The following is a 72,089-nucleotide window of genomic DNA, read 5'->3' as shown; positions in this document are numbered from 1 at the left end:
CTGTGTGTTCTACTCATGCTGCTACAGGCATTGTTAATAAGCGAAGAACGCGATTCGAGTTTAACAGTGGATTCTCGATGTTTAGGTGACTGATGGTCTCTCTTGCTTGATGATAGTGTGCGAGGTCGCAGAAGTATTACACAACTTGAGTTGCAGCTGGTCCTGTCCTCGTTATGATAACAGAAATAGTGACTGGGCATTTCTCGTGTCTTGTCTTGGCTTCTGCTTGCGACTTTATGACGTAATCGAATACTTCGCTGGTGCAATACCCCTTATCGTAGACCAACAGGTATAGACTATATTAAAAGTTATTTTAGTGTATGAGAACAGGCCTGGGAAAGCCCAACGGTTCCAACCGACTGCCGTGTCATCTTTAGTCATGCTAGCCAATCCTGAGAGCGCTACGAGGTGCATTCAAGTTCTAAGGCTTCCGATTTTTTTTCTCCGGACTGGAAAGAGATAGAAACATACGCATTGTTTTAAAATGAGGCCGCGTTCATTGTCAATACGTCCCAGAGATGACAGCACCGTACGGCAGATGGAATTTTACCGCCAGCGGCGAAAATGAGAACTGTTTTAAATACTTAAAATGGCAATGTTTTCCTTACTTGAACAGCGTGCAATCATTCGTTTTCTGAATTTGCGTGGTGTGAAGGAGACATGTGGTGATGGAGTTATGGATGTGTCGAAAGTGCGTTCGTGGGTGCGACAGTTTAATGAAGGCAGAACATCGTGTGACAACAAACCGAAACAACCTTGGGCTCGCACAAGCCGGTCTGACGACATGATCGAGAAAGTGGAGAGAATTGTTTTGGGGGATCGCCGAATGACTGTTGAACAGATCGCCTCCAGAGTTGGCATTTCTGTGGGTTCTGTGCACACAATCCTGCATGACGACCTGAAAATGCGAAAAGTGCCATCCAGGTGGGTGCCACGAATGCTGACAGACGACCACATGGCTGCCCGTGTGGCATGTTGCCAAGCAATGTTGACGCGCAACGACAGCACGAATGGGACTTTCTTTTCGTCGGTTGTGACAATGGATGAGACGTGGATGCCATTTTTCAATCCAGAAACAAAGCGCCAGTCAGCTCAATGGAAGCACACAGATTCACCGCCACCAAAAAAATTTCGGGTAACCGCCAGTGCTGAAAAAATGATGGTGTCCATGTTCTGGGACAGCGAGGGCGTAATCCTTACCCATTGCGTTCCAAAGGGCACTACGGTAACAGGTGCATCCTACGAAAATGTTTTGAAGAACAAATTCCTTCCTGCACTGCAACAAAAACGTCCGGGAAGGGCTGTGCGTGTGCTGTTTCACCAAGACAACACACCCGCACATCGAGCTAACGTTACGCAACACTTTCTTCGTGATAACAACTTTTAAGTGATTCCTCATGCTCCCTACTCATCTGACCTGGCTCCTAGTGACTTTTGGCTTTTTCCAACAATGAAAGACACTCCATGGCCGCACATACACCAGCCGTGCTGCTATTGCCTCAGCGATTTTCCAGTGGTCAAAACAGACTCCTAAGGAAGCCTTCGCCGCTGCCATGGAATCATGGCGTCAGCGTTGTGAAAGATGTGTACGTCTGCAGGGCGATTACGTCGAGAAGTAACGCCAGTTTCATCGATTTCGGGTGAGTAGTTAATTAGAAAAAAAAAATCGGAGGCCTTAGAACTTGAATGCACCTCGTAGACATATTAGGGGCCAGTGAAGTTAAATGAAAAGAACACAAGGATTTCTGATCAGATGAGGGTAGGGTAATATCAACAGCAGCAGAGAATGGTATAATGGGTGTAGGATTCGTTTTGGTTCAAATGGTTCAAATGGCTCTGACCACTATGCGACTTAACTTCTGAGGTCATCAGTCGCCTAGAACTTAGAACTAATTAAACCTAACTAACCTAAGGACATCACACACATCCATGCCCGAGGCAGGATTCGAACCTACGACCGTAGCGGGTTTAGTTTTGAATAGGAAACTAGGGCAGGAAGTGTTTCACTGTGAACGGTTCAGTGATAAGGTTGTTCTTATCAGAATCGACAGGAAAGCAACACCGACAACGATAGTGCAGGTGTACATGCTGACCTCGAAAGCTGAAGATGAAGAGATAGAGAAACTATACGAGGATATTAAAAGGGTAATACAGTGCCTAAAGGGAAATGAATATCTAATAGTCATAGGGGATTGGAACGCAGTTGTATGGGAACGAGCAGAAGAAGAGGTTACAGGAGAATATGGGCTTAGGGCAAGGACTGAGAGAGGAGAAATCCTAATTGAGCTCTGTAATAAATTTCAGGTAGTTACAGCAAATAGCTGTTCAAGAATCACAAGAGGAGGGGGTATACTTGGAAAAGGGCGGGTGATACGGGAAGATTTCAGTTAGGTCACGTCATGGTCAGACAGAGATTCCGAAATTAGATACTGGATTGTAAGGCGTACCCAGGAGCAGATACAGACTCAGATCACAATATTGTGGTGATGAAAAGTAAGCTGAAATTTAAGAGATTAGTCAGGAAGACTCAATACGCTAAGGTGTGGGATACGGAAGTACTAAGGAATGACGAGATACACTTGAAGTTCTCTAAGGCTATAGCTACAGCAATAAGGAATAGCTCAGATAATCGATGAAGGAAATAAGTTCAAAAATGTTCAAAGAAATTCAGGAATGCAGAAATACACGTCGCTGAGGAATGAAATAAATAGGAAGTTCAGGGGAAGCTAAGACGAAGTGGCTGCATAGAAAATGCGAAGAAATCGGAAAAAAGATTGTTGGAAGGTCTGACTAAGCATATAGGAAAGTCAAAACGACCTTCGGGGAAATTAAATGCGAGGGTGGCAACATTAATAGTGCAACGGGAAATCCATTGTTGAACGCAGAGAGAGCGGGTAGGTGGAAAGAGTGCAATGAAGGTCTCTTTGAGGGAAGATTTATCTGATCTGATAGAAGAAGGAGAAGTAGGAGTCGATTTAGAAGAAATAGGGGATCCAGTATTGGAATCAGAATTTAAGACAGTTTGGACGACTTAAGATCAGATAAGGCAGAACGGACAGATAATATTCCATCAGAATTTCTAAAATCGTTGGGGGAAGTGCAACAAATCGACTATTCACTTTGATGGTAGAATGTTTGAGTCTGGCGACGTACCATGTGACTTTCGAAAAAATATCATCTACACAATTCCGAAGACTGCAAGAGCTCACAAGTGCGAGAATTATCGTACCATCAGTTTAACAGCACATGCATCCAAGTTGCTGACAAGAATTGCATACAGAAGAATGGAAAAGAAAATTGAGGATTAGATGACGATCAGTTGGCTTTAGGGAAGGTAAAGGCACCAGAGAGGCAATTCTGACTTCGCGGCTGGTAATGGAAACAAGACTAAAGAAAAATCAAGACACGGTCATAGGATTTGTCGGCCTGGAAAAAGCGTTCGACGATATAAAATGGTGCAAGATGTTCGAAATTCTGACAAAAATGGGGTAAGCTATAGGGAGACGGGTAATATACAATTTGTACAAGAGCCAAGACGGAACAATAAGAGTGGACGACCAAGAACGAACTGCTCAGATTAAAAAGCGTTTAAGGCAGGGACGCAGTTCTTCGCCCCTATTATTCAATATGTACATCGAAGAAGCAATAATGGAGATAAAAGAAAAGTTCAGAAGTGGAATTAAAATTCAAGGTGAAAGGATATCAATGAAAAGATTCGTTGATGACATTGCTATCCTGAGTGAAAGTGAAGAAGAATTACATGTTCAGCTGAATGGACTGAGCAGTCGAATGAGTACAGAATATGGATTGAATGTAATTCGAGAAAAGACGGAAGTAATGAGAAGGAGCAGAAATGAGAACAGCGAGAAACTTAATATCAGGATAGATGGTCAGGAAGTAGATGAAGTTATGGAATTCTGCTACTTAGGCAGCAATGTAACCAGTGATGGACGGAGCAGGGTGGACATCAAAAGCAGACTAGCACTGGCAAAAAGAACATTCCTGGCCAAGAGAAGTCTACTCGTATGAAACATAGGCGTTAATTTGAGAAAGAAATTTCTGAGAATGTACGCTTGGAGCGCAGCATTGTATGTAGTAAACATGGACTGTGCGAAAAGCGGAACAGAAGAGAATCGAAGCATTTGATATGTGGTGCTACAGACGAATATTAAAAATTAGGTGGACTGATAAGGTAAGGAATGAGAAGGTTATGGGCAGAATCGGAGAGGAAAGGGCTATGTGGAAAACACTGACAAGAAGAACGGACAGGATGGTAGAAGATCTGTTAAAACATCGGGAAAAGACTTCCACGGTACTATAGGTTGCATGTGCTGCTCTGACATGAAGAGATTAGTGCAGGAATTAGTGCCGGGCCGCATCAAACAAGTCAGAAGACTGATGACTCCACGAAAAAAAAAAAAAAAAAGAGAGAGAGAGAGAGAGAGAGAGAGAGAGAGAGAGAGAGAGAGAGAGAGAGGGAAGTGGGAGGCTGAAGCTCGGGAATGATGATGTGCAGTTCTCTGAGGCTGTAGAGCTGTGGATACTGCCACATGTATACGACAGGAAGAAGTTTAATTGAAGAGGAATTGGCATGCACTGCTATTTCTATCTCTTAACAAGAAGACTGGTTCCCTCCTTTATACAGACCTTCAGTGTACTCTTTCCATCCATCTGCTGCCTTCTATGCCTTAAGCAATGGGATTCCTTTCGCAATCTTAATTTTGACGCTTTTACTTCTTTTCTATAGGTCGAATCAATCCTCCAACGACAGTATCCTTTTCAATTTCTTTTTATTTTTCCTGCAGCCATTTTGCTTTACGTTCCCTGCATTTCGTCATTGATTTCGCTCCCTAGTGATTTAATATTGCTGCATTCATATCTTTTTCTCAGAATTTTTTACTTCCTTCTTTAGTTATTCAGTTTAAGAATTTCTTCTGTTAGCCAATTTTTCTTCTACTTATCTTCGTTGTATATACTTTCTGTGTTCTTCTGCGACCGCCCTTTTCAACCATGCCAATTCCTCTTCAATTAAACTGCTTCCTGTCTTATACATTATGGCAGTATCTACAGATCTACAGCCTCAGAGAACTGCACATCATTATTCCCGAGTTTCAGTACAAGAGACAGAGTTTGGCAGAGCTTCAGAAGACTTGCGATCCCATCAGACAAAACAAATAGATATGAACACTTCGGAATTTCTAAAATCTTTGGGGAACTTTGGTGCCAAACAGCTATTCAAGTTGGTGTGAAGTATCTATGAGACTAGAGACAGACCTTTGGATTTTCGGAAAAAATATCAGCCACACAATACAGAAGGTAACACTATCAGATAAACTGAAGAAGTTACGCAGCCCTGCTGTCACGCTTTCCATGAATCAGCTACACAACGATTGGAATTCACGATGTCCAGTTTTATGGCGCTATACGTTAATTTCGTCGATTTGGAAAAAGCGTATGGGGCCTGAAAACAGCAAAATGAATTGCCGAAACTGGTTGCTTTCAGAATAAAACAAAATATCTTAAAGTGTACGGGTGTTGGTAAAGATTCTTGAATTGAAAAGTACGTACGAGCCAATGTCCGCTGGCTGTAATGGACCAACGGAGACTGTTGTAACTGGTTCTTGACACAGTCAGTGAAACGGAGTTGACATCCTATCTGGTCCCACACATGTTCTATAGGAGACCGATCAGGCATCTTGTGTGCCACAGGGATATCTCAACATTACTCAGACAGTTCGGAGAGTCATGTGCCATGTGTGGACCAGCACTGCCCTGTCGAAAAATGGTCACGCATGAGAGGTGACACATGAGGCTTCAGGATGACCGCGTCGTACTGCTGTGCCGTCAGAGTTCCCTGATCACTACCCCCTGTGGTCAAGTCATACCCGATAGCTCTCCTCACGACGGCGGCAGGAGTAACAATGCCATTTGAAGAATGGGACCTCTTCCCACGTCGCTGCCATTCTCTCCTACGATGGTCATCCAGGGCAGAGCCGGGATTTGTCGCTGAACGCAATGCGATGTCAATCAGCAGCAGTCCATCTTCCCTATCAGGGCACCATTACAAACTAACCTGTTCGTGTTGTGGTATTAACTAGGGCTGATGGTAAATTAACGATATATCGGTTTACTTCCAAAAATTACCGATATAAATCGGCGATATTTTTCTCCCAATATATCGATATCAAAATGTCAGAATTAAACGCCGATATTTTTACACTACTGGCCATTAAAATTGCTACACCACGAAGATGACGTGCTACTGACGTGAAATTTAACCGACAGGAAGAAGATGCTGTGATATGCAAATGATTAGCTTTTCAGAGCATTCACACAAGGTTGGCGCCGGTGGCGACACCTACAACGTGCTGACATGAGGAAAGTTTCCAACCGATTTCTCATACACAAACAGCAATTGATCGGTGTTGCCTGGTGAAACGTTGTTGTGATGCCTCGTGGAAGGAGGAGAAATGCGTACCATCACGTTTCCGACTTTGATAAAGGTCGGATTGTAGCCTATCGCGATTGCGGTTTAACGTATCGCGACATTGCTGCTCGCTTTGGTCGAGATCCAATGACTGATAGCAGAATATGGAATCGGTGGGTTCAGGAGGGTAATATGGAACGCCGTGCTGGATCCCAGCGGCCTCGTATCACTAGCAGTCGAGAAGACAGGCATCTTATCCGCACGGCTGTAACGGATCGTGCAGCCACGTCTCGATCCCTGAGTCAACAGATGGGGACGTTTGGAAGACAAGAACCATCTGCACGAACAGTTCGACGACGTTTGCAGCAGCATGATTATCAGGTCAGAGACCATGGCTGCGGTTACCCTTGACGCTGCATGACAGACAGGAGCGCCTGCGATGACGTTCTCAACGGCGAACCTGGGTGCACGAATGGCAAAACGTCATTTCTTCGGATGAATCAAGGTTATGTTTACAGCATCATGATGGTCGCATTCGTGTTTGGCGACATCGCTGTGAACGCACACTGGAAGCGTGTATTCGTCATCGCCATACTGGCGTATCACCGTGCGTGATGGTATGGGGTGCCATTGGTTGCACGTCTCGGTCACCTCTTGTTCGCATTGACGGCACTTTGAACAGTGGACATTACATCTCAGATGTGTTACGACCCGTGGCTCTACCCTTCGTTAGATCCCTGCGAAACCCTACATTTCAGTAGGATAATGCACCACCGCATGTGGCAGGTCCCGTACGAGCCTTTCTGGATACAGAAAATGTTCGACTGCTGCCCTGGCCAGCACATTGTCCAGATCTCTCACCAATTGAAAACGTCTGGTCAATGGTGGCCGAGGAACTGGCTCGTCACAATACGCCAGTCTCTACTTCTGATGAACTGTGGTATCTTGTTGAAGCTGCATGGACAACTGTACCTGTACACGCCATCTAAGCTCTGTTTGACTCAATGCCCAGGCGTATCAAGGCCGTTATTACGGCCATAGGTGGTTGTTCTGGGTACTGATTTCTCAGGATCTATGCACCCAAATTGCGTGAAAATGTAATCGCATGTCAGTTCTAGTAAATTTGTTCATTGAATACCCGTTTATCATCTCCATTTCTTCTTGGTGTAGCATTTTTAATGGCCAGTAGTGTATTTTATATTATATTTTTTCATAGATTTCGGTAACTATTTGAAATTGATCTTCTGAAATTGTAGTCGAACATAATTTTTCTTTCATTATGTGACGAATTCTTACTACCTTTAGAGCTTTCATCACGTACATTTTACTATGACTATGTGAAGCAAGTATATGTGGCACAAAGGAAGAAGTCCAATTACATTGGCGGCTGGCGGTGTGAATGGAATAACAAGATTTCCGATGTGAAGAAGTAGCACGCCAGATGTGTTAAAAAACAGTTTTTAACGCAACTATTGTGTTGGTGCTGCACATCGGCATTCTTCAATAATAGTTGCGGAACATGATGAGCAAAAATCTAAGGCTGGCCTTTGCAGTGGGCGGAGACATGTGAGGGAAAATGCTGACGTAATCGGCCCTCAGCACTGCCAACAGAAACTGCAACGTTTAGCTTCACCACGCAATTAAGGCTGCAACTGCTAGGTCCCTGGCGTCGACAGAAATGAAAAAGCAGGGAAATTGACATGAACTTTTCCGGACAAATCCAGTAAGTGGCGAAACCGAACGACAGATCCTTCGTACACCTTTCATTGTGCCACTTACATGCAGTTATCATTGTTAGCAATGTGGTTACTGCCAAGCGTGAACATGCGTCGTTTTCCTTTCCGTTCTTGCTCTAAGAGGAATAGGCAGGCTACTAGCTTCTTGATGTACAGAATATCTGATAATAACTCAGTACTTAAATATGCACCTCTAAACCCGGCAGTATACTTATAATGTGCAGCCGATATTTTTATAAGCAGTTAAGTCGATTTTTTTCCGTCGATATGTCCGTCCGATTTATCGAGAGCTGATAAATACTTTTTTTAATCCCGATGTACAGGATTCCTTATATTTTTAAAAATATCAACAGTCCTAATATTAACTGCAACCTACGCATGGGAAGGTGATTAACTAGTCTGCCTGCTCGTAATCCCAGACAAATTGTGCACGATGACACAGAATGTTGCTGGGAGTCCACGACTTGTTCTCGGATAGCTGGAGCAGGTGTGAAGGTATTATGATGTGTTGGTGCACAACAAGATCACCCTCCGTTTTGGTGGTCAGCCGTGGCCTACCGGAACCTTGTCGACGCGTATGCCTGTCCCCACGTTCCCATGCAGTCGAGGATTCGGCCAACGCTGCTTGTGAACGCCTCGCAAATCTAGGTATTGCAGAATTCGCCACCGGCCAAATGCAGGCCCACAGTAAAGCCCCTTTCAAACTTCGTCAGCTGCAGGTAGCTAATACAAGCTCAAGTGTGTACACCGTATCTCTTTGTCCTTCACAGTGATCACTCGACATCTGACGCTGTTCATATCCCTTATGTACTCTACCAGGCCTGATAACAACATGAGACGCCCTGCTAAGCCCGCAGGACAGGACAGGTAGTTTAAGTTGTGCAAAGGGGCCAAAATAAGCGGCTGCCAGTTACACTCGAACATACAACCTTTTAACTATATATGACGGTAGCATCTGTTCCCGAAAGAACAGTTACCGTGGATGACCATGCAGCTTTGCTAGAAATGAAATGATAATTAAATGGACACCCTAGCTGCAAACAGGCGTTCATGTACACTCCTGGAAATGGAAAAAAGAACACATTGACACAGCGGACACACCAGGAACCGCGGTGTTGGCCATCGAATGGCGCTAGCTGCGCAGCATTTGTGCACCGCCGCCGTCAGTGTCAGCCAGTTTGCCGTGGCATACGGAGCTCCATCGCAGTCTTTAACACTGCTAGCATGCCGCGACAGCGTGGACGTGAACCGTATGTGCAGTTGACGGACTTTGAGCGAGGGCGTATAGTGGGCATGCGGGAGGCCGGGTGGACGTACCGCCGAATTGCTCAACACGTGGGGCGTGAGGTCTCCACAGTACATCGATGTTGTCGCCAGTGGTCGGCGGAAGGTGCACGTGCCCGTCGACCTGGGACCGGACCGCAGCGACGCACGGATGCACGCCAAGACCGTAGGATCCTACGCAGTGCCGTAGGGGACCGCACCGCCACTTCCCAGCAAATTAGGGACACTGTTGCTCCTGGGGTATCGGCGAGGACCATTCGCAACCGTCTCCATGAAGCTGGGCTACGGTCCCGCACACCGTTAGGCCGTCTTCCGCTCATGCCCCAACATCGTGCAGCCCGCCTCCAGTGGTGTCGCGACAGGCGTGAATGGAGGGACGAATGGAGACGTGTCGTCTTCAGCGATGAGAGTCGCTTCTGCCTTGGTGCCAATGATGGTCGTATGCGTGTTTGGCGCCGTGCAGGTGAGCGCCACAATCAGGACTGCATACGACCGAGGCACACAGGGCCAACACCCGGCATCATGGTGTGGGGAGCGATCTCCTACACTGGGCGTACACCACTGGTGATCGTCGAGGGGACACTGAATAGTGCACGGTACATCCAAACCGTCAATGAACCCATCGTTCTACCATTCCTAGACCGGCAAGGGAACTTGCTGTTCCAACAGGACAATGCACGTCCGCATGTATCCCGTTCCACCCAACGTGCTTTAGAAGGTGTAAGTCAACTACCCTGGCCAGCAAGATCTCCGGATCTGTCCCCCATTGAGCATGTTTGGGACTGGATGAAGCGTCGTCTCACGCGGTCTGCACGTCCAGCACGAACGCTGGTCCAACTGAGGCGCCAGGTGGAAATGGCATGGTAAGCCGTTCCACAGGACTACATCCAGCATCTCTACGATCGTCTCCATGGGAGAATAGCAGCCTGCATTGCTGCGAAAGGTGGATATACACTGTACTAGTGCCGACATTGTGCATGCTCTGTTGCCTGTGTCTATGTGCCTGTGGTTCTGTCAGTGTGATCATGTGATGTATCTGACCCCAGGAATGTGTCAATAAAGTTTCCCCTTCCTGGGACAATGAATTCACGGTGTTCTTATTTCAATTTCCAGGAGTGTACTTCATTGGGGACATGTTGAAAATGTGTGCCCCGACCGGGACTCGAACCCGTGATCTCCTGCTTACATGGCAGACGCTCTATCCATCTGAGCCACCGCGGGCACAGAGGATAGTGCGTCTGCAGGGACTTATCCCGTGCACGCTCCCCGTGAGATCCACATTCTCAACGTGTCCACACCACTACATTCGTAGTGCGCCTAATAGATGTTTTGCCCATCATACTCATTACTCGTGGCAGATTAATCTACCAAGTCCCGTACGAGTTCAGGCATACCGTGTGCGTTCGCACAAGAAGGTCAATGGCCGGGAAGCCATATTTTAACTATATATGACGGTAGCATCTGTTCCCGAAAGAACAGTTACCGTGGATGACCATGCAGCTTTGCTAGAAATGAAATGATAGTTAAATGGATGCGCCGTGCAATGTTATGCCTTAAGGGCAACACCACTTTAATTTAAAAACGGCTGAAAGCCAATAACCTACAGCTCAACCAAAATCAGAAATTTAAAAGGCAAAGTTCTATCTTAAAACAGATCTTTAATTAGGCCGAAGGTCCAAAGAATCTGACGCCTTAAGGGTAAAACAACCTTAATCTAAAAATCTGCTAGAAGCCATACAAGTACAAAGAAGAAGAACAAACAAGAAAAGACAGTACACCCTAGGGCGCTCAGAAGTTCCGAGGGTCGGCCTGGAATTCTAACACTAACGCTCACTTAGGTGAGACAGGCAGTCGGCCTAACCATTGTCGATCTGACGACAATCCAACCGACAGTCAGTCAACGGACCCACCGACAAGATAACCTCTGCTTCACCCGGCCAGCACACAACAGTGAGTTCAGTGGAACAACGTAGAAGGTATTGGCGCCCACAACCAATTATACACTGAGCTGTCAAAGTACACACCGTACTGGACAACGACAACGTGAAGAGGAAAATACACTGCCTAAATTTTTGTCAGTTGCCAGGGCAGGTAACTGGAACGTTAACGGCCACAAGGCAGTAAATACCGCTGGTGTACTTCAATTCAAATAACCAAGTACAGTTAAACTCCACCAGAGAGTGGCTAAAATTTGCCCACTTGAAAACACACGTTGTTTCTGGCAGGAATATCCCAACAGCCGACAACAAAATCGAAACGACACAATGAGAACAGTCGTGACTTGTTGGTAGATTAAGTCAAAACTCAACTTTCGTGTCCAGGATCGGTGAGCCACGGACCTCATAGCAATGGGAACAGCACCACATACTCCAACACCGCATAGAGGTCGCCAGCAGGCCTGGTCAAACTACTCGCCGCAGAGATTTCATCGCTGCTCCACGCCAACCGACCAACTGCCCAGGCCCGGAAACGGTGAAAGGACCAAATACGAGTGTACATCAGGCGATGAGAACTACCAACCAACGGTGGTCCCACTGGTTGTCGGCGCTTCACCGGCGCTCCGTCCCCGACTTCACTGCTGCTGCGTCCCGACTGCACTGCTGGTCCGTCTCCAGCTGACTGCCAGACACACGACGACCCGGAAATACTATCGGTCGCTCCAGAGATGCTACTACAGTGCACTTATCGACATGCGCTGCTGCTGCCGTTCACGGGCAAGTAAGGCAGGAAGTTACGACGCCAGTAAATGGAATAAGAAAACCAGACGGCAGTACTGTAATAGAACGACAAACAATAAATGAGATAAATGCGAGCCGTGCACGGCTCACAACACTAAACATGAACAAGACTATTGATCTCTGATGGCCATTCTTCCTGTCACAAATAATTACAGCTCTAATCACTTACATACCTGCCAATGGTGGTTTCATTGAGATCAAACTCGTCTACTCCATGCTTCGATTTTGTGTATAGAAATAGTCCGGCAATATAAAATAGTTTGAGGTATTCGAAATTCTCAGAAAAATAGGCGTCAAAATTGCAGGGAAAGGCGGGTAGTATACAATATGTGTAAGTCGCAAGAGGAACAATAATAATGGAATATTAAGACTGAAGTACTCGGAGTAGAAAGAATGTAAGATACGTGTACGGTCTTTCTTCTAGTGTTCAACGTACGCAACGAAAAAGCAATGATGCAATAAAAGCAGGGATTAAGGTACAGGGTGAAAAGATATCAGTCATAAAATGCTCTACTGACGTTGATATCCCCACGGAAATGAAGGAGAATTACAGTACCTGTTAAACGGAACGAACAATCTAATGAGCACAGAAAGTTGTTTGAGAGTAAATCAAAGAAACGCGAAGTTAATGAGGAGCAGCAGAAATGAGAGAATAACAAAGCTGAAGAACACGAAGTAGAAGAAGGGAAGGAACGTCGCTACTTTTAATGCAAAATAACGCATGGCGGAAGAAGTGAAGGAGAAATAAGATCTGCATGTAAAAAGTGAATTTCTCGATAATAAATCTATTGACTTAAACGTAAGCCTTTGTCTCAGGAAGAAATTCCTGAAAATTTAAGTTTGGAGCACAGTATTCTGTGAAAGTGAATTAGGGACTGTGGGGAAACGGGAAAAGACAACAATCGAAGCTTTTGAGATGTTATGTTGCAGAAAGTATCCGGCAATCAAGTGAAATTATATGACAGAAAATGAGGTTCTCTACAGAATCTCGACGACAAAAGGAATATGCGGAAAATACTGAAAAGAAGAACAGAGAGGATAGGGGGACATGTGTTAAGCGACGGCAGCACTAGCAGTGGAGGGTACATAGGGTGAAAAGTATTTAAACCGACAAACTCTGGGAAGTTGTAGGGGACATTAAAACAAATATTTTTCACTAATAATCCGATGAGGATTATTTAAACCGGTGGAGGCCGTATTGCGCTCTTCAGTTGTTAGAGACCGTATTACGATCTTAAGTTGTTAGAGGGCGTATTACGTTCTTCAGTTGTAGGCAACTGCTGTCCGTCAGTGTAGTTGTGCATTGTCTCTGTTTATTAATGGAGCGATACACCTGGAGTGAGTACACTGATACGGTTGGTGCGTACTACGTAGCACACCACAACGGACGAGCTACACAGCGGGATTATCAACAACAATATCGTAATCGCCGTATCCGGCATCATACGACGTTTGTTGCTGTGTACCAACGTCTGCGTGAGACTGGGTCATTTAGCAGATAACCTGGACAGGGACGCCGTCGCACGGTAAGAACGCTGCAATTTGAGGAAGCTGTCTTGCAGCATGTGGAGCGGGATCAAATGGTTCAAATGGCTCTGAGCACTATGCGACTTAACTTCTGAAGTCATCAGTCGCCTAGAACTTAGAACTAATTAAACCTAACTAACCTAATGACATCACTCACATCCATGCCCGAGGCAGGATTCGAACCTGCGACCGTAGCGGTCGCTCGGCTCCAGACTGTAGCGCCTAGAACCGCACGGCCACTCCGGCCGGCGGAGCGGGATCCTTCAAAAAGCATTCGTGCAATTGCACGTAACATGGGGACGAGTCAGATGAATGTAAGAACAGTCCTTCGAGAGCAATTGTTAGTCCATTTCACTTACAACGTGGCAGAGGTGGTCCTGTACCATGGCCTGCTCGATCCCGAGATATGTCCCCTCTGGACTTTTTTGTGTGGTGAGAGATGCGCAACCTTGTTTACGCAACTCTTGTTGCATCAGAAGAGGATCTGGTTGCCCGGATAGTAGCAGCAGCAGGATCAATTCAGGATACTCCTGGGGTTTTTGCCCGTGTCAGACAGAACATTAACCTATACCTTTCACAAATCACTTACCTCACAAAAGTCTTCGTTACTCGAACTACTGCAATACAGTGAGCGCCACTACTGCCAGCTAAATAAAAGATTCAAACTACGGAAGGCACTAACTACTGATAGGCATAGTTAGCAAATGAAAGATTTTAATAGAGAACAAACAATGTATGTACCTTAATAGTCATAATATATATAGCAGTTCATGACATCCATTCTTACAAATGTACTGTTTCTAATGGACACACCTCCAGATTATCCATTCTCAAAAATCCACCGTCTCACTTCCCCACATCCACCACTGCTGGCGGCTCGCCTCCAACTGCGCAACGCTACGCGCTATTAACATCCAGCTGCCAAACACTACAATGGCAGACAACAATGCAAACCAGACACAGACTGCACACAGCACAGCCAGTGATTTTCATACAGAGCGCTACGTGGCGTTACCAATATAAAAACCTAAATAGCCTACTTACACTGTCACGCGGCTTGCAGTGTACGTGCATGGTTGGAAGAGCACCATGGTGACTTTACTGTACTGCCCTGACCACCGAACTCCCCAGATTAAAACCCAATCGATAAGCTGTGGGTCCACCTCGATCGAGCTCTAGGGGCCATGGATCCTCAACAGAGAAACCTACCACAGCTGGCCACTGCGCTGGAGTCGCTATGGCTCAACATCCCTGTCGGTACCTCCAGAACCGCACCGATTCTCTTCGTGCGTGTCGTGCAGCAGTCTACGCTGGAAAATGTGGTTATTCAGGCTTTTGACAGGTGGTCACATTAATGTGACTGTACAGTGTAATATTAGACATAAATAGGAACAATCCTCAAAGGCGTACTCCATCCTCGAAGGAGGTAGCGTACAAAATCCTCCTCAGCTCAGAACATGAGTATTGTCCATCAGTCTGGGACCCATCACTCATGCTCATAAATTAAGGATAATTCTGATACATGGTGAAACAGCGCTCTGGTGGACGGTTTACGGGTTTAAATCACCTCGGGGTATGACCATGCGGCGCATTTGATATGCGTCGTCGCACGGTGGCGCTGACAGCAGTCCACACACGCAAAGGTGTGTTGGTGCATGTCAGAGTACGGTGCAGCGAGTAACTGTGCAAACGTTTTCAGACGTGCCAATCGTGACCGTGTGTTGAAAATGGCTCAAAGAACACATATTGATGACGTTATGAGGGGTAGAATACTAGGGCGACTGGAGGCTGGTCAAATACAGCAGGTCGTAGCACGGGCCCTCCGTGTGCCACAAAGTGTGATCTCAGGATTATGGCAACGATTCCAGCAGACAGAAAACACTACAGTATGGGACGCCCCCCCTCCCTCCCCAGTGTACAACACCACAAGAAGATCGATATGTCATCATCAGTGCCCGCAGACGGCCACGGAGTACTGCAGGAAGCCTTTCTTGGGACCATACCGCAGCCACTGGAACAGTTGTCTCCAGACACACAGTCTACAGACGACTGAACAGACATGGTTTGTTCTCCAGGAGACCTGCAAGGTGCATTCCACTGACCCCTGGTCACAGGAGAGCTCGTAAAGCCTGGTGTCAAGAACACAGTACATGGTCATTGGAACAAACGGACGAGCCCAGGTATAGTCTGAACAGTGATTCTCGCCGGGTTTTCATCTGGCGTGAACCAGGAACCAGAACCAACCCCTTAATGTTCTTGGAAGGGATCTGTATGGAGGTCGTGGTTTGTTGGTGCGGGGTGGGATTATGATTGGTGCACGCACACCCCTGCATGACTATGACAGAGGAACTGTAACTGGACAGGTGAATCGGGACGTCATTTTGCACCAGTGTGTCCGTCTTTTCAGGGGTGCAGTGGGTCCCACCTTCCTCCTGGTGGATGATAACGCACGGCCCCACCGAGCTGCAGTCTTGGAGGAGTATCTTGAAACAGAAGATATCAGGCGAATGGAGTGGCCTGCCTGTTCTCCAGACCTAAACGCCATTGAGCACGTCTGGGATGCTCTCGGTCGATGTATCGCTGCACATATTCAAACCCAAAGGAGCTCCGACTGGCACTGGTGCAAGAATGGGAGGCTATACCCCGGCAGCTGCTCGATCACCTGATACAGAGTATGCCATCCCGTTGTGCGGCCTGTGTACGTGTGCATGGTGATCATATCCCACAATGATGTCGAGGTACATGCGCAGGGAACATTGGCGTTTTGTAGCACATGTGTTTCGAGACGGTTTTCTCAACTTTTCAACAAAACTATGGACTTACAGATCTGTGTCGTGTGTGTTTACATGTGCATATGCTATTAGCGCCACTTTTGTGTAGTGCCACGTTGTGTGGCACCACATTCTGCAATTATCCTTAATTTATGAGCATGAGTGTGGAAAGGACGGAAAGAGGGAATTTTAGAACAAAGTAGTGCAGCACATTTCGTCACAGGTTCGTTTAGTAAGCGTGAAAGCTTAACGGAGGTGCTCATCAAAGCTCAATGGCAAACGTTACACGAGGGGCCAGGTGAATCGTAGTGTTTACTGCAAAAATTCGTGATCGAGTGTCCTAGAAGATAGAGTCGATGTATTGTTTTCCGCTACGTATATCTCGCAGAAAGATCAAGAAGGTGAAAGCAGAGAGGTTGGAGATCTTTCCTCGCGGGCACCATTCACAACTGGAACAAGAAATGCCGCTGTACGCAAGTAGCCTTTACCACACACCATAAAGTGGCTTGCGGAGTATAGATGTAGATGTATACTACGATGACGAAGGTGGCAGAGCCATATACCAGGATTATTTTGGTAGACAGTAAAAACTCCTATAAACAAACAAACAATTTGTCAAACCTGTTTGTTAAATTATTTGACACAGACAGCGATTAACGTTTGTTGACAGTAATTTTGATTGACGGCCGATGTAACGAGATATCGGACGTGGTTTGTGTTGACGTTCAGCCGCTCATGTTTAAAGAGAAAGAGTTTTTATTACAATTTATTTCCCTGTATCGTGTGTTTCCAAAACTGTGAAAACTGCGATCAAAAGAGTATGTGGATAAAAACAAAAGAACACTGGCAATTACGAAAATGATTGAGGTGCTGCGTCTTTCCCGGCCATGCATTACGCAGAAAGACATCAAGAAGAAAATCAGTGTTTTAACAAAGTCAGCCGTCAGCTGCGCAAGAAAACCTTTATTTGGTTCACTTGACTGATTTCGACAGTTTAAACTGTCATCTTCAGGGCTGAAATAGGCTCAAACCATTGGAAGAGCGTCTTGCTAAGGTCAATGCAAGAAATGCTTTGTCAATAACAATTTGTCCATTTTATTTGGAACCGTACAATCAATCAGGAATATACAAACTTAACTGCAACTCATGTCCAAAAACATACATAGGTCACACAGGGAGAAACTTCAACATACGGTTTCGAGAACACATGGATGCTCTTCGTTTAAAAAACTTACATAAATCCACATTTGCCCAACATGTAGCTGAAGAAGAACATCAAGTAACAGACATATCCCATAACCTACAAGTTCTCCACCTAGCCAACAAAGGAAAAAGAATGAACCTCCTAGAAGAAATCGAAATTTATTCACATAAACATGCATCCCCTTCTGACATACTTAACGACCAAACAGAGTTACCAAACCGAATATTTCTGAAAAACTTCCACACTCTACTTATCAAACCACTTACTAAGCACAATCAAGAAATAACATAATCTAATATAAACTCAACAAATGCATGTAATAATATACAACATAAAAATCTTTATTCTATCTTTGTTATATTGTAAATGTATGAATTATTGCTTTGTATAAATGTGTTATGTTAGTTTATTATCTTCAATACTGCCTAAGTAACCAAAAACAAACAAAAAAAAAGAGAAAACAAAAAGAAAAAAACGAAATTGTATACATCGTACTTAGAATACTTCTATCACCCAGGTCAATGTTTAGTAAGCAAAACTTTCGTAAAATATAACTCTGTCCATAGATAAACTGCTTGTATGTGAACAAAAACTGTCAGTCGACAACATGGCGGATAACGCAGTGCACCTGTGTAAAATACGGGACAAAAAGTGTTTGTGTTGTTACAAAACAGAAGAAAAGCCAAGAAAAAACAAGGAGAGGAGAATGTAAGTAAAATGAACAACTGATAGTGTGTAACTTTAAACTCGCGAAATCGTTGCTTTTGCACACGCCAGCTGCAGCATCCAAACTGCTGTCGAGATTGTACCACTGTAGAAACTGAAGATACATGTAATTTGCCAGCTGAAGATGGGTGCAAACACGAAATGCATATTGGAATAAATAAAACGCATTAAAAAAGTGGCTGGTCGCTGTATTTTTATAGTAAAAAAATGCTTTGTCTACCTTGGTAGCTATTCCCATTCGCGTGAGACTGCTCTGCGTCACCTACACTCACTGTGAAAGCTGCTCCAAAACTTAGGTTAATTTGACAAACTTTGTTGGTGCGTATGCGAACTTGTTGACAAATTCTTAGATATAAAACTTCGAAACCGACAAACAGTGGCCTTTACCTGACGGAGTAACCCTGGCAAAAGTACTGCTGCGCAAGTGCCTCCAACTATTTATTGTACAACATGTAAAACGTATAATAAATACAGAGGCGAAGTGGCTTGTTCAGTACTGATAAAAGAAAAGAAGTAGTGATTGTGAGACTACGATGACGAAAGCGCATGTAATGGTGTCGCAATGAGACGCAAGTACAGTAGCACGTGTGCTGGGAGATGAAGGGAGGCCCCGACCGGTTTCAGCTGAATCACGATGCTGCTGTTGGCATGACTCGCCGTTTGTGGCCGTGTCGAGTTTGGTTATCGTCTCTTACGAGCGACTAATAGCACAGTACGCACGCGGATGGCACGTGGGAGGGCGTCACAGATGAGCCATGTGCAGCGGCTGTCGCTATAGTCGTGCTCGCGCTGTTGATCCCAGGGGTCGCGATACTGGAGCTGCCCTGTCAAGATAGCATCCACTATGTCATAAGCGATAAGAGAGCTGTGCCCCTTCACCATATTCCATCTGCATTTCGTCACTTACACCGCTCTTGTTTTCTTCTCGGCGGAGTGCTGATTTTTAATGACGAAACTGGATGCATTGGCCGATGCTTTGACAGTAAAAGTGACCTACTGGGAACGTTTCCCTTCGTAAACCTGTAAACAAAGTGTATAATTAAAGCGACGTGTATTTGTACGCTAGGGAGCTACACCAAAATGGGGAAAACCTGTTCAGAATTTGTGATTGTGTCAAAATGAAGTTGTATATTCTCAAAAGGAGATGATAAACATCAAAATCCACAGTGCCACTTATTTATCGAGGATCCCACTATATGGAAATCAAATATAATTTTTCACAGTGGCCGGACGGAGTGGCCGTGTGGTTCTAGGCGCTACAGTCTCGAACCGAGCGACCACTACGGTTGCAGGTTCGAATCCTGCCTCGGGCATGAATGTGTGTGATGTCCTTAGGTTAGTTAGGTTTAATTAGTTCTAAGTTCTAGGCGACTGATGACCTCAGAAGTTAAGTCGCATAGTGCTCAGAGCCATTTGAACAATTTTTTTCCACAGTGAAATTTTTTAAACTCTTAACGCAATGTGATACGACCTAATTGGAAGCAGCGACAATTATCTTTTTTTTTATCATCCCACGTTCCTGCGCCACAATACCTCTTCGTCTGTTTGGAGTCTATTCTTACATCAGTCTGAACATTTATACACAACACTAAACTGGTGATGGCACATCATATAAAACGAAAGACAAGTATAAGATTGTGGAGGTATTTAGAACACTCATCATGTACCAGCATATAATTCTAACAACGCGAATACTATCTTACTATGAGCAAGAGTACGAACATATCGACCTGATACAAGAGGTATGCATTTTTTTGGACCACTCTGATAAACCAGTAATCAAAAATAGTAATTTAGAAAGCCTTCTCGAACAACAGACAAGTGCGACATGTTTACTGGTGGGTCTAAATACAAGGTCTCTGTCGGCTGTTGCTATGTATCCTTCCTTACTGGCAGAATAAAATGTGAAAGACATATTTAAATCTGGTAAAAAGTATGCAGTGCATTAAGAGAGCTTTGCCTTGGGAGAGATACGTCACAAATGCAATGGCACAATGCAGTTTAACACACATTAAAAATTTCCAGTTATTTCATTATATTTCATCGCCTTTAACAATTTACGTATGCCATCGCTTGTTTCTTTCCCTTGTGATGTAGCAGATCCTGGTGACATCGACATTGTTTCAAGGCATTGACCGTGAAAAATTTCGTAACGACTTCCATACACAAATTAGTGATAAGTACCGAGTCGTACTTCGAAGTAACGAATGCAAAGGCTCGACTTTATGTGCACACTTTGCAGCAAAAAATGTTGGCCACTGCTGACTGCAACCAGGATAACGTAGCTGTGTCGCAGGTCCTCTAAACGCCGAAACCCTGTGGGGTACAGTCGTTTGGGTATACACTACGGTTACCACAAGAAACCACTAGAGAACACTGCTCATTAGGGCAGTCAGTCCAGATGTAAACTAATACGACACTATAACAAATATTAGAAAACATATTATTAGAGATGAGACATCCTTAACGCTTGTAAATTAAACTTAATTATAATAAGTACACTTCGGAAGCCTTGTCACACCCATTAAATGACATGACGAGTTCTTGGTGATCCGAATTTGAACCCACTGTTAACAAAACAAAGCCTGTGAGTCTGACCGAGACTCGACTAGACATAAAGAGATGTAAAATGTCGAAGTGTTCACCAGTATCAGTTTACAAGACTGAATGTCCGAACCTTGAAATAAATGACGATACCTTTAGCACTGCACCGGTAACCCCTGAAGCTTATATTGTCCCCGAGAAGTAACCACGAAGGGAATGTAATAATGTGCAACTCACAAGTGTGAAACATCATGAAGTTGTGGTGATAAGCACAATCAGATGTCATATATTAAACATCTCCACCAATAACATGATACTGCAACCTGAAAGGACGATACAAATGATTTTTGCGTGGCAGGAATTCGAACCTGGCACCTTTCGCTATTGTCTTATAGCTACGAACAGACATGAAATACTTATTGTTTGTTCACCAGTAGCGAGAAGCGCTCATGTTCAGCTATATGTAACATAACGAATAGTTCTGTGCTGCTTGGGACTCCAACCCCACACTTGTCGTCGTTGTTAACCCCTCACAATGATGTGTCAACTACCAAATTCCCTCTCACCAGTAGTTAGGATCGCACGGTTTGTAGAGGTGTGGAGGAGTTTGGCATCATGAGGAAACAACAAAGTGATGGGATATTATCAACTCAAAGGGTTGAAATCCAGAGAAAACTTGGAATCGGAGATCGAATCCCAGTCCAGTGCCAATATTTTCAAAATCTCAAGGTACTTAAAGTAAGAAATGAAGCTCCTATGACCTTGTATGAGAACTGGATGGTGATCTAAATTAACATTACTAGTGTTAGAAAGCTTACTAGAGACAGAATTTCTGCAGGCAACGACTTCCGCCTCTGACAGACAAAACTAATCCAACTCTGTTCCTGTCAGTAGCGAATGGACATGTTTCATGTTTATTTGGAACCACAGCACAGTCCTGCGTTTTTTACTTGGCGTCATTGGAGGTGCAGAGGATATGCCTGTGGCTGTTAAAAACTGGTACCCCCGGTGGGAATCGAACCCACGCCTCTGCCATTACAAACTAACCTCAGTCCAACCGACTACTGAATCTCACATGTGTTAGCTTCATGTTTTTGTCATTGTTGGGCACGCAGCACACGGTATGAGAAGTGTTGACTTCCGTTTGAGTTGTTGTTGTGAATAACCTATTTGTGGTCTAACATTCAACGTCATGCAGTGCGAATACAAACCCGTGATATCAAACTTGTGCTTTTCCTTTCTTTTTTAAGCTGTATTCCGTCTGTCTTCTAAGCGCGTGTGACAGAAGGCCAAGACAGGTTTTTTTTCATTTTCTAATCAGCCAGTAATAGAAAAATCTTGCTGAAATATGTTTGTGAGTAGGCTTGTGGGTGTCTATCATGGTAAGACCAATTTCAGCCTGCGACCACTTGAAACAAACCGTTGCCTGCACAAGTGATCGCGATACATCGGTCATAGAGTCTATGGTCTCCAGCGGACTTTTCTGCCCTCGAATTAGCAAGTATTACATTATGTAACGTTGTATCTGATATAATACTATGTTTCAGAATGCTATGTGGCGATTTGTATGGCATGTTGCTATAAGCGTATTTAAGTACGGTCTTATTTTGAGTAGCTCGTGCCATGACAACTCGAATGTATCTTATTTTTGACGTTATGAGGAGCGTTGTTTATGCATTAGAAAATGGAGTCTAAAACGGACTAAAGTCCAACATTAGAGACATTGTGTTCTGTTTGTGTTTAATAAAAGGGTGAAAGCAATGGAGGAAATTCGGAACACCTGTGCCCTGTATGGAGTGAGCGCTATCGAGAAAGTTATACCGTTTCGAGTATTATCATTTTGAGATAAATTAATAACCACATTCAGGAAGACAGACAGGCGTTGGTGGACGTTTCTGCGACTTAATACTATGGTCAGTGACAATATAACCAATAACTGCCAAGTGTGACGACCAGTTAACCTTCGTGCCTTCAATAGTCATATTGATGTTAAAAGAAAGGAAAGAGGATTACGGTACAACGTCTCGTCGACAACGAGCTTAGACTGGGAAGGATGGGGAAGGAAGTTGTACCTCAAACGATGGCCTGTGTATGCCCACAAAGGTTTATCTGTTTAGCAAGAGTAATAGGAGGCAGATTTCAGACTACCTAACAGATCAAAACGAAAATTTCTGTTCCGACACTGACAATGTTGAGCGTTTATGGAAAAAGTTCAAGGCAATCGTAAAATGCGTTTTAGACAGGTACGTGCCGAGTAAAACTGTGAGGGACAGGAAAAACCCACCGTAGTTCAACAACAAAGTTAGGAAACTATTGCGAAAGCAAAGAGAGCTTCACTGCAAGTTTAAACGCAGCCAAAACCTCTCAGACAAACAGAAGCTAAACGTACGGAGGGCTATGCGTGAAGCGTTCAGTGAATTCGAAAGTAAAATTCTATGTACCGACTTCACAGAAAATCCTAGGAAGTTCTGGTCTTACGTTAAATCAGTAAGTGGATCGAAACAGCATATACAGACACTCTGGAATGAGGATGGCATTGAAACAGAGGATGACACGCGGAAAGCTGAAATACTAAACACCTTTTTCCAAAGCTGTTTCACAGAGGAAGACCGCACTGCAGTTCCTTCTCTAAATCCTCGCACGAACGAGAAATGGCTGACAATGAAATAAGTGTCCAAGGAACAGAAAAGCAACTGAAATCACTCAACAGAGGAAAGTCCACTGGACCTGACGGGATACTAATTCGCTTTTACACAGAGTACGCGAAAGTACTTGCCCCCCTTCTAACAGCCGTGTGCCGCAAGTCTCTAGAGGAACGGAAGGTTCCAAATGATTGGAAAAGAGCACAGCTAGTCCCAGTTTTCAAGAAGGGTCGTCGAGCAGATGCGCAAAACGAAAGGCCTATATCTCTGACATCGGTCTGTTGTAGAATATTAGAACATGTTTTTTTCTCGCATATCATGTCATTTCTGGAAACCCAGAATCTACTCTGTAGGAATCAACATGGATTCCGGAAACAGCGATCGTGTGAGACCCAACCTGCTTTATTTGCTCATGAGACCCAGAAAATATTAGATACAGGCTCCCAGGTAGATGCCATTTTCCTTGACTTCCGGAAGGCGTTCGATACAGTTCCGCACTGTCGCCTGATAAACAAAGTAAGAGCCTACGGAATATCAGACCAGCTGTGTGCCTGGATCGAAGAGTTTTTAGCAAACGTTAAAGTAACCTCTGGCGTGCCACTGGGGAGTGTTATGGGACCACTGCTTTTCACAATATATATAAATGACCTAGTAGATAGTGTAGGAAGTTCCATGCGGCTTTTCGCGGATGATGCTGTAGTATACAGAAAAGTTGCAGCATTAGAAAATTGCAGGAAGATCTGCAGCGGATAGGCACTTGGTGCAGGGAGTGGCAACTGTCCCTTAACATAGACAAATGTAATGTATTGTGAATACATAGAAGGAAGGATCCTTTATTGAATGATTATATGATAGCGGAACAAACACTGGTAGCAGTTACTTCTGTAAAATATCTGGCAGTATGCGTGCGGAACGATTTGAAGTGGAATAATCATATAAAATTAATTGTTGGTAAGGCGGGTGCCAGGTTTAGATTCTTTGGGAGAGTCCTTAGAAAATGTAGTCCATCAACAAAGGAGGTGGCTTACAAAACACTCTTTCGACCTATACTTGAGTATTGCTCATCAGTGTGGGATCCGTACCAGGTCGGGTTGACAGAAGAGATTGAGAAGATCCAAAGAAGAGCGGCGCGTTTCGTCACAGGGTTATTTGGTAAGCGTGATAGCGTTAGCGAGATGTTTAGCAAACTCAAGTGGCAGACTCTGCAAGAGAGGCGCTCTGCATCGCGGTGTAACTTGCTGTCCAGGTTTTGAGAGGGTGCGTTTCTGGATGAGGTATCGAATATATTGCTTCCCCCTACTTATACCTCCCGAGGAGATCACAAATGTAAAATTAGAGAGATTCGAGCGCGCACAGAGGCTTTCCGGCAGTCGTTCTTCTCGCGAACCAGACGCGAGTGGAACAGGAAAGAGAGGTAATGACAGTGGCACGTTAAGTGCCCTCCGCCACACACCGTTGGGTGGCTTGCGGAGTATAAATGCAGATGCAGATGTAGATGTAAAACTTATTGATATACATCTGATGGGACAAAGGTGTTTTGTGTTACGAGCTTCTTCAGTGAGATGTGTTCTTCCAGGGAACATTTGTTGCCAACAAATGAGAAGTCCTGCAGTCGCAGAGTAACAGATGCAACCAGGGATACAGCAACATGGTGTTTGGTTGGAAAACACGCCTGCCGCACGTCTTCTAATCTGGCACACACAAGTATTTAACTTTCTCCCCCCTTATCGATCAACCACCAAGAAGTTAATTTTCGTTTTCTTTTGTTTGTTTTGGCGATTGCGCTTTTAACGTGGCTTAGAATCAGAAAGTCGCTAAATGTGTGGAATCGAAAAACTACCTCCACATCGTCAGACGGTTGTCGGTAAGGAGGTGAATATATTGATTCCTTTGATGTTTGTGACTATTTTGTTCAGAAATCTAACGGGAAATGCTGTTAATATCCACTACACTAATACGCTTCGGGGAATTGCTCTTTTCACAGACACTTGAATCAAAAAATGGTTCAAATGGCTCTGAGCACTATGAGACTTAACATCTGAGGTCATCAGTTCCCTAGAACTTAGAACTACTTAAACCTAACTAACCTAAGGACATCACACACATCCATGCCCGAGGCAGGATTCGAACCTGCGACCGTAGCGGCCGCGTGGCACCAGACTGTAGCGCCTAGAACCGCTCGGCCACTCCGGCCGGCCAGCACTCCAGGGTGTGTTTTCCAAGAGGATAGCGTTCAATATGAAACTTCCTTGCAGATTAAAACTGTGTGCCTAACCGTGACTCGAACTCGGGACCTTTGCCTTTCGCGGGCAAGTGCTCTACCACCTGAGCTACCCAAGCACGACTCACGTCCCGTCCTCACAGCTTTACTTCCGCCAATACCTCGTCTCCTACCTCAGATGGTAGAGCACTTGCCCGCGAAAGGCAAAGGTCCCGAGTTCGAGTCACGGTTAGGCACACAGTTTTAATCTGCCAGGAAGTTTCATATCAGCGCACACTCCGCTGTAGAGTGAAAATCTCATTCAGGATAACGCTCGTTCACATACCGCTGTTCCTAACCAACATGCTCTTGAGAGTGTCGACATATTGCCCTGGCCTGCTCGATCGCCAGATCTGTCTCCAATTGAGAACATATGGGACATCATCGGATGACAAGTCCAGTGCTATCGACAACCAACATTATCCGTTCTCGTATTGGCCGACCATATGGAAGTGGCATGGAACTCCGTCCCACAAGCTTGACATTCGGCACCTGTATGTAATGCATGCACCTTTGCCTGCTCGCATTCAACGTCATGGTGGTAACACTGGTTATTAATGTAACAGCACTTGACATTTGCAATGGCTTATCTGGCCCTTACGTGAAGCTGTGATCTTGTATCGTTAATCAGTTAAATACACTCCTGGAAATGGAAAAAAGAACACATTGTCACCGGTGTGTCAGACCCACCATACTTGCTCCGGACACTGCGAGAGGGCTGTACAAGCAATGATCACACGCACGGCACAGCGGACACACCAGGAACCGCGGTGTTGGCCGTCGAATGGCGCTAGCTGCGCAGCATTTGTGCACCGCCGCCGTCAGTGTCAGCCAGTTTGCCGTGGCATACGGAGCTCCATCGCAGTCTTTAACACTGGTAGCATGCCGCGACAGCGTGGACGTGAACCGTATGTGCAGTTGACGGACTTTGAGCGAGGGCGTATAGTGAGCATGCGGGAGGCCGGGTGGACGTACCGCCGAATTGCTCAACACGTGGGGCGTGAGGTCTCCACAGTACATCGATGTTGTCGCCAGTGGTCGGCGGAAGGTGCACGTGCCCGTGGACCTGGGACCGGACCGCAGCGACGCACGGATGCACGCCAAGACCGTAGGATCCTACGCAGTGCCGTAGGGGACCGCACCGCCACTTCCCAGCAAATTAGGGACACTGTTGCTCCTGGGGTATCGGCGAGGACCATTCGCAACCGTCTCCATGAAGCTGGGCTACGGTCCCGCACACCGTTAGGCCGTCTTCCGCTCACGCCCCAACATCGTGCAGCCCGCCTCCAGTGGTGTCGCGACAGGCGTGAATGGAGGGACGAATGGAGACGTGTCGTCTTCAGCGATGAGAGTCGCTTCTGCCTTGGTGCCAATGACGGTCGTATGCGTGTTTGGCGCCGTGCAGGTGAGCGCCACAATCAGGACTGCATACGACCGAGGCACACAGGGCCAACACCCGGCATCATGGTGTGGGGAGCGATCTCCTACACTGCCCGTACACCACTGGTGATCGTCGAGGGGACACTGAATAGTGCACGGTACATCCAAACCGTCAATGAACCCATCGTTCTACCATTCCTAGACCGGCAAGGGAACTTGCTGTTCCAACAGGACAATGCACGTCCGCATGTATCCCGTGCCACCCAACGTGCTCTAGAAGGTGTAAGTCAACTACCCTGGCCAGCAAGATCTCCGGATCTGTCCCCCATTGAGCATGTTTGGGACTGGATGAAGTGTCGTCTCACGCGGTCTGCACGTCCAGCACGAACGCTGGTCCAACTGAGGCGCCAGGTGGAAATGGCATGGCAAGCCGTTCCACAGGACTACATCCAGAATCTCTACGATCGTCTCCATGGGAGAATAGCAGCCTGCATTGCTGCGAAAGGTGGATATACACTGTACTAGTGCCGACATTGTGCATGCTCTGTTGCCTGTGTCTATGTGCCTGTGGTTCTGTCAGTGTGATCATGTGATGTATCTGACCCCAGGAATGTGTCAATAAAGTTTCCCTTTCCTGGGACAATGAATTCACGGTGTTCTTATTTCAATTTCCAGGAGTGTACATTACCTATAAAAATTTATTTTTGAAATTTCATTTCTCTACATTAATTATTTTTGGTGTTGCCATTTTTCCGTAGCGGGCCACGGTGCCCTAGCGGTTCTACGCGCTTCCGTCCGGAAACGCGCGACTGCTACGGTCGCAGGTTCGTTAGATAGCTTTAAGTAGTTCTAGGGGACTGATGACCTCAGATGTTAAGTCTCATAGAACTCAGAGCCATTTGAACCATTTGATTTATCCTTTGGAGTATACACGGTGTAGCTAAATTCCCTTTGCAGTCTTTGAGAACAGATTCATACACTAAAACAAGAAAAAAAATGTATGGAAAACAATGGACTCTAAAATACATGGCTTGAGAGTTATGAGCACTTGTTCACTAGAGGAAATGTGTTTCACGGTAGCGAAAATGAGCAAGTACTCAGAGTTCTTATTTTTGTGTTAGTCTGTCATACACGGCTTCTACAGTACAGCCCCACGTGCTTGTCGTAAAACGACCAGATTAAGTCTTTAGTGATTGTAAGTTCGCATTGCAAGAAAATGGAACATTAACGCTTGCTGTTAAACGAGCAGTAAACTGATGGTCTTTCGCAACACGAGTAAGGAAAATTCTCGTAACCAACTGCGCCATTTCGCCGTGTGGCTCTTCTAAGGGGCTCTCTACACCGCAGCGAATGGAGGCGAATGTAAGTGAATGCGCATTTGCAAACAGTTCGCAAGTGTTCGCTATACTCGCTTGTATAATCAGCACAGTATACAACATCATGTAGTTAGAGCTACGATCCAAAACTTTCACATACACGGAGTATTATTTTGCTTGGCGAGCTCACTGCTCCGGACCAAGTAAGCAAAATGGTGTTAGAAGCGTGAAATGAGTGGAGGTAGTGGTCTTCACACTGAATTGCAACTGTAGCTTTCCTTAACGTTAGTACAAAACTTTGCACGTAAGTCGGCTGACACTTTTCGCTGGCTTCTTATTATAGCCAGGTGTAAATTTAAAACGAGAACAGTAATTATCGAGAAGCAACATAACGTTGCTTTTTAGCAACCGGAGACATTTAAAGTCTATTAAGTAAGATATTGGTCGGGTTAATCACTAGAAAAATGTATTTGGCAACAAACTAAAACATATACATACATTATACACTCCTGGAAATGGAAAAAAAGAACACATTGACACCGGTGTGTCAGACCCACCATACTTGCTCCGGACACTGCGAGAGGGCTGTACAAGCAATGATCACACGCACGGCACAGCGGACACACCAGGAACCGCGGTGTTGGCCGTCGAATGGCGCTAGCTGCGCAGCATTTGTGCACCGCCGCCGTCAGTGTCAGCCAGTTTGCCGTGGCATACGGAGCTCCATCGCAGTCTTTAACACTGGTAGCATGCCGCGACAGCGTGGACGTGAACCGTATGTGCAGTTGACGGACTTTGAGCGAGGGCGTATAGTGGGCATGCGGGAGGCCGGGTGGACGTACCGCCGAATTGCTCAACACGTGGGGCGTGTGGCCTCCACAGTACATCGATGTTGTCGCCAGTGGTCGGCGGAAGGTGCACGTGCCCGTGGACCTGGGACCGGACCGCAGCGACGCACGGATGCACGCCAAGACCGTAGGATCCTACGCAGTGCCGTAGGGGACCGCACCGCCACTTCCCAGCAAATTAGGGACACTGTTGCTCCTGGGGTATCGGCGAGGACCATTCGCAACCGTCTCCATGAAGCTGGGCTACGGTCCCGCACACCGTTAGGCCGTCTTCCGCTCACGCCCCAACATCGTGCAGCCCGCCTCCAGTGGTGTCGCGACAGGCGTGAATGGAGGGACGAATGGAGACGTGTCGTCTTCAGCGATGAGAGTCGCTTCTGCCTTGGTGCCAATGATGGTCGTATGCATGTTTGGCGCCGTGCAGGTGAGCGCCACAATCAGGACTGCATACGACCGAGGCACACAGGGCCAACACCCGGCATCATGGTGTGGGGAGCGATCTCCTACACTGGCCGTACACCACTGGTGATCGTCGAGGGGACACTGAATAGTGCACGGTACATCCAAACTGTCATCGAACCCATCGTTCTACCATTCCTAGACCGGCAAGGGAACTTGCTGTTCCAACAGGACAATGCACGTCCGCATGTATCCCGTGCCACCCAACGTGCTCTAGAAGGTGTAAGTCAACTACCCTGGCCAGCAAGATCTCCGGATCTGTCCCCCATTGAGCATGTTTGGGACTGGATGAAGCGTCGTCTCACGCGGTCTGCACGTCCAGCACGAACGCTGGTCCAACTGAGGCGCCAGGTGGAAATGGCACGACAAGCCGTTCCACAGGACTACATCCAGCATCTCTACGATCGTCTCCATGGGAGAATAGCAGCCTGCATTGCTGCGAAAGGTGGATATACACTGTACTTGTGCCGACATTGTGCATGCTCTGTTGCCTGTATCTATGTGCCTGTGGTTCTGTCAGTGTGATCATGTGATGTATCTGACCCCAGGAATATGTCAATAAAGTTTCCCCTTCCTGGGACAATGAATTCAGGGTGTTCTTATTTCAATTTCCAGGAGTGTATATGAACCAAAGAAAAATGCAGATATAAATAATAATACGTACAGTCACCAAAGTATCGATAATTGCTTGGCATCTCTGAGGCATGCTTGAAACCAAGTTTTCCGCGTATTGCCGTGGAAGAGAACTCCAAGTCCGTCGAATTTTCGTTGACAACTGTTTCAAAGGCAATTTTGCTTGCGCTTGACGCAATGTTAACAATGGGTTCCTGAAAAAATATCAATAATAATTTTTTTTCACTTTTGGAATCACTTTACCGACTAGCCACGTTCTCCCAAGTCATACACGTTTTAAGCCAATTTATACGTTCACCCACTTTTGTACGAATGACGAATGACTTCCATTTCGCAACATATTTAGACGTCGCGACGAGACTCAGTTTCGGACCTTTGGGGTGCCTACAGAGGAAAACAGTGTCAAAACGCGATGTGTAGCTGCACTCATGTCTCTTCTTGTGTATATAAGTCAAGAATTTAAAGTAAACTAATGCTTTGTGGACAGAAGTTTCCTCTATTGGGCTATGAAAGAACTAAGACGATATCTTTTACCATCTGTGTGTAATGCCGACCACGTTTTTAATTAGCAGACTCTACGTTAGAGATGGTTTCGCATTTCAGTAGTTTCTATATCCGAAATAACTTCCGCCAGCCGTTGTGGCCGAGCGGTTCTAGGCGCTTCAGTCTGGAACCGCGCGACAGCTACGGTCGCAGGTTCGAATCCTGCTTCGGGCATGGATGTGTGTGAAGTGCTTAGATTAGTTAGGTTTAAGTAGCTCTAAGTTCTAGGGGGCTGACGACCTCAGATGTTAAGTCCCATAGTTCTCAGAGCCATTTGAACCATTTGAACGAAATAATTTCCGATGTCTACAGTGAGATACCTGAAGCGCTTCAAGGACTTTATTAAAGTACGCGTAAAGAAGATAACGTCAATGGAATATGATTAATGAAATGTGAAATATTCATACTATTTGTCACGCTATTTGATAAATACAGCTTTATAGTTTGTTAAATGGTAGATAGAGTGATTCTAGATAAAGCATTTTTATTTATCATTAAAAATCTCTAACGTAACAGTGATTCATCTGCCTTATAATTAAAGCTATCACAGACTTAAGTAAAGAGAATGATCAGGTCTAACGTGTATTTTTAACTTTAATCAGAAGTCTAGATAAATATTCACATTTGTTGATTGTCATGGAAATTCATTGTGCTTCCTTTTTAATAAAGAGAACTACAAAGGTTGTGTTTATTCAGTCCTTTCCCGCCTGGTGCAAGCAGCAAATGAATTTATCTCTGTATGCCCATCTTTATCGTCTTTCTCACGTCCCCAGCAGCATCTTTGATTGCTTCAGTTATTTTATATCAGTCATATGTCTTTTCCTTTGACATTTGAGCTGTGGTTCCCGTGGATCACAGAAGCACGAGTGATATCTCTATTATGTGGTGTCACCGCCAGACACCACACTTCCTAGGTGGTAGCCTTTAAATCGGCCGCGGTCCATTAGTATACGTCGGACCCGCGTGTCGCCACTGTCAGTGATTGCAGACCGAGCGCCGCCACACGGCAGGTCTAGAGAGACGTCCTGGCACTCGCCCCAGTTGTACAGCCGACTTTGCTAGCGAAGCTACACTGACCAATACGCTCTCATTTGCCGAGACGATAGTTAGCTTAGCCTTCAGCTACGTCATTTGCTACTACCTAGCAAGGCGCCATTACCAGTTTATATTCAGTGTAATAATGTCTAAACAAGAGCGATGTTCTCCAATTGTGGATTAAAGTTAAGTATTCCAAGAACTACGTTCTTTTCTTTATAGGATAATTACTTTACCTTGTTCCAGACCTCACGCCAATCTGCGTGAGCTTAAACGCGTGTATTTCGGCCTCCTCTAGCAACACGGTGTTGGCTCTTCTGCCAACACTACATATTATTCTGTCAGCAACATCACATTATCTTCGGAGAACTCCATCGCTCACCTAACTCACGCCATCAGCAGCAAAAGTAGATAAGACAGCAGACCAGAGCTTTCTGTAGTGCCGGTCCCGAAGGGGAGAGGCCACGGACTTTTCTGGGTTCAAATGGCTCTGAGCACTATGCGATTTAACTTCTGAGGTCATCAGTCGCCTAGAACTTTAATTAAACCTAACTAACCTAAGGACATCACACACATCCATGGCCGAGGCAGGATTCGAACCTGCGGCCGTAGCGGTCGCTCGGTTCCGGACTGTAGCGCCCAGAACCGCACGGCCACTCCGGCCGGCAGGACTTTTCTGGATGGTTCGCTAAAGGCCGATAACCTGCGGAACGTAAGCGAACTCAAGCGAATACGAACGGAACACGACCGAGTGCCTTCTGTCCACTTTTAATTCCCGTCCGATGTTGCACGTTCCCTTGTGTAAAGAATGCTTAACGTTCACTAGACTCCTAACGAGTGTCTTCTCACACAGAAGTAGGGATGAGCGCTTCACAAATGAACTAGTTTATTCATCATTTTGATTTGCAGTTCCTTGTGTTGGCCGTGTTTTCAGTTAAAATTGTTGGATGTGAGGTCCGCCAGTTATGCAAAACACCGTTTCTTCTCAGTACCCAAACCTGTTTCGGCACCACTGTACCATCATCAGTGGGTTTTCGTTTTTATTTATTCTGTAATGTGAACATTTTTGTTAAATGATTATAAAATTATGTGCATCTTTAGTTCAGACAATAGATCGTTTCTTTTTGTAAATACCTTTACATTTGATGTACATGAATTTTCTGGATCACTTGCGAATTAAATACTACAGGTAGCTTGTCATCTGCAACCAAACGATGTTGATGAGAAAGTTTTTGCTTGGAGTTAACCTATCTTCTAGAATGTAGGCGGGAAAACATCGCGACAAACTAAATTACACTCTAGAAGATAGGTTAACTCCCAGCAAAAACTGGAGATAATTAAATTTGTACAGAACCCTCACAGTGTGTCCTACTCGCACTAGTCCGGTATGTTTCTTAGTGGAGCTCTTCCTATTTCTTTCTTGTCTAACTCAACTCGCTGTGGTACTGCCGGTTCCATCTGTGGACTCAAGAACCCTCACCTACTTGATGTTGGCAGCAATTTTCACCAGGCTGCGAATGGTCGCCTTCACCTGGTTGGGTTGTTTTTTTATACCTATTCAGTCCACAAGTGAGAACATCTACGTGGGCTCGATCTCAAAAGAGCAACTGAAAAGTGTCGTATGTTGCACATTGTTTGTAATTTCCTGAAACTCTTTCCCGTTTCTAAATTGTTTTCACGCTGCTTTATTTTTCGAAAATTGTCTAACAAGGAGACAACACGGCAAACGGATTTTTGTATTTTTTATATTTAAGGAATTTGAAGTTCGGAATTCAAATGTCAGTTCCCCTAATCATTTCGACGCTACTCTGAAAAATCTTCAAGAAATATCAACTTTGAAGTTTTCTGAGTTCTTAAGAACCCTAAAGCAAGTCTTCATGGCAGGCCGTGTGGCTGCATGGTAGAATGCTCGCCTGCCACGAGAACACCCTGAGTGTGATGAAAAGCATTTCTGGGAAGCGTAGAATATATAAACATGAAAACAGTGTGTTATGTATTCTTTTAATTTAAACAATCTTTAATAACAATCGTTTATAAGAGACCGATAATTAAGACTTTAAATTTGCAATGAAAATTTTTTTTTGTAAGTGATATGTAGTTTGAAATAACAAGGCGTGAATTTTTCATAAAAGTGACAACTAGATATGTTCCGAAACATCAGTCGCAATTGTGAATAATTTTGATATCAACTGCGTTATGCAGTGAAAGAATAACTATTGGTGATATGAAAATTTGTGCTAGACGGGGACTCGAACTCAGATTTCTCACTTTTCGTGAGTAGGCGCCTTAAACACTCTGCTATTCGTGCGGGATTCCAAGGTCGATCCATACCTCCACATGCCACAGTGTCTACGCCCACTAGTGCCCACAGCTTTATAATAATTCTCGCAACAAGGCTAATGAGACAAAAGTGTTCAAGGTTGGTAGTATCGATTCAATTTTATCGTATTGAGAAATAAGAACGAGCGATCTGTTTTACTTTGGGGCAGACTTTCTAAAGCTAAGATCGTATAAATATTTCTTTATTTTTAAAAAGGCCCTGAGCACTATGCGACTTAACATCTTAGGTTATCAGTCCCCTAGAACTTAGAACTACTTAAACCTAACTAATCTAAGGACATCAAACACATCCATGCCCGAGGCAGGATTCGAACCTGCGACTGTAGCGGTCGCGCGGTTCCAGACTGAAGCGCCTAGAACCGCTCGGCCACACGGGCTGGCTCTTTATTTTAACAACCAGTTTCGACAGACTTTGATGTCATCTTCAGGTCTTCAAAAAATTTTTGTGACAGAACGTGTTCATTGTGAATTGGAACCTCATGCCAAGTTGTCATATTAGTGGATAAAATGTAGCAGATTGGTACCAATGTTGGATCATCAACGAATGGAATATGTCAAGCTAACCTGAACAAATGTGCTACTGTGCATTATATTGTTATGCTATAGCGTAATGATCATCTGTCAGCGCTACATGTACGGGCATGACCATGTGCACAAGGTGCTTTTTGGCTATAAATGTTTTGTTTTTGACAAACCTTTGTACAACGTAAACTCACTCATCGCAAACTATTGGTTACTTCCCGTTCACATTGAATGATGATATTTGGCAAGAAACAACGTTTCACAGTACAAGTAAAGGAAAAATATGCGAAAACTGTTAATTTGTAATTATATATTACGAAAAAATATTTTAATCATTTTTCATCCGTCTATCTGTTTATCTGTCCGTCTGTTAGGACCATTTTTTCTCTTGAACGAATTGGCTGATCATGTTCACATTTATGTCACATACTAAGGTTTGTGGTCTTTTGACAGTATAAAAATTTTAAACCTCTGATAGAATGCACTCAAAAGGTACAGCCATTTCTGTGACATATTTTGATACTCGACAATTCACTCGTCAAAACCTATAGGGTACTTTCCGTTGATCTAGAATCATGAAATTTGGCAAGAAGCAAAGTTTCACAATACAAGTAAAGGAAAAACTCTGAAAATTGTTAATTCGTAATTACTTGTATATAACACGAAAAAATATTTTTTGTCATTTCTCATCCGTGTGTCTCTTAGTCTGTCCGTCTGTTATGACCCACTTTTTTCTTGAACAGATTGCCGTGTCAAGTTCAAATTTATGTCAGACAATAAGATCTACAGTATCTTGGCGGCGTCAAAATTTTAAGTCTCTAAGTCAATGCACTCAAAAGATGTCAGATATTTCTACTCTCGCAAACTCACTCATCAAAATGTATAGGGTATTTCCAGTTGGCCTGGAATAAGGAAATTTGGCAGGAAGAAAGGTTTCACAGTAAAAGTAAAGGAAAAAATCGGAAAACTGTGAATTTATAATTATATCACAAGAAAAACGTATTTTTGTCATTTCTTATCTGACTGTTCGTCTGTTCGTTAAGTAGCGGGCAGACATATCTAGTTAAAATTCATGTCCCATACCAAGGTCTGTGGTCCCTTGGCAGTGTAATAAATGTAAGTTTCTAAGTGGGTCCAACGGAAAGATACGGCCGTACCTGTTATATATTTTGATACTCGCTAACTCAAAAACCTATAGGGTACTCCCTGGTCACTTAGAATCATGAAATTTGGTAAGAAGAAACATTTCACAGTACAAGTAAAGGAAAAAAACCGAAAATAGTCTAATTATATCACAAGAAAAAGTATTTCTTTTGTCATTTATTTTCCGATGCCGAATTTGAAATTAAAAGTAGTCACCGAATGTTGATGTAACACACAACTTGAAACGCCATATCTATGTGCAGTGATCTCTGCTGGGGATCTGATGATGGATAAATTCCGAAACGTGCCATATGACCAATAAAGTCATTCCTTCTTGATGATTGACTTATACCATCGTGACCCAGTCAGCCTGAATGGAGAACTAGTGATAATTATAATAACGGTCACCTGCCTAGTGCATGACTTTATGTCACGTTTACATTATTGAAATTAAAACTGTTTGGAAAATTTCGGAATATCTAGGACCAATATCGTGCCAGTATCAGTGACGGGAACAGGCAAAAATGGACGACGTTCTCGATTCTCGAAAAGGATGAACTGACTGTATACATAATTAAGGTTGTACGGAACGATCAGTGCGCGAGTCGTTCTCGCGTATGGCGAATATTTTTCCCATCTAGACTGTAATATTTATTTTTACGCTGTACGTTCCTTCAGATGCATGACAGTTGTGCAATATCTTTCCAAGGGTCGCAGGATTTCTGTTTTTCATCGTCCTTTTTCCCCAGTGAAGTGGTTTTCACGGACTTTATTTAGGAAGATGTCGCCGAAAACGGACAGCTTCCTCCCGGAACATTTTTAATGGTAGCCGCGGTCTTTCGGGAGTACGTATACTGTGTGTGACGACACATGTCGCAACCTAGTGTAAGGCGCGCGGCAGCCGTTTATCGCGCAGGGGCTAGGCTGCTAGCTGAGACGCTCCAGGGTCACCACGGCGGCGACCCTATAATAGGGTGCCGCTGCGAGACGGCGGCAGTGGCGAACCAGCCGGACCAAAGGAGAGAGGGCGCAGCTCGCACCAGACACACCAGCTCACACGGAACGTATGTTCTCTCCTGTAGCCTTGCTAGAGCACCACTCTACTCGGTATTCCGAGTACCGATCTGAAGTATCTGTAAACTTACTAATAGCAATATTCGTTCTGTAAACAGAAACGCCTTTTTCTTGTTGCAGTGTAACACTGAAGTTTCAGAAGTGTTTCGCTTTTTGTATATAAAGGCAAATTCGGTTGATTATTTTCTGGAACAATACACACACACACACACACACACACACACAGAACATTACTTTAACATAGGAAAATTAAATATTACCTTGCACTCCTTCAGGAATGGTCAGTTTCCTGAACAATTAATGTGTTTGGTACTGGAGCCGTTTTATAAAAAAAAGGAAAAAGGGATAATTTAGAAACTTGTAGACCTATTTCTATGCTGTCAGTCTTTGATAAAGTATTGGAAAGTCTCTATATACAAGTACTGTATAACGGTACTCCTAATTATTCGTCAATGGTGTAGTTTGTTTTTAGAAATGTTTTAACAAATGGAAATGCTGTACTCTCTTTTCCTTGCGAGGCACTGGACGGATTAAACAAAAAGTTTCGAATTCTAGGGGTCTTCTTTTATTTAACTAAGGCGTGAGATTGTTTTTATCACAAAATGTTATTGCAAAAGTTGGACGATTATGGAATAAGGTAGTAGGTCTAAGTTGGTTCGTCTCATACTTCAGGAAAAGACAGCAAAGCTTCATTTTCCACAGTGTTGAGAAGGGCTATGACGTGGACTCCGACTGGGGCACTGTTAAGTGTGTGAGGGAGTGGGGGCGAATTTACCACTGGGATCAGTGCTGGGACCACTCCTGTTTCTTATATACATGGTGTTTCAAAATTACGCCAACAAACTCCGAGGGGATGTAGAAGATGTCTTGAGGAATAAAATTAGGATAGGAAATCGTCTCTGGAAACGTGATTCAGCGATACTACAGAGCGTGTATGTATGTATGTACAAGGTGACTTTGAGATGATGATACACACTTTCAGGCATGATGGAGAAGGATACATGTATCAGTCTGATATAATGTACCCTGTACCGGCAACGAATGAGTCGCAAACTTATAGGCGAAAAACGTTCTGACACCTCTGACAGTGGACTACCAGTACTGTTGTTGCCAAGATTTTATGGTTGGCAATTTTCAGAGGTGGTAGTAGGGACTAAAACAAGAACAAAATGGCTAGTGAAAATTGGTTCTATAATGCGTACCTTAAGAGCTTTGAACACTTGTTAAATAGAAGAGGTGTGTTTCACAGTAGCGAAGATGAACAAATGCTCATAGCTCCTCAGCTATACGTTTTAGAACCTATGTTTACTGTAAATTTTGTTCTTGATTTAGTCCTTGCTACCACCTCTGAAAGCTGTCTACCTACAGTCTTAGCAACAACAGTACCGGTACATGTATTCCACTATCAGAGGTGTCAGAAAGATTTCACTTATAACTTTCGACTTTTCGTTTCTGGTTTAGTGTCCGCTACCTCAAATTGGGACGTTTATCGTTCTCCATCATCCCTGAAAGATTGTAAATCACCAACTAATTACGCAGCATATAATGTATATACATATACAGGCACCGGCACCTATAACTTCGGCCGGCCAGTGTGGCCGAGCGGTTCTAGGCGCTTCAGTCCGGAACCACGCGGCTGCTATGGTCGCAGGTTCGAATCCTGCCTCGGGCACGGATGTGTGTGCTGTCCGTAGGTTAGATAGGTTTCAGTAGCTTTAAGTCTAGGGGATTGATGACTTCAGATGTTAAGTCGCCTAGTGCTCAGAGCCTTTTGAACCATTTTGAAAGAGTCGGTTTACAGGCTATGTATACAATGCTTGTTGGTGCTTATGCCAGTGAGATGCTATTTATAGATAATTTAGCACAATGACCCAAATTTAGAAAAAATGGACGTATTAGCTTATGTTACTACTCACGTTGTAAACGAAACACAAATTTTACAACGAAGTAAATATGTTAATACGGTGGACCTCTAAGCTCTAACGTCACGTAACCTTAATGGTATTTGTGACTGCGTGCCTTCCCGGCAACACAACATAAAACGTGCCTGATATTTGGTAAGTTGCGCAAAATATGTTTCCCGTTCAGAGAGCCACCAACATCGTAAGCCATCGAGGATTCAATTAGTGCCGAAGTAGTTACACGATGTTTGAACTGTTGTATCAAACATAGCAATTCAATTGTTTTCAATGTCTATGATTTTACGTTTTCGTAATTAGCATGTTCGGCTGATCCGTGCCTATACAAAGTTGTAGAAAGGAAGAAGCTTTTGAGTCTAACTTTCGGTGATCGTAATAATATCAGCTATTTATCGCCGTAGTCCTAACAACCAACGATGATGTTTGAAACAGACTTTCAAGACTATCAATGAAGCATTAACTCGGTTTCAATAATTTCACTACAAACAAATTGTCTCGTCAGGTATATAGCCAGAGTGGTATTAGTCTATGTGTAACATATACTTTTCATCAGTTTAGCACACGTGGTAATGTCTTTTCCTCTGATAAAGTCACTTTATGCTTCACTTAATTTGAGTTGTAATATGTTTTGGAAAGGAGATGTATGTTCTACTTTTTGAAATTTTCAGTTAAAATAACTGTTGGGCAGAATATTCAACCAAATATCATTCCTCCATTAATCACAGCAAACAAAGCTTGTCTTTCTTCAGGCTTTTAAAACAGTTAATCAATTTTCAATCAAACACGTGAGAACTATTTATTCATTTAATACGCAAATATTATTGACCTCGAAATAAAGTGCAGTTATTGTGAACTATTAAACGGCCAAGAGCAAACTTTAAAAAATAAACGTCTGTACAAAGCAAAATGCAAAAAGACACTGAATACAATTTCACGAATACAATCAAACATCACCTTCGATAGCAATTCATTTATTATATTGTCACATCACTATGCCATCAATATAATTGACGTCGCTTCGGCGTCTTCTTCAGGCTGATTTCTGACGTTCAGATATGATCAGTGTTAGGTGAAGTGTGATGCAGCCTCGGCTCTTCCCAGATCTCCGTCAGCATGCATGAAACAAATAACACAAGCAGTTTGTAATACATGTTAAACAAATAACATTACTACAGTCATAAAGCAACAATATAAAATAGCGTGTTGTACCATGTATTGTGAAAGACGATAAATCTTTGGTGATGCGTTTTAGGCACTGTGTCAGTACATATATTTCTCATAGTGCGATTACTTAGTTAATACTGATATATTTAGGCAAATGTGTCGAGAAGAAATGTTTTCCGGTTAGGTTTAAAATTTTCCTTCCTATTTTTCAGAAATTTTATGTTACTGGGCAAGTGATAAAGTATATTTATTACCTTATATGGAAATCCTTTCTGAGTCACTTGCAGCTTCAGTAATGAGCAGTTAACGTCATTTTATATTCTAGTGCTGTAACTGTAGAGGTATTATCCTCAAATTGTGATAGATTTTTTATGATGAATTTCGGTACCTCGTATAAATATTACGTAGGTGCAGTTAGAATGTCTGTCTCGTTAAAATTACTTTGGATGAACACCACACATTACCCTCAGCGGTTGTTTGCGTGCAATTAATACGTTCTTTCTAAGTCATGGGTTTCCATTTATAGCCCCAGAAAGTTATGCCGTAAGACATATTGATATTATGTCGTCAGCTAGAGATTCTGCTAACATAATAACAACAGCGCATCCTGCGAGGGGCATCCTGCCACCTCACCATTTTGGACAGTAACAAACGTGTAAAGGAAACTGTGTAATAGTTAGTGTACCCAAGGTCAAGAAATCTGAAAACCACTAAACTATCTCGTCATTCACCGTGAAACTAACATGAGCTATTGTCACACTAAACTATCTCGTCATTCACCGTGAAACTAACATAAGCTATTGTCTCCATCCCCCGACCCCAGTTATGTCCTGTGTACGTCCATTTCGAACGTCGTAATCGTTCGCCCATCCTCTGTCACGTGCAACGTGATGCAATACGAAGACATAATTACAAACTTCAGAAACGGCTCTCTTTGTGACAGCAGTAACACAGATTCCAGTTACAAAGCGGCAGTAATCCAAATATCACGACAGCAGCAACATTAAATGTCTTTCATTGCTGTTGCGTGTCTCAGATTTTCCACACTCATAACCGGAGCAAAAAGAGCTACAATAGAGTGGAAGGAAAGGCATTATACTCGTTCAGTTGTCGCCGGTACCTCCGCATGACGGTCTTAAATGTCTGCATTATCTCTGAATAGTCCATTTGAAGAAGGAATGACCTCAGGCTGTCCCATTACCACCTCCTCAAAGACTCGGGAGCTGTTTGGCTACTATAATACAGAAGGACGTTACGAAGTATAAAAAGTATTAACTACAGTTTTCATATTTTTTCATGTCTTGAACTGCCAGAAAGAAACACACGGCGCCCTGCGATTTGTGTCACCGGAAAAAATTACGTCATTCACACTTAGCAAAATATCCAAACTGTTACACACGTCATATCCGCTGAGGTCTCACATTTTGTTCGTCTTATTGCATCAGTGCCTTAAATGGTAATGCTTTTCACAGACATGATACGCAAAACAGCCACATGGCAGGTACAAGATGAGCTTGTCCATTGCAGGAGGAACCATGCTGAAAGCGGTTGCAGTGCCACTGTTGGCGGTGGTGACAGCCTGCTCGGCTGCCAGAATCTTGATGATGGCGCCAACCCCGTCGTTCAGCCACCAGCTGCCGTTCCACATCCTGGCCAAGGCGCTGCTCCAGAGGGGTCACCAAGTCACCCTCATGACGACGGACTCGGTGAAGGTACAGGAGCCAATTGTTCATAGCACAGAGGATGTATAAGCTGACTGCTGCATCAATGATTCGAATCTAATCTCCACTATTATATATTTTAGAAGATGGTACGAACAGTGATAGTTTTTATATCAGTGACGGCCGACCAGAGCTGATCCATCACAGTTTAGCTACACGTCTAAATCCACCTTGTGAGGTGCCGATGGTAGCAGTGTATTTAACACTAAATTCTTCTAGAATCTTCATATGGAAACTCCGACTTTTGCTGTTGCACTTGGATTAAGAAGAAACGCGAACTGACTGTAATCGACCCTGCAAGTGGAGTAGAAACGAGTTTGGAACCTGCAATAATTTGATTCGATAGAAATTAATTTGATAAAGGAAAGTTTCATTAAAGTAGTGAGAAATGAAAGGGTTGCTTTACCGATCCACAGAATGAAAGTTCTGTCCAAAATAACAATTTGATTTATTATGACTAAACTCAAAATAATAAACAAAACACATGAAACATTTGAAATACGTCAAACTGGATACTCAAATAAATGCTGTGAAGGTGAAGTTGTCCATAAACTAGGTTGTGACATTAATGACCAAGTGGTATGTGGAGCCAATTCCTTGCAACTTAAATCTTAAGAGAAACACCCAGCCAACACAACATTAATTGCTGCTACAGTAGTGAGAACTCAGACAATGAACACCCAAGACAGAACCACGTTAGAAAAGACGAGAACAGGCGCGCTCTGCTCAGCTCTGATTGTCACATAGCAAAATGTCCTGATTTGCCGGTGCTGCAGACATACATTACCAAGCTGTCTTCTTAACTGCAAGGACACGATCTGGCGTACCGGAGGCGATGGCTTGTTTGCTTCGACTTTCCGTCATGGTGATGATAATGTCGTGAGTATAGCCCTAAACAAATTATCTTGGTCTGATTGTTCCAGACTAAAGACTTCCTAGCAACACAAATGTGCCTCTGAGGGAGACGAAGAAGGCTCGCTACACAATCACTGACAGTACAGTGATTGATTTTAACAAGCGACAGCCCACGGAAGGCAGGCTGTCCAGAGCAGCAAGAGCTCAGTCTTGTAATCTACTCCGACCGAAAGACGAGAGGCGACTCTCTCAAGAGCACCCGTACAAGCCAGACACAGAACATTCCCACCCCCACGACAGTGGCCGTGGTTAAACGTTCCAATCAGCAACTCGAAAACCGGCGGAAAATTCCACTCTATTGCCGAAGCACTACTATTCCACCAATGGAGATACTTCGAGCCAATTTCTGCGGCGATTTTGCTATCCCCTGAGCAAGCCAAACACAGTTATGATTTTGCAGAAAACGCGGGAATTTGCCCGCCAAGATTGCCTGGGAACACACGTCATTCTCACGCGTCGCTGGTAGCCTGTCAGAAAGTGTTTTCACTAAGTTTCTGCGAACTAACGGAACCTCTAGCCCCAGCCGCTCCTTCAGGCCCCTGTGGGCGTGTCGCCGCCGCTATTAGGACAATGTCGGCGTCTGGAAAGCATCCACTCGACTCCCTCGCACCCGTCGGCATAATAACCCTTTCAAGATCAGCAGAATCCGCCTCTCATCGGACCACCCGGGTGACGAGAGACGCTGCATGGGAAGTCCACATGTGAAGCAATAGCAACTTTTCACCACATGCAATTAGAGAGGAAAATATTCATCTCTTCTGAGTTCTCAATACTAGCCTTGTAATGAAAATACTCGGCCATACTTCTCCAAATCGAATTACTCAGAGTAAGATATAAATATGAGAGGGGGCAAGTCACTGTGTGCATCTAAAGGCATGCAACCTCTCAACATGTACACGATTACTCGGCAATTCACACTTAAATGTTTGGCAGTGGCTTCACAGAAACACTATCAAACTGTTTATTGACATTGCCATTGCCTAATAGCACATGGTAAAAATGAACACCTATTTCCCGTGCGATCTCTGATTTCTCTTTTTTTATTATGGTGGTCATTTTCCCCTACGTGGAAGGGAGTCGAATTCACAGGAGAAAGTTGGTGATTAAATTTTTGTGAAAATATCTTACCACAACGAAAAACGTCTCCGTTTCAATAATTGCCACACCAACTCGCTTATCATATTCCTAACACTCTCTCCTCTAATTCGAAGTAATACGGAACGAACTGTCATTCCTTGAAGGGCAAGCGATTTGTAGATGGTTTCTTTAATATTAAGGTAATCTACATTCATGTTCAAAAATTGAGAAAGAAAGCAACTTTCACATGTTGTGTGACTTTCAACAACATAGCTCGATGAAACTTGGACCACACATAGAAAGAACTGCTTCAGGATAGTACAGACGATAACTGTGAGAAATACCAAATGAGACCAACAGAAATGACACTTTGATTCAAAGACAGTATAATTAAATCAGTAATTTTTTATCTGCTTCTCTGAGCCAAGTTACATCATTCTGCATAGAAAGTACAGTAGCCCAATGTTTCCTCGCAGCCAAATGGTTCAAATGGCTCTGAGCACTATGGGACTCAACTGCTGTGGTCATCAGTCCCCTAGAACTTAGAACTACTTAAACCTAACTAACCTAAGGACATCACACACATCCATGCCCGAGGCAGGATTCGAACCTGCGACCGTAGCAGTCACACGGTTCCGGACTGCGCACCTAGAACCGCGAGACCACCGCGGCCGGCCTCGCAGCCAAAAAAGCGCGATAAGTCTGGTTAAGTCCAGAAAGTGCGTAAGTCTGGGACTACCGCTATTTCTATACTTAATATTGATACTATCGTCCACTTCTACATCTATACCGAATGCCAAAGGAAAAACGTGGCCAGCAGCGGTGGCCGAGCGGTTCTAGACGCTTCAGTCCGGAACCGCGTGACTGCTACGGTCGCAGGTTCGAATCCTGCCTCGGGCATGGATGTGTGTGATGTCCTTAGGTTAGTTAGGTTTAAGTAGTTCTAAAGTTTTTGGGGACTGATGACCTCAGATGTTAAGTCTCATAGTGCTCAGAGCCATTTGAACCATTTGAATTTGGAAAAACGTGCGGAAGGAGACAGAATCTTTCATTTAACACTACATCAATAACAGTCTATCAAAGGACGTCACGGATATCCGATGGCTGGCTGGAGCAAAACAGGAACCAGACGAACGTACGAGTTCTCATAGCACTTAACAGAAACCAAATATTTTATGATTATTGTGAAGTTTTTTCCCATAAGGGGACATTCTTTCCTACCAATCGACGGTGATTTCTGGGTAATAAAGAGGTTATTAATACAGGATGGGAGAATTTACCATCGAGAACAGGTGTGCGAATTGATAATACATTCAAGTTCCAAACTTAAATACACCATTACAGTGGCAGATTTGTATGATATCAGAAATTTCAGACTGTTGGCCTAACCGCTCCAAGAAGAATGTAGACTCTACAGAAAGTATCTATCTTCCACAACATCAGAAGATCCAATTCCAGAAATCAAGTTTCAGGCACTTCAAATACTTCAGCAACCTACCGGATACAGTCATTGCTTAGAATTCTCCAATGGTCTGGTGCAACACACATTCAACCAGAAAGCCATAGGACATAGAATTAGTGATCCAGTAAGCCTTCCATTCGACAAGGCCTGTGAGAACATAAACCTCAATTAAACAAAATGTAGCCATATTACGAAGATACTTAAGGATTTTCCTGAGGAATACAAACTATGTTAAAGGAATCTTACAGAAAAAGGGCACTAATTTTGTTATGTAAATTAAAATGTGTTCTTTTACGTCATTTTAAATTCGTAATTTTGCTTAGTGTCATTATCATCAACAATCCTGAAAAAAAAATGACTAAGATCAGAAAGAAAGGACATAAAACTATTCTTCAAATTAGGTTAGTGTAAATTTAACTAATGTGCTAGTATAAGTTACGGGTGTACTACTTTTTTTATTAACATGCGAGTACTTCATGTTTCAGATGCTTGCGTTTGTTGTAGCAGGCCTATTAAAAATTATAATAGCATACATTTAGAATCCATACAGTACAATGGTAATTTTAGAAACAACGTAAATCCTACAACTTTAATAATTTATTGCTGTTCTGAAGCTACTAATTATGGGTTATAGGACTTAACAGTGCTGAAAGAGGCTATTCTTTGTTATCATACACATAGAAAAACATTTGATATTCCTATTTTTGATGTGAAGTCAGTTATTTCAAGCTTTTTTTTGCTTTCCTGGACTTAAGCAGTTTCAAAAATTACTGATTCAGTTGCACTGAAGGTACCGCGATTTCTGATGGTCCGCTGGACATTACAAAAGTAGGGACATCATGGTTCTTAATAGGGTGAGTGATCACCGCAGACGGCAGAGCATGCTGTGCGACGTGCGCCGAAGCTTGTCACGAGGTTGGCAAGGAGACCTTGTGGTACGGAGTTCCAACCCTCCAACAGCTGACAAATAGAAGTATTGGAGCCCACATGTGGTCGACGGGATTTTTAGTCGGGGGGGGGGGGGAGGGGGGGGGCAATGCACAGGCCAGTATATTCTCCGAATATCCTCTCGTTCCAAGAGCTCCTGAACTGTGTAGTTCCATAGTACGATGCTGTCGCTTATTTTAATTCATAAGAGTGAATTTAGGGTCGAATGCAGCCATGAAACGTTGCCTGTTGAGCGTCCCTTTTTCACTGATTTGGTCTCCCCACACCATAACACCTGGAGCAACGAAACGATCATGTTCGACGAAGTGCCTGGTTGCATTACGCCCCCTCATGGAGCGAGAGGTGGGAGCAGGACAACGAACACTAATCCAGTATCGTCTGTTTTATCGGTTGACGGTGATTCCGATGTACATCTTGAGAAGACACGACTGCAGGGAAAGTAGCCACGCTATTTTATTTTTATTGTTTTTGTTAAATTTTATGCTGGTAGCTTTGAGAGATCCTTGTACAGTAGTCAGATGACGAAGTCTTCGAAACGCGTAGTGTTTTTACACTGTAAATGAGTGGTTGAGCTGACATTTTAACATTAATGGAAAGTTGGTGTTCTATAACAAGGGATCAAAAGGAAGAGTAGCATCAAGGTAGAATCGTCTACTGGTTGCCACTGACGTATAGTCGGCAAATGACAGAATGTGACGAAAGAATTCTAGTATTCTTGAAGCTCTATAGTGGGCAGACATGGATGAGAACCAGTGTGCTGGAGAGTGGAGAGACAAATTTTCGGTAGAGTGATGAGATTCGGTGATGACATTCGGGGGACTCTTTCGGTGGAGACACTGAAGTAAGAGTGATGGTTGGTGGTGATACTTTCGAGAGACTTCTTGTTGGAACTTTATTTAAAGACTTAGGAGTCCGTCCCCATTTGCCCTTATAACTTCAGTCCACTCGATGTTGTTCTGCATGCAGTTCCAGTCTTTGTCGGGTTTCATTCCAGTCCAATACTTATTCTCAGGAGTGTTCAACTTAATTTCCTTCCCTCTCCTGATGCTGCTTTTGCAGTCAGATTCCAATGATGGTTTGAATTTTAACTCTGCTGCGAATGAGCCATTCTCGTTGTGCCCCCACAATCAGGTTAAGATCTCAGAATGAAATTTTCACTCTGCAGCGGAGTGTGCGCTGATATGAAACTTCCTGGCAGATTAAAACTGTGTGCCGGATCGAGACTCGAACTCAGGACCTTTGCCTGGGCAAGTGCTCTACCATCTGAGATACCCAAGCACGACTCACGCCCCGTCCTCACAGCTTTACTTCTGCCAGTACCTCGTCTCCTACCTTCAAAATTTACAGAAGCTCTCCTGCAAAACTTGCAGAACTACCACTGCCGAAAGAAAGGATATTGCGGAGACATGGCTTAGCCACAGCCTCGGGGATGTTTCCAGAATGAGATTTTCACTCTGCAGCGGAGTGTGCGCAATATCCTTTCTTTCAGGAGTGTTAGTTCTGCAAGGTTCGCAGGAGAGCTTCTGTAAAGTTTGGAAGGTAGGAGACGAGGTACTGGCAGAAGTAAAGCTGTGAGGACGGGGCGTGAGTCGTGCTTGGGTAGCTCAGATGGTAGAGCACTTGCCCTGGCAAAAGTCCCGAGTTCGAGTCTCGATCCGGCACACAGTTTTAATTTGGTTAAAATCTGATTCTCTGGTTGCCGCCTCTTTAATACGGCCCCATGAAAAACTTCACATGCCTCATAATGCTGCTATCTGAAAAGTGAACGCGCCGATTCCGCCGGCGCTCCTCGGAGCTATTGCTCTCGGCCTGCAGTGAAGAAAATGGCCATTTGACCGTCAACAGTTGTCATTCATACACTACGCACTGCCCCGTCGCAGAGGTGAAAGGCAAGACAACAGTCCAAGACACACGTCGCCACAAAGCGACGGCCCCGACAACCAACTCTGGGCCGTCGACGGCCGAGTCAAGACTTTGGCGAGGTCTAACTGACAAGGCAGCTTCTCAGAGAAACCGTTTGCGCCGTGTGTGCCCAGTACAAGCGCAATCTTTTTTTTTTTAAATGTTTTGATGTTACTGATACAGTCTGTTCGAGACCCTACGCATACCAGCCACCTGCATAACAGATCTGCCAGGCGGGTCCCGGACCTAGTAGGGGCCAGCCTGTCGGCTGTCAAGCCGGCAGCCACCAAGAGGCGTCAGATGCTCGGCTAGAGGCCTCGACGCGCACGAATTTGTTTATTAAAAATAGACACGTCACTGAAGATAGTGAGTGGAGTATTATGCGTCGGACAGCCAAATTAAGCCCACCCACAAACGACAGAGGGTAATTTTCACCGAGTAAGCTTCTGGGACAGGCACCGAGAGCTGCAGCTGTTCCACAATCAGGGGCTTACTACGGTGAATTCAAGAAGATGCGTCGCAGTCCGCCGTCAGCTGCAACACCGAATCGCCCTCCGGGGGAACCGCAAGACTCCGGACCACTGGAAATCCGGACTTGTCACTTGCAGTCTAGTCATAGACGGAAGCACTTGAGATTTCACGACATCCAGAAACAGATAGACCTAGAATGTCAATATCGATAATTTTTGAGAGGTGCACTTGAGACCTGAGAATGGCATATTGAATTGCCGAAACCGATAGCAGAAAATAAAATAAAACAATAAAACTCTGCACTGCAGTTTGACGAATTTCTTTGCTAAATATTAAAAAGAATCGGGGTAAAAGAGTCATCTTGTCTAATACCAGCCCTTGATCATGCTAATTTCAGTGAATACCAAAATAAGGTTATTAGTAACTGAGTAACACATTTCTTCATTTAAGTGTTTTACTTCTCCCATGAAGTTACTACAAAAAATTTATAAAAGTCTAAAAAAAGATTTACTACACCATATATGAAGCAAACTACTTTCTACATTGTAAGGCTCTAAAATACTGCAATAGACTACAGTACAGAAAGAGAGGAACGTGCCCATAAATATGGGGCGTATTACTACCATTTATCAGTTTAGCTGGGATCCTGTCAAAAATGAAATATGCTGAATGAGGCACGCGTTTCTGTACAACAGGTTCTCCATCGAGGTTTTCTATGAGTGGATACTGCAGTTCCTTTTGAATAATTCCATGCTATTAAACACAAATCAGAAGAGGTATTACATATATAGGGATGGCAGAGCGAGAATTCGGGAACTCTTGAACAACGGCGTACGCAAAGTTCGTAAACAGATATTGCAGATCTCTCTGACTACACTCTTCTAGGATAAGAATATTCTGTGTGCACGCCCTGAGTTCTGAAATCTACCATAATTCTTTTGTTCTTAAAAATGATTAACATCTCTATGTCTTTCAAAATGTTTTTGCAGCGAGAGGGAACTATTTGAAACCTGAATTTCTTTCTTGTTTCAGATATCTCACGAAAACTATACGGAGATTGACCTATCAGTGTCTTATAACTACGTTCGAGAAGCGTATGATTTTTTGAAGACGTACCATCAGCCACCAACGCAGTCTGTTACTATGCTACGCTACATAGCCCATGCAGTAGCCGACATGGAGTTCAACGATTCTTCGGTGCAGAAGTTTATGAGGTAACTGCAATTATTTAGCAATTATTTTCCTTCCATATATATAGCTCAACAACGCACTTCATACCCTCCGTTGGCGGACAACCAGTTCTGCATATAGCTTTTGCATAAAGCTTTTACGTGTTATTGCAAACAGCACAGAAATATTCTGAAACAGTATGTGTTAAGGTAACTTGTCATTTACGTCGTTGAGCAGATCATTAATAAGACTGTTATTCGGTTACCCAGAGAGTTGTCATCTCTAACATCAGTCAGTTTATGGTCTCTGTTCTATAAATGTTTGTTCCAGACGTCTTGACATTTTACGGTCTCAAAAAATTAAGCATTCAGTTATGTTCAGTCTGTTTTGTGACGCCGTATACCTGTAGTTCATTAATTTACAGCCTCAAACTATTCCTTTCAGAAAGAATCAAGCAACCAATTTTCTCATTTTCGTCAGTTCGTAGAGATATACCCCTTCCCCCAAATTAATTACACTTTCGTCCCAGTTGTTAAATCATCCCTGAGGCCCATAATTAGTTATCTGATCTGTTGAGCTGATCCATTCTCTGCTAAAGTTTTTCTGATGTTAATGACAGTAACATCTTGAAAAAAAATCCTTCTTAATCTGATTTCATTGCTTTAAAAGTCACTCACAAGGGTACAAGTATTAGATTCTGAGCAATGCACTCATCTTGTCTACGACTTCTCGACAGTAAGTTCCTTGATTGGCTTGATTGGCTGAATGTCGATTCCTTCTTTTACAGTATATAAATTTGGGGGAACTCGAGTATAAATGTCTCGAAATCAGTGACTCAAACAAAAAAAAGTAATCGAAACTAAGTAATTGTCTTTACAGCCTGCTTTATTTTGAAAGTAGCCCATTGTGCTACATCAAATTCTAAAACCAATTTTTTATGTGTCCTGGTTAATAACTAATGTTAATCTGAAAGACTTGTTAGATTATTTCCAAAATAAGTGGTGCTGATAATTCTTTTTATTTTTTTGTAATCACTTTATTGCCAGCCACATAAATTAAGCCCATGTTCCTGTTATAGGGTATCACTTTCATATATAGACGTTTCGTCAAACCCAGCAACTTTAGATTTGAACAACTTTCCATGTTTACATTTCTGCATATATACCGTGAACCAGACGCGTTACTTTGTAATCTATTGCTGACATTCCTGTTGCAAATGTTGAGATATTCAAAGTTTCGAAGAAACATTCAAAGACTCGTAGTGCGGTCTATCTGTTGATCGTAACTGTGCCTTCGGACTTCCTGACTGATGCAAGATAATATCTATCAAGTGCAAGTACCCTACTTGTTTCGTTATCTTCATACTACTGTTGTCCTCGGCTGTCTGCCTTAAACTTTTCGCATATTTGTTTCTGGCGTCTTCTAGTCATAGTTTATGAGCGCTTTTGTTTTGTGAAATATACTAGTATCATACAGAATTTCGTTATAACCTAGTTATATACGCATCTTCATCAGCTTTCGAATTTCCTCCTATGTTGTGTTTTATAGGAGGATACAAGATGACTTGAACAGGATTTGTGATTGGTATAAAAAATGGCAGCTAACTCTAAATATAGATAAATGTAAATTAATGCAGATGAATAGGAAAAAGAATCCCGTAATTTTTGACTTCTCCATTAGTGGTGTAGCGCTTGACACAGTCACGTCGATTAAATATTTGGGTGTAACATTGCAGAGCGATATGAAGTGGGACAAGCATGTAATGGCAGTTGTGGGGAAGGCGGATAGTCATCTTCGGTTCATTGGTAGAATTTTGGGAAGATGTGGTTCATCTGTAAAGGAGACCGCTTATAAAACACTAATACGACCTATTCTTGAGTACTGCTCGAGCGTTTGGGATCACTATCAGGTCGGATTAAGGGAGGACATAGAAGCAATTCAGAGGCGGGCTGCTAGATTTGTTACTGGTAGGTTTGATCATCACGCGAGTGTTACGGAAATGCTTCAGGAACTCGGGTGGGAGTCTCTGGAGAAAAGGAGGCGTTCTTTTCGTGAATCGCTACTGAGGAAATTTAGAGAACCAGCATTTGAGGCTGACTGGAGTACAATTTTTCTGCCGCCAACTTATATTTCGCGGAAAGACCACAAAGGTAAGATAAGAGAGATTAGGGCTCGTACAGAAGCATATAGGCAGTCATTTTTCCCTCGTTCTGTTTGGGAGTGGAACAGGGAGAGAAGATGCTAGTTGTGGTACGAGGTACCCTCCACCACGCATCGCATGGTGGATTGCGGAGTATGTATGTAGATGTAGATGTATCGAAGGCCGTTTCGGCCAGAGAACAGTGAGAATACTATCGGCGGAGTAGCTTGGAATTTTTTATTTTGGTTTTTTATGATCTGTTACTGAGCTAGTTTGCCTTGCTGAAACGCCAATGTGAGCACTCTGACGTCTACATCCACAGGAGTGCGTAGAATACAGTATTTGCAGTTGTCACTCACTATTAAAGGATCACTTGATGCACTGATTAGCAATCCCTTGTCTTGAAGTACACCGTTCATCATTTACAAAAGTACATTTTCATCTGAGACCTGAATAACTCTTTGGTCCTACTCGATGATGCTGACTGCTTCAGTTAAGTTCACAAACCAGACAGACGGCTTCCACGCTCGGCTCTATATTGACCTCTTTGTGGGGGCACTGCTGCTCCGAAAGAGAGGGCGTGTCTTCTTTGGTCTCTCCCATTCGTCGTTGTGGGTTCCAGTGCAACATCGCTAATGTCTGTCGTATCGGTACGCTTAGCTAACACAGGGTGGCACCACGATCTTCGATTGATACCACACACTATATTGTGTCAAATAATAACAAGGGGTGACAACGTGTGTAGAACCAGGTAGCAGTGACAGGAATACAGAATGATATATTTTCTTCGTCTAAGCATTCCAAAGAAGGCACCAGAACTCATTTTCTTTGGAGAATAGACGCGGTTTTCGCTCACGAAACGGTCAACGTGCAGATTTTGGGAGATTAATTGCCGTATTGTTGCTTCCAGGTCTGGCGAAACGTTTGACCTTGCGATTCTGGAGGGACTCGCCTACCATTCATTCTACGGGCTGATACACAAGATGGGTTCGCCGCCTGTGGCGAAGCTTCTGACTCTCACGGCTCCGTCGTCCGTCTACTACAACTTCGGAAGCCCCATGGAGCCGGCATACATGCCGGACATGTGGCTAGGCTACTCAGACCGCATGGACTTCTGGCAGCGGCTGTACAACACATACTTCTACCTGAGGCTGATGTACATGTGGTTCTACCAGGCCATGCCTTTACAAGAGGAAGTCATGAGGAAATACTTTGGACCAGAGCCTCCATCTGTCTACGAAGCAGACAGGAACGTCAGTCTGCTCATAACTGCCAACCATTTCGTCTTTGAATATCCTCGTCCGCACCTGCCCAACATCATCGAGATCACCGGGATTCATGTCGCCACAAAACAGAAACCGCTGCCCAAGGTACAGCTACTGTAGATTTGTCTCCTCCTACAAATTCTACTTATTATATACAGCAATATTGAGACTGAAAAACAAAATCAGGAGAAACAGTATTACCATTATCGGGAGAAATGTCAGCATATAACATTGTAATGCTGATAATAAGAGAATTGAGCGACCCATGTAGTAAGTACAGCGTTATTACAAATGATTGAAGCGATTTCACAGCTCTACAATAACTTTATTATTTGAGATATTTTCACAATGCTTTGCACACACATACAAAAACTCAAAAAGTTTTTTTAGGCATTCAAAAATGTTCGATATGTGCCCCTTTAGTGATTCGGCAGACATCAAGCCGATAATCAAGTTCCTCCCACACTCGGCGCAGCATGTCCCCATCAATGAGTTCGAAAGTATCGTTGATGCGAGTTCGCAGTTCTGGCACGTTTCTTGGTAGAGGAGGTTTAAACACTGAATCTTTCACATAACCCCACAGAAAGAAATCGCATGGGGTTAAGTCGGGAGAGCGTGGAGGCCATGACATGAATTGCTGATCATGATCTCCGCCACGACCGATCCATCGGTTTTCCAATCTCCTGTTTAAGAAATGCCAAACATCGTGATGGAAGTGCGGTGGAGCACCATTCTGTTGAAAGATGAAGTCGGCGCTGTCGGTCTCCAGTTGTGGCATGAGCCAATTTTCCAGCATGTCCAGATACACGTGTCCTGTAACATTTTTTTCGCAGAAGAAAAAGGGGCCGTAAACTTTAAACGGTGCGATTGCACAAAACACGTTAACTTTTGGTGAATTGCGAATTTGCTGCACGAATGCGTGAGGATTCCCTACCGCCCAGATTCGCACATTGTGTCTGTTCACTTCACCATTAAGAAAAAATGTTGCCTCATCACTGAAAACAAGTTTCGCACTGAACGCATCCTCTTCCATGAGCTGTTGCAACCGCGCCGAAAATTCAAAGCGTTTGACTTTGTCATCGGGTGTCAGGGCTTGTAGCAATTGTAAACGGTAAGGCTTCTGCTTTAGCCTTTTCCGTAAGATTTTCCAAACCGTCGGCTGTGGTACGTTTAGCTCCCTGCTTGCTTTATTCGTCGACTTCCGCGGGCTACGCGTGAAACTTGCCCACACGCGTTCAACCGTTTCTTCGCTCACTGCAGGCCGACCCGTTGATTTCCCCTTACAGAGGCATCCAGAAGCTTTAAACTGCGCATACCATCGCCGAATGGAGTTAGCAGTTGGTGGATCTTTGTTGAACTTCGTCCTGAAGTGTCGTTGCACTGTTATGACTGACTGATGTGAGTGCATTTCAAGAACTAAATACGCTTTCTCGGCTCCTGTCGCCATTTTGTCTCACTGCGCTCTCGAGCGCTCTGGCGGCAGAAACCTGAAGTGCGGCTTCAGCCGAACAAAACTTTATGAGTTTTTCTACGTATCTGTAGTGTGTCGTGACCCTATGTCAATGAATGGAGCTACAGTGAATTTATGAAATCGCTTCAATCATTTGTAATAGCCCTGTACACCAGTATAAATGGCTTACAAGGGAAGGCCTCAGACACGGCTAAACGATTCGGCTCATATTTTCCAGGCCGCTTGTGTAAAACCTAAAATAAAACCAAGGCTCTACACATTTTGGCTCAACTCGCCCCTCACCACCACCCGCCGGTGGCTTACAAGGGAAGGCCTCAGACACGGCTAAACGAATCGGCTCATATTTTCCAGGCCGCTTGTGTAAAACCTAAAATAAAACCAAGGCTCTACATATTTTGGCTCAACTCGCCCCTCACCACCACCCGCCAGTTTTGAGAAAACAGCAGTCAAAACTGACAGGTTCGTTCGGTAACTGAAAGCAGAGTATCTTTCATCATCACATATGGGGTCCTCATTCGCATTTTTTCATAGAAATCTAGGAAATATATTTTTTGACTGCCACATACGCTGAGGTGACAAAAGTCATAGGAAAGCGATTTGCAGACCCACGGATGGTGGTAATATAGCGTACAAAAGGTATTAAAGAACAATGCTTTGACAAACACCGAGCGAGGTGGCTCAGTGGTTAGACACTAGACTTACATTCGGGAGGACGACGGTTCAGTCCCGCGTCCGGCCATCCTGATTTAGGTTTTCCGTGATTTCCCTACATCGCTCCAGGAAAATGCCGGGATGGTTCTTTTGAAAGGGCACGGCCGACTTTCTTCCCCATCCTTCCCTAATCCGATGAGACCGATGACCTCGCTGTCTGGTCTCCTTCCCCAAACAACCCAACCCAACCCCCTTTGACAAACCAGTCATTTGTGCTCAGGTGATTCGTGTAAAAACTAATTCCGATGTGACTGTGGAATTAACAGACTATGAACGCGGAATGATGGTTGGATCTAGACGCATGGGACATTCCATATGGAAATTCAGTATTCCGAGATCCACAGTTTCAAGAGTGTGCATTGCCTCTCACCAAGAACTACGCGATGGCTGACTGCCTTCACTTAACGACCGAGAGCAGCAACGTCTGCGTAGCGTTGTCAGAGCTAACAGATGAGCGACGCTGGGTGAAATAACCGCAGAAATCAATGTGGGTCTTACGAGGAATGTATCTGTTAGGACAGTGCGCCGAAACTTGGCGTTAACGGGCTACGGTAGCAGCCGACCGACTTGAGTGTCTTTTCTAACAGCGCGACATCGGCTGCAGTGGCTTTCCAGGGCTCGTGATCATATCGGTTGGTCTCTAGACAACTGGAAAACCATTACCTGGTCAGATGATTTCCGATTTCAAAGAGCTGATGGTAGGGCTCGAGTGTGGCCCAGACCCCATGAAGCCGTTGACACAGTTTGTCAACAAGGCACTGTGCAAGCTGGTGGTGACTACAAAATGGTGTGGGCTGTGCTTACATGGAATGAACTGGGTCCTCTGGTCCAACTGAACCGATCAATAACTACCTGGATATCATTTGCAGGCCAATCATTTTAGTAACAGTGCGCCATGTCACCAGGCCACAATTGTTCGCGATTGGTTTGAAGACCATTCTCAACAATTCGAGCGAATCAATTTGGCCACCCAGATAACCCGACATGAAACCTGTTGAACATTTATGGGACATAATCGAGAGGTCAGCTCGTATGCAATTATGAGATAGCCATAAACGCAGCGTGGCACAGTATTTCTGCATCGGACTTCCCACAATTTGTTGAATCCATGTCACGACGAGTATCTGCATTACCCCAGGCAAGAGGAGTTCTAATACGATATTAGGTAGTGTCCTATGATTTTTGTCGCCTTACTGTATGCACCCATACCGCAACGAAAGGCCCGTGGCTTACCAACCATGCATTTGGCTGAGGAGCACTGAATTTTTGCTCAATTGCCGAGAGCGTTCATTTTTTTACTTGCATTTTTTTGTTCGAAATTATTAGGAATAGTAGGATTAATAAGGTAAGTAAGGCAATAAGAAACAGTAACAAGGTAATAAAACAAATTTCTCACAGGACTTTGACTAATAAAGAATTAAAAATTAAATGCCTTTCGCTTTACAACGACTGTTTCGCACGCTCTCTTACATGTCCTTTGTTTTTTTCGAACACCTGGACGGGCAGCATTTGTCAGACCAACATTCGAAGCAAATATGTTCGCGACAGCAACAACATCTAATTAATGCAATCTTCGCGCTGTTAAACCGTTACTTTCGAAGAGCGGCGGCAAACAGACTTGGTTTGGATTTTAAAATATCTGTTTCAGGGAATTAATTTTGATGCATACCACACATACGATAACATTGTCTGAAAAGTCGGTGCGGAAAGTTCATTATGAGTTATGCTGTGAATCAGTATTGCATCCGTGCTGTTGTACAATTCCCGCTTGGTTTCCAGAAGAAGATTACGAGTCTGAAGCTTCGAAATAATGTGTTTAATCTGGCGATGAAAGTAAAAACCACCTGGGTGGCACACATGTGTGTAGTTTGTTGGTATTACTTCCCCCGTGAAAATCGGCTGACCCTCGCTATTTACAAAGATACTGTCATACATGACAGAATTAGTTTGTTCACCTCAGGAATCCAATATTGTTATCAGCGACGTATGATTTTAAAATGTTCTTAAGGTATGTTTTGTAAATTTATTTTGTCCATTTACCAGATCTGGAGAAAGTGACGTAAACATTTTTTAATGAGTCGGTTAAACGATTGATCTCTTCTATGCACAGAGAACCAAATTAACCATATGTGCATTACAAGCACAGGAGAACTTCAGGCAATAATTTTCTAGGCGCTGTGATGGAATACTGCGCTGAGTACGAAGCGTTGTTTTACATATACTACCAAGTGCGGTAAGGGTTTGTTTTTCACCCTTATGCGATAAATTGTGTGGAATGCTCGTCGTCGAAGCACTCTTATTCGCAACCGTTTCATATAAATGACATTTAAAATTTTAATTCTTTACTTATCAAATTGCTTGAGAAATTTATTTGTCTATCTTATTCCCTAATGATTTAGTTACCTTATTAATCCTCCTATACCTACCAGTTTCTAAACGGAAAACATAAAAAAAACGTGTGGAATGAAACTAGCAGGGAACACAGGTTTTCGGCTCCGATAGGCAGACGCCTTGTTCGCTACGCCAGCGGAGCTTTCGTAAAATAGCTCTTAACTTTGGTTACATAAGTGGCAGTCAGAAACGTTTCTTTCCTTGATTGATAGGAAAAAATGAGTTTGCGGATCCCATATCTAATGATGAAAAGTGCTCAGTTCTGAATTATCTATCGACGTTGTCAATACTGATTAGGCTGCGCGTCGCGAATTTTAGCGGTGATTTTCTCGAAAATGGGGGAGGGGGGAAGAGCATGTTGAGCCAAAATACCTCAGTGTTTCATTTTAGGCTGTGCTCAAACGACCTTAAAAATATGAGCCGAATCGGTTGGCTATATGCGCCCCAGAGTAGTTTGTATGTAATTATACTGTCCTCAGGACATCAAGAAGTTCCTGGACGAGGCGGAAGACGGCGTGATCTACTTCAGCCTGGGCTCCAACGTGCGCAGCAACGCGATGCCAGACTGGAAGCGACAGGCGTTCGTCGAGGCATTCCGGGAGCTGCCTCAGAGGGTCCTCTGGAAGTGGGAGAACGACTCCCTTCCTGGTCAGCCAGACAACCTCTTGGTCAGCAAATGGCTGCCACAGCAGGACATCCTAGGCACGTAGCTTTACTCGCCGATTCTACTTCTGTTACTGCACTACCTAGAATTTTTAACTTATACACACATCAACAAAAGTTCTGCATCACCCTTTATTTCGAAGTTCATGGCACAGAAAATAAAAACTGCGTTGGAGGCATGTATATAAATTCATATGCAATGTTTCCAGATCACACACACACACACACACACACACACACACACACACACACACACACACACACACACACACTACCAGTATATATAACGGTAAGATCGAAATTTACCGTGGTTTCTTTTATAGTTCCCCTGAGCAACGTTAGTACATGGTGGAACGTCCCCTTGGTCGTATGCAGGCTTGAATCCGTTATGGTATACCATCCATGGGATCATCAAGCCAGCCGTGGTCCAAATTGGCTCGCTGTTTAATAGCGACTATGCATTAAGTCGTGCACAGTACGTGGTCGTTGTCGACTTCCAAACCTAGTTCGTTTCAATCGATCCTACACATGTTCGATTGAGTTCCTGTCCGGGGAATAGGCAGGCTACTCCATTCCGATGATTCTAACGTGCGGAAGGAGGGTGTTCACGAGAAAAACACCGTGAGCTCGCGAGTTGTCATTCATCAAGATGAAATTGTACCCAAAATCTGGGCAATACCGTCACGCTATTGGTGGCAGAATCTCGTGTCTGTATCTTAGAGCAACGGGACTGCCGTCAGCAACCACGAGAAGTGTACGGTGCCCCACATAGAGAAGTGAGGTGTACGATGGCCCCATAGAATGCCACCCTAGACCACCACTTCACCACTGCTTGTTGTACATGTGTTGGAGGCGTACTATAATACCGAGTTGCCTCCCTAAAATTGGTCTGCGACCATCAGGATACAAACAGATTCGAGTTTCGTCCATAAACTACAACCATCGCCAACCCTGGAGCGTCCATTCGACATGTTTTCTTGCTTATCGATAACGAAGTCCGTGGTGTAGTGCTGTACAACGTGGAACTGGCCATGGTCGCCGGGAATGGAGATTTGCGTAATCCAATCGTCTCCTCTAACAGTCTGATGCGATGTGTGACGTCCTGAAGCCTCTGCGAAGGTCTGTAGCACTCAGCCCACGGCTGCTTTGACTCAGAAGTCTTAGATATCCTTCATCCTGAGCATGAACCGAACATGGGCAGCCTGTGCGATGTAAGTCCTCAACACTACCTGTCAATTAGAAGCGATTCCGTGACCGCACCACATCACTTTGAGTTCAGTGCAGTTGTTCAGCACTTTTCCTCGTTGACAACACTTCTGCTCGTAACGTGATGGTGCAGAACCGATCACTTGCTGCGACTGTCCTTCGTTTGCGTGATGATGTTCACTCCATTGTTCCACAGACGTCTCTAATGTGTCCTTCCTGGTGCTTTACTTTCTGCTGAAACACTGTAATCCATTCGAGTGCGGCGTTCTATCCGCGCGTAGCACTCATGCTAATTGTTTGTATGTTTACAAACAGCGTTAGGGTTGACCCTCCGAGTGGTAAAGGAAAGTCACAATAGCAACACACCTGCACGAGATATAGTGGTCATGCAACACTGTTACTGATACTTGGATCTCGGCGATACGAGTACGTAAAGTCCAGTTTGAAGCAAGTATTTGAATAGTGAGAGACTATTTTACCCTGTCTCTTATATGCAGAACATGCCTCACATTTGGCTGCAGAAATAAGATGACCTACAAAATTATTTACTAATAGGGAAATAAAAACACATGGCTTTTAGCCGCGCGGGCTAGCTGCGCGGTCTCAGGCGCGTTGCCACGGTTCTCGCAGCTCTCCCCGTCGGAGGTTCGAGTCCTCCCTCGCGTATGGGTGTGTGTGTTGTCCTTAGCGTGAGTTACTTTCAGTTAGATTAAGTAGTGTGTAAGCCTAGGTACCGATGACCTCAGCTGTTTGGTCCCATATGAACTTACCACCACCATGGATTTTAAGGAAATAGTCCCTAAAATATAAAAAATTGTTGAATGTAAGGGAGATTTTTTTTCTTATGGTTTTTATATAAAGTTCCATACTTAGGGGTTGAGTGTGACAGAGCTTACACAGGGTGGCCCCACTTAAACGCTTCAGCACAAATATCTGTGGAGGAACAACAGATATTCAAAAACGACTTCCGCAGGTATGTAAGGCAGGGGCCCATGAAAGTAAATATTGTGAAATAGTCTAAAACGTAACCAACTATTATTTTCAACATACGTTTTTGTAAATGGACACCCTGTATTATTTCTTACGCAATGAGTGACATGAAAAGTCCCAAAAACAATGGCGTTGGTTGCATCGCAATACGTTATTCACATCGAGAGATATTGCAAAGCGTAGCTGACCCGAAACGCGCCGCTATTGCACATCCCGAGACGCAAGCGTCAACCCTACCAGCACTCAATCGCGATATGATTGACGTACTACCATCCACCATACGCTGCACTTATTACTGTTTACTGGAAACAATACAAATCTCCTGTCACATACAAACAGAAAAGTGTTTACTCGTTCGTGCTTTATTGATCCTTGCTACAGTACTAGAATGGACAAAACGGTTAGGAAATACGGATATCACCGGTAAGAGTAAACATAATGACTAACCAAGGATCTAACGGAGAGGTAAATGCTAGTTGTACATCAAATGCATAATGATACGTGGCACGTACAAGTCACGTTACTGAACAATTTTAATGGTTACGTTACAATTGAACTTTTGCACATGATCAAACGTTTTCATAAATGTACCACAAACATTCGTCTTCTCAGAAACACACAAAATGTACGCCGGTATGCAGTCACATTTTTCACAGCAGAAACGGTGCGACGTATGTTCAAAGAGATCGCCACTTATATGACAACACCGCTGTGCACGCTCCAGTACAGATCGACTCACCTCTGTCAGTGTTTCTGGTGTTATTTCAGCACACGCAACGATAATACGGCCTTTCATGTTGTCCTCTGTGTTTTGAAACTTCTAGTACACCACATTTTTGAGTTGTCGCCAGACAAAAAAGTTCATGGGGCACAGTTTTAACCTGCCAGGAAGTTTCATATCAGTGCACACTCCACAGCAGAGTGAAAATTTCATTCTGGTAACGTCCCCCAGGCTGTGGCTAAGCCATGTCTCCGCAGTATCCTTTCTTCCAGGAGTGCTAGTTCTAAAAGTTGCAGGAGAGCTTCCGTGATGTTTAGAAAGTAGGAGACGAGGTACTGGCGGAATTGAAGCTGTGAGGACGAGTGGTGAGTAATGCTTCGCTAGCTCAGATGGTAGAGCACTTGCCCGCGAGAGGCGAAGGTCCCGAGTTTGAGTCTCGGTCCGGCATACATGAAGTTTCATATCACCGCACACTCTGCTGCAGAATGAATATTTCATTCTGGTTATTATTAAATGAAGCATAGTTCTCTCAAGCGTACGGTCAAGCACGGTGGTTTACCATTGTGCGTAATGTTCGTTACAAATTAAAAATATAAAGTGTATTCCATATACCTCTGAATTTATTTTTCTCATATCTTGTAATTTCGCAATTACTGGTACTATAAAGTGTTCATTACTTAGACACATATGTTAAAATTCCATGAAGATAATGGAAAAGGTTAAAGGAATAAACAAAACAGAAAAAGGACCACGAAAAAGTAGCAACCCAGCAACGTGAAGTGCCTAAGAATCGTCTTTGGGTGAAGCGAAATTCAAATTTTTCTTCGTCTCCAGGAATATTAACATCAACATAAATTAACTGTATGATCCAGCTCCCGTTTTAAACAACCTAAATATCGAAAAGTAGGGTGCTACATTCTTCAGTGTTTGTCAACGAACTGACAGCTTTCGATTTTATCAATATAAGCAGTGGAATAATTTCGGGATATACCATGACACTCTTTGGACACTGGGATACAATCACCAGCAACACGAGAAAAACTAATCAAACAGATAAAAATCAGCGCAGCTTAAACCCGTTTCCAGGGGAACAATGCCAGTGTCTTCTGTGAGCAAATACAAACGAGATGAATTTGAAGCAATATGTTTTGGTAACGTTTTTGTTGTTTTGTTATTACAGCCCATCCAAACGTGCGGCTTTTCATCATGCAAGGAGGCCTGCAGAGTCTGAACGAAGCCACGTACCACGCCGTGCCGCTGCTCGTCATCCCGTTCTTCTCCGACCAGGCGCACAACGCCGCCAAGATACAGCAAGCCGGGATAGGCGTACGGCTGGAGTACAGTGACGTCACCAAGGACACCTTGCTGAGAGACATACGAACTGCCCTGCAAGATCCCAAGTAAGCCATAATTTACGTGATTTTGCTGCATTACCTTGACAACCGACACTCCGTCTTCAGGCCACAAGTGGCCCATCGGGACCATCCGACCGCCGTGTCTTCCTCAATAGGGATGCGGACAGGAGGAGCGTGTGGTCAGCACACCGCTCTCCCGGTCGTTATGATAGTTTTCTTTGACCGGAGCCGCTACTATTTGGTCGTGTAGCTCCTCAATTGAGATGTTGAGGCTGAGTGCATCCCGAAAAATGGCAACAGCACATGGCGACCTGGGTGGTCACCCATCCAAGTGCCGGTCACGCCTGACAGCGCTTAACTTTGGTGATCCCACAGGGACCGGTGTATCCACTGCGGCAAGGCCGTTGCACCTTGACCAACCCGCTATAATTGAGCGTTTCAGCTAGTGAGATAAACACTGAGGTGACAAAAGACACGGGATATCACCTAACATTCTGCCCGACCTCCTTTACTCGGTGTAGTGCAGTAACTCGACGTGTTATTGACTCAACAAGTTGTTGATGGTACCGTGAACAAATACTGAGCCATGCTTCCGCTGCAGCCATCTGTGATTGCGAAAGTGTTGCTGGTGCAGGATTTTGTGCACGATCTGACTCTCGATTATGTCCCATAAATGTTCGACTGGTTTCATGTAGGGTGATCTCGGTGGCCAAATCATTTGCTTGAACTGACCACAATGGTCTTCAAATCAATTAAGAAACGATTGTGGTCCGGTGACTGGCATATTGTCTTTAAAAAATTAGATCGTCCTTTGGCCTCCAAGTAGCTGAACACAGCCATATACAGCCAATGATCGCTTCAGATGGACCAGAGGACCCAGCCCATTCGACGTAAACACAGCCTACACCATTTCGGAGCCACCACCAGCTTGCACATTGCCTTTTTGACAACCTGGGTCCGTGGCTTCGTGGGGTATGCGCCACACCCGAACCCTGCCATCAGCTCTTACCAATTGAAATCGGGACCCGTCTGACCAGATCACGATTTTCCAGTCGTCTAGCACCCAATCATATCGTCACGAGCCCAGGAGAGGAGCTACTGGCGATGTAGTGCTGTTAGCAAAGGCGCTCGAGTCGGTCGTCTGCTGCCAAACGCCATATTTCACCGCACTGTCCTAAAGGATACACCCCTCGTATGTCCCACATTGATTTCTGCGGTTATTTCACGAAGTGGTTATTGTCTGTTAGCCGCGGCAACTCTACGCAAACGCCGCTGCGCTCGGTCGATACGTGAAGGCCGTCGGCCACTGCGTTGTCCTTGGTGAGAGGTAATGCATTAAATCTCACATTGTCGGCACACCCTTGACACTGTGGATCGCGGAATATTGAATTCCCTAACTCCCAAAATTTAATGTCCCACGCTTCCAGCTCCAACTATCGTTCCGCATACAAAGTCTGTTAATTCCCGTCGTGTGCCATAATAACGTCGGAAACATTTTCACCAGAATCACCCGAGTACAAATGGCTGCTCTGTCAATATATTGTCCGTTTACAGCTTGTGTGCGCTATACTAACGTCATCTGTATATGTGCACATAGCTATCCCATGACTTTTATCACTACTTGTCTGCCTACACAAAGTGAATACTATTCCTGAAGCAGAATACTTAGTACTGTAATTGAAGGTGGAGGGTGGGGAAAGCAAAGAAAAAGAAGGGAATTAATGATATCAACTGCATCGGAACTTAATGCAACGATGAGTGACAGACTGGGATTCGAACCCAGGTTCCCCAGCATACTAGGCAGTCGCATTAACAGCTGCGCCACCTGGACACAGTGTTTAGCACAAATGTGCAGACTATTTCGGTACACTCCCTGACTGACCCACACTCCCACCCAGAGTCGCCTATCCGCAGTTCCCATCCGAGACCCCATGACTGTTAATTTCAGGTTCCACTGGCGGTTGAACACAAAAGTGCATCCTCTTGGAAGGTTGTGGATTAATTACCAATCGAGGAGAATCAGGTGTATGAAAGTGCTGTATCTATTCTTCTGAGAATTTAAAATTAGCGAGCATGGAGGACATGGACGAGAGGTGAAGATATGAGGATAGGTGGTGATAGTTGGGAGTGTGTGTCAACCGAGGAGAGTAGCGAGAAACGCAGCTACCTAATAAGCAGGCAATCCCAGGTTCGGGTTCCACTTGGCACACAGTTTCACTCATCGTGCTGATTCTGCATGAAGTCCTGATGCAGCTGATGTCATCAGTTCCTTCTGTATCCTTTCCATCCTCCCCTTTCGACCTTCATTTACATACACTACTGGCCATTAAAATTGCTACAACACGAAGATGACGTGCTACAGACGCAAAATTTAACCAACAAGAAGAAGATGCAGTGATATGCAAATGATTAGCTTTTCAGAGCATTCACACAAGGCTGGCGCCGGAGGCGACACCTACAACGTGCAGCCATGAGGAAAGTTTCCAACCGATTTCTCATACACAAACAGCAGTTGACCGGCGTTGCCTGGTGAAACGATGTTCTGATGCCTAGTGTAAGGAGGAGACATGCGTACCATCACGTTTCCGACTTCGATAAAGGTCGGATTGTAGCCTATCGCGACTGCGGTTTATCGTATCGCGACATTGCTGCTCGCGTCGGTCGAGATACAATCACTGTTGGCAGAATATGGAACCGGTGGGTTCAGGAGGGTAATACGGAACGCCGTGCTGCATCCCAACAGCTTCGTATCACTAGCAGTCGAGGTGACAGGCATCTTATCCGCATGGCTGTAACGGATCTTGCAGCCACGTCTCGATCGCTGAGTCAACAGATTGGGACGTTCGCAAGACAACAACCATCTGCACGAACAGTTCGACGACGTTTGCAGCAGCATGGACTATCAACTCGGAGACCATGGCTGCGGTTACTCTTGACGCTGCATTACAGACAGAAGCGCCTGCGATGGTGTACTCAACGACGAACCTGGGTGCACGAATGGCGAAACGTCATTTTGTCGGATGAATCAAGGTTATGTTTACAGCATCATGATGGTCGCATTCGTGTTTGGCGACATCGCGGTGAACGCACATTGGAAGCGTGTATTCGTCATCGCCATACTGGCGTATCACCTTGCGTGATGGTATGGGGTGCCATTGGTTACACGTCTCGGTCACCTCTTGTTCGCATTGACGGCACTTTGAACAATGGACGTTACATTTCAGATATGTTACGACCCGTGGCTCTACCCTTCATTCGATCCCTGCGAAATCCTACATTTCAGCAGGATAATGCACGACCGCATGTTGCAGGACCTGTACGGGCCTTTCTGGATACAGAAAATGTTCGACTGCTGCCCTGGCCAGCACATTCTCCAGATCTCTCACCAATTGAAAACGTCTGGTCAATGGTGGCCGAGCAACTGGCTCGTCACAATACGCCATTCACTAATCTTGATGGACTGTGGTATCGTGTTGAAGCTGCATGGGCAGTTGTACCTGTACACGCCGTCCAAGCTCTGTTTGACTCAATGCCCAGGCGTATCAAGGCCGTTATTACGGCCAGAGGTGGTTGTTCTGGGTACTGATTTCTCAGGATCTATGCACCCAAATTGCGTGAAAATGTAATCACATGCCAGTTGTAGTATAAAATATTTGTCCAATGAATATCCGTTTATCATCTGCATTTGTTCTTGGTGTAGCAATTTTAATGGGTAGTAGTGTAATCTGTATGACACCTATAGATTTTGCATTAACATAATGCAATATGATAGAATATTTGATATTAATATTTTGTGTGAGTAGCTGGACTTTTGTGTTGCTCATTCTCTACCTTTTCTCAAGTAATAGTACGCTATAATGTATGATTTTGTGCTTTTGTTTCTCTAGGTACAAGGACAACATGAGGACTTTGTCATCAATATTCCGCGAGCACAAGGCAGACTCTGTAGAGCGCGCCGTGTGGTGGCTAGAGTACGTGATACGTCACAAGGGGGCTCCGCACTTGCGCAGTGCTGCCCTCGATCTCCACTGGTGGCAGCGTCTGCTGCTGGACGTCATCGCATTCGTCCTTCTGGTGACCACCATTGGAGCCTACCTGCTGTACCTCTCTACTCGGCGACTTGTTCAGTTCCTCTCCGAATTTAGAGTGAAATTCAAAACCGAGTAGATCTGCTGATGCACAGCTACTGAAAAGCGTATCTGTGATATACATCCAAGCTCGCTAAGACTTTTCTGCACGTCAAACCTTCACGAGACATTTTCAGCAAAGAATAACGGGAAATTGTCGTCATCACAATTTTGTTGACGCGTTGGGGCACCTAGTCGGCTTTATTTTAAAATTACACCTGTTTCTGGAACGTCACACACTGCATATGTCTGAAGGAGTTTAGTGTACAGCTTATTTTGGTAAACATATTCCACTGTAGCGTCAAAGTTCATTATGGAATATTGGTACATATTCTTGATTGATTCTCATTGATCTGTAATGACCTCGATATCGACGAGACATTAAACCCTAACCTACCTTCCTTCCTTCGTTCCTTTCTCGTCACATGTTTGAACTATTTATTCAGATATTCATTACTAACCATGTGTTGCAGTGGTAAGACACTAGACTATATTTTGGAGGATGGTGGGTTTTAGTGATTTCCCTAAATCCTTTAAGACAATAGTTCCCTGAAGAGGCATGGCCAGTTTCCTTTCCCAGTCTTCCCGGTTTTGAGCGTATACTCTGTCTCTAAAGGAGTCATCGTCAGTGGATGTTATACCCTAACCTTACCGTAACATTACAGCATGAATCTCTGGTTCTTTTCCAAAAAAATTATTTCTTGTGTGATCTCTCTCGAAGGAGCTCTTAACAGGATTTTATTTCTGCTTGTTATGTAATTAAACTTTGCATTTTAGCAGCCTTGTCTCTCCCTTGTGTGTCAGAGCTGGTATAGACATTGTTTTGTAGAATTTCATTTGTGTTTCTCCAACGCAGTACGTCAGCAGCATGCTACATACTAAATCAAAACGCGGTTCTCCTCAAATAAATTATTTCCTTCTACTTACAGTCTTCTGGAGAACGTTGCTGAATCTAAGTAGTTACCTCTGATTATCATTCTCAGACCATTTTGTCAACGAATAAAGTGAATAATTATGGAGAGAGAGTGGAGTCTGATGTAGCGTGTTTGTTGATTTTTATCGTTTTGTTAACCTCAACAGTATTATTGTCTACTGAAATGGGATCTAATTCTACATATGTTTTGTACCTTGTGTGATATAGCACGAAAAATTTTTGTCAGAAAGTGTTTCACACTGTTTCTATTTTAAAACACTACTGATCGCTTTTGTGTACTCAAAAAAAGCAATGTTCATTTTGAAATCATAATGCCAGCACTTCTCGATTATTTGTTGCTTACTAAATACATATTAAAATTACGAGCAACCTTTGTAGAATCCGTTTAAGCCTTCGTCCAAGGTGACATCTGCACTTTTTATGATTCCAGTATTTTTATACAACTCTTACAATCAATTTATTCCTCTTCCTAACAAATGGCACGAATTTGACTGAAATCAATTTTTTGAGGATTTTTTTGATTCCAGAACATTCAAAAGATGTAACAGCAATACACAGTTTAGCATGTCGTCCGGTCCAATTTTTCAATTTTTTTGAGAGTGTCTCATACTTCTTCATATAAATAAACTGTGTCTTTCTCCTCTTTACTTCAGTGTTACAATCTGTCGTACGCGTATTCCTGTCTACCATGTAGACTATGTTATATGTTACTTATAAATGAACTAAGTTTTACCGATGAGTATGACGGAATACTTTCCGCCTCGTTTCTTTTCTGTTTGTAATTTATTTCATTTTAAAACGTTCTCTGGTAGAAGATTGTTGTAAACGTCTGTTTCCCTTCAGTGCCTTATTAATCTCTTGATTCCACTTTCCTGGTGTCCACTGTTTTTAGTTATTGGAAATTTGCCAGTGTTTCATATGTTAATGTGCAAATATTCTTCTTTAAGTTTGACAGAAGATACTCTTTATTACTGTAGACCATAAGTGCTGTATCTAAATCTGACTGATATCTCTTCCAAACAGATTTTTATGTGATTTTTCTATAAATTGGTATTTGGTGTGAAACAATTAGGGCAGTGAATTTATGGCAAAAATAATTTACAGATGTAACATTAACAAATATTACATCAATATGACAGTTTTGTATATGACAATGAGGATTAAATACATCTGTATTTATTATTTGGGCATAAATACTATATTTCTCACAAACTGTTGTTTTGTTCCTGTGTTCTGCATGATCATCTTGCTCATATAATTTTTTTGCTAAGCATGAGTTGCGTTTGGGGTGATGTGTTTGAGGTCTAGTAGTCAGGGGAAGGCAGGATTTGGCTACAATTGTAGCCAGGGCCGTAGTCAGTTAGTATTGGTTGCCCTTTATAGTTGTACACATTTATTTTAAACCAGTAATTCCAGACTCAACAATAAATAAAAAAAACCACTCGTTATTAATGAAAGAATGAACAACTGTGTAAAATAATAGTGTTTTCAGTGCGTAACAATCACCATAAAATACAGATACAACAGATAATGTTTTAAAAACAAGCCACTGTTATCACGGCTGAAGGCCTTATACGCCAAGAATGGCAATAAATTAAGAATGTTTAAGAACTCGCTGCAATTTACAACTTACAAATATCAAAATATTACAGGTCGGTAGCCACAAATACAGCAGAAGGCATCAAACGCCAGACATGGCAGTAAATAAGATTTTAAGGCTTACTGCTAAAAATACCAATACCAGATTAGATGGATGGATGGATGGATATAGTGTTATGGGCGCTCAACAGTGTAGTCTTTAGCGCCCGAACGGAAACAACAACGGACGAGTGTCACTAAAATGCAGCAAGTGCAGAAATAGTATTAAAATTATAGGCGAAAGTCTACAGAGGCAGTTTGCACGTCAACAGTAGCAAGGAAGAAAGCACCACATAATGAGGAGAACTGCAAGAGAACGGAGGGGAAGGGGTTAAAATGAAACACATAACACATGTTTGGAACTGGCCTATTACAAGAATAAAAAGGAGAGGTAACCCACTCGGCATCACACTACAAATTCCAACCTAAAATTTTTGGCTGAAACCCAGAAACATCACAGTACCTTAAAACTTTCTTGACACTCGCCTCGTCATCGGCTAAAATCGAGGGCAGATCCCCACTAATATTAACTTCCGCCCTGACAAAACGATATAAATCACACTCAACTAAAATATGGCGTACAGTGATTCGTACGCCACAGGTATCACACAGAGGGGGTTCCTCTCGCCGTAGTAAGAAGGCATGCGTAAGAGGACAGTGCCATATGCGAAGACGTGTAAGGGTCACTTCGTCACGCCTAGGCGACCGGCAGGAGGAACACCACGGCTGGATGGTGGGTTTCACCAACCGCAGCTTATTTTCCCTCACCGCCAGCCTTTCCTCCTCCCACAATTGCATATACTTCCGCCGCAGCACAGAAACGACACCTTGCAAAGGAATAGAACATTGTGTCACATCCGGTAACCTGCAGGCGTCCTTGGCAGCTCTGTCAGCTTGTTTATTTCCCCGTATGCCCACATGCCCTACCAAATTAGAATATTAAGGCAAGTAACCACAATTATGGCTGAAGGCCTTACACGACAGGAACGGCAATTACATTAAAAAATTTAGAAACCTGCCGTAAAACAGCAAATACAATAGCAAAGGTTAATTTAAAAAAAAAAAAACAAGCAACTGATCACCAAACGGGTGAAATAAAATGATGGTAAACCTTGTAAGACAACCCTTACATTGCTAGATTTATTTCAGAAGGCGACCAGGACTATTAACTAGGCATTACAAGGTATTATAATAAATAATACAATAATAAAACACAAGGACCAGTCACAGACGGTGATCCAGGAATCGACCTCTGAGAACAAACACTTTCGCAAGCGATGACATAGGTCACCAAGAGTTGTATTCACTTCACAAGATGTTAACACAGACTAGTGTCAGTCCAACGAATGACTAATGATGACTTGCTGAAGCTACCTGACGTCCGACAAACCAAATACAACGATGGAACAATACGCCAAAGCCGGAAGCTGCGGCCTGCACTACGTCCCCAGAATACAGTGTTTAGAGCGCTCGGAACGAGAAAGAAATCACTACCACCAGAGTAGAAAAATCACCAACCGGCCTACAATCAAGAAAGCTGTCTAAAACTAAACGCCTTATTGGACAGTAGCGGTAAGGCGAGGAAACGTACACTGCCATTACATACACCAACCCCCAGGGCAGGTAACTGGGGCGTTAGCGGCTACCAGGCAGGAAAAATACCGCCGGTTGAACTTAACAAATCGTAACAAGCTGCCGGCCGGGGTGGCCGAGCGGTTCTAGACGCTACAGTCAGGAACCGTGAGACCGCTACGGTCACAGGTTCGAATCCTGCCTCGGGCATGGATGTGAATGATGTCCTTAGGTTAATTAGGTTTAAGTAGTTCTAAGTTCTAGGGGACTGATAACTTCACAAGTTAAGCCCCATAGTGCTCAGAGCCATTTTTTTGTAACAAACTGAAAGCAGTGAATAGAAATATGAAGTCGAGGAAAGCTAATCAGATCCGCCTTCCCCAAACAGTCCACTCCCTGCTCTTCACCTTGGCTACACTACGAGCAACAACACAACCCAAGTCACTGGAAAATCGCGACATATCACACTGGTGGAGGCTTCTCTACTTGAATTCAGGTGCTCTCATCTTTAAGCTTTCAGGATCCGGTTTACGACGAGGTCGTGCACCCTTGTGTCCACAGCCCTTCGATCCGGCAGTCTATGCACGCCACCAGCGGCCGTGGCATGTTCTCGCACTGGGCGGACCTGCTTCCTCGTCAGTCCCCAACCGAATTCACACACACGACCCAGAAAAACAAGGACGTCGCCTCGAAGTAGGGCAACAGTTACTACATATCGCTGCTGCCACTAGCAGACAGGCAACGCTTGCGAAATGGAGTGGCGCCAGTCAACACGAGAAGAAGAGAAACAACTGCAACCGTGCCAATTAAACGATACGGTCTGGCCTCCAACCGAGGGCGGAAACCTACACAGCACCAACGCGAGCTGCAGCAAGGCTCAGTGTTTATTGCTCATTTCAGTAAATTTTGCTGGATGATCTTTTGCTCTTATTGTATGATTTTTCGAGTATCTTGTTCCTTTCTTTATTTCTTGAGGGTGACTAGCTTCGGACACCCGTGTCCAT

General features: G+C 44.0%; 1 protein-coding gene across 1 annotated transcript; it reads left to right on the top strand.

Annotated features, from left to right (window-relative positions):
• The first annotated feature begins 37,084 nt into the window (after nucleotides 1-37,084).
• LOC126237291 (UDP-glucosyltransferase 2-like) lies at nucleotides 37,085-69,029 on the top strand. Its single transcript, XM_049947238.1, has 7 exons — nucleotides 37,085-37,142; nucleotides 41,763-41,947; nucleotides 49,764-49,945; nucleotides 52,952-53,411; nucleotides 58,359-58,581; nucleotides 62,640-62,859; nucleotides 66,702-69,029. The coding sequence occupies exons 2-7, from the start codon at nucleotides 41,771-41,773 to the stop codon at nucleotides 66,979-66,981; spliced, it is 1,542 nt and encodes a 513-aa protein (XP_049803195.1). The 5' UTR covers nucleotides 37,085-37,142; nucleotides 41,763-41,770; the 3' UTR covers nucleotides 66,982-69,029.
• The last annotated feature ends 3,060 nt before the right edge of the window (nucleotides 69,030-72,089 follow it).

The sequence above is a fragment of the Schistocerca nitens genome, chromosome 2 (assembly GCF_023898315.1).
Source record: "Schistocerca nitens isolate TAMUIC-IGC-003100 chromosome 2, iqSchNite1.1, whole genome shotgun sequence".
NCBI lineage: Eukaryota > Metazoa > Arthropoda > Insecta > Orthoptera > Acrididae > Schistocerca > Schistocerca nitens.
This window is presented reverse-complemented; position numbering and strand designations above follow the sequence as displayed.

Bases quoted from the DNA above. Each gene is read 5' to 3' on its own strand.
- LOC126237291 (XM_049947238.1), top strand. From the start codon at position 41,771: ATGCTGAAAGCGGTTGCAGTGCCACTGTTGGCGGTGGTGACAGCCTGC. The intron at 41,948-49,763 runs GTACAGGAGCCA...TTCTTGTTTCAG, and splicing joins TGACGACGGACTCGGTGAAG to ATATCTCACGAAAACTATAC. The intron at 62,860-66,701 runs GTAAGCCATAAT...TTGTTTCTCTAG, and splicing joins ACTGCCCTGCAAGATCCCAA to GTACAAGGACAACATGAGGA.